General features: G+C 38.8%; 3 protein-coding genes across 6 annotated transcripts; 1 reads left to right on the top strand and 2 right to left on the bottom strand.

Annotated features, from left to right (window-relative positions):
• Window positions 1–30,461: 30,461 nt before the first annotated feature.
• Window positions 30,462–32,795, top strand: LOC104214366 (signaling mucin HKR1-like). The gene is made up of 4 exons (XM_070155149.1): window positions 30,462–30,947; window positions 31,035–31,166; window positions 31,255–31,871; window positions 32,643–32,795. Exons 1-4 carry the CDS (start codon window positions 30,527–30,529, stop codon window positions 32,793–32,795), a joined length of 1,323 nt encoding a protein of 440 aa, XP_070011250.1. The 5' UTR covers window positions 30,462–30,526.
• An 8,509-nt stretch (window positions 32,796–41,304) lies between these two features.
• Window positions 41,305–43,126, bottom strand: LOC104234000 (RING-H2 finger protein ATL22-like). The gene is made up of 2 exons (XM_009787484.2): window positions 42,275–43,126; window positions 41,305–41,644 (listed from the first exon to the last, which is right to left on the bottom strand). Exons 1-2 carry the CDS (start codon window positions 42,921–42,923, stop codon window positions 41,451–41,453), a joined length of 843 nt encoding a protein of 280 aa, XP_009785786.1. The 5' UTR covers window positions 42,924–43,126; the 3' UTR covers window positions 41,305–41,450.
• A 10,496-nt stretch (window positions 43,127–53,622) lies between these two features.
• On the bottom strand, window positions 53,623–59,534 carry LOC104231457 (deSI-like protein At4g17486). Of its 4 annotated transcripts, none has more exons than XM_009784457.2 (5): window positions 59,305–59,534; window positions 58,561–58,807; window positions 56,063–56,350; window positions 55,764–55,844; window positions 53,623–53,944 (listed from the first exon to the last, which is right to left on the bottom strand). In XM_009784457.2, the coding sequence occupies exons 2-5, from the start codon at window positions 58,712–58,714 to the stop codon at window positions 53,802–53,804; spliced, it is 666 nt and encodes a 221-aa protein (XP_009782759.1). In that variant the 5' UTR covers window positions 58,715–58,807; window positions 59,305–59,534; the 3' UTR covers window positions 53,623–53,801. The 4 variants fall into 4 exon arrangements, with proteins under 4 accessions (XP_009782759.1, XP_009782758.1, XP_070009127.1 ...); XM_009784456.2 differs by having other exon boundaries at window positions 55,764–55,850; window positions 58,561–58,802; window positions 59,305–59,493; XM_070153026.1 differs by having other exon boundaries at window positions 58,561–58,802; window positions 59,305–59,493.
• Between the last annotated feature and the right edge of the window lie 12,555 nt (window positions 59,535–72,089).

Here is a 72,089-nt window from a genome sequence, read left to right as displayed (position 1 = left end):
GGGTGTCCCAAGTCACCAATTTTAATCCCGAATCGAGGAAAATAATGACTCTATATTACAGTCTGCGTACCAGAAATCTAGATAAGGAATTCTGTTAACCCGGGAGAAGGTGTTAGGCATTCCCGAGTTCCGTGGTTTTAGCACGGTCGCTCAACTGTTATATTTGGCTTATTTATCTGATTTTTAATACAATATGAACTTATGTGCAAATTTATCTTTTAACCGCTTTATTATTATTGTTTTTACAAGAATGTGAACATCGCTTAAAATATATCTTTGGACTGTGTCATATGAAATGCACCCACAATCCGAAACATATTTTATTTGATGTTTTAGGATTTGGATTTGGGTCGCATGAAATGCACACCCGAGTTTAAGAAAATTAAATTATTAAAGGTGCGCCTAAAGAGACTATCGCGTTATTATTTTGCGGAGGCCGTGAAATTCGCTAAACGACCCTCCTGAATTCTAAGTAATTTTAAACAAGTATTTACTGAGGGCCCCGCAATTTGTATTTTTATTCGGCGAGGCTCATCTCATTCTTATTTTTTTATTATTATTATTTTATTATTTTTTTTTTATATTTTAAAGGGATGCCATTTTTACGCTTTTAACCATACTAAACCTTACAACTTCTTTACAACTAAAATCTCATAACTTGTTAGAAGTTTAATAAAAAGATTTTTAGCGAATGAGTATTTCGGGAGTAGTAATAACATGTACTAATAATAATTTTTTGAATGAACTAAGCGAAGGAAAGGACGAACAAATTAACGGCAAACTTGTGTCATAGAACAACTAGTCAAACTTAATTAAATGACATCAAATAAACAAGAATCACATAACGCAAAATGAGCAAAAATGCATACGATGAAAACATAAGCAGAAAATTATCATACCAATTTCTATATTGCATTTTTTGAACTTTTGACATAACATTTCCTTATTTAATGCTCGAGGTTTACTAACCTTTGAACCTCGGCAAACTTAGGACGACAAACACGATTCCGACGGAACTCAAGCCGGACCTCTCTGAATGAAGAACAACGACGGAACCTCGGACAGCGCCTCGACGAACCAAAGTCGACCTCGACGGAAAAACAGAAAACTCGGCCAAGCAAGATCGCAGCAACCCACCGCTGCTCGGAAACGCAGCTACGACTGCCTGGCATGCAGCGATAGCTGCTCGTCGGACTGAAAATGGCGGACTGGTTCGTTAGAGCTAGGAGGAGGAGGGGTGGTTGCCGGTGTTTGGTGGTCGAAGGGACTGGGGCTGCGACGGGGTGGGTTGTTGACGTTGGTCATGGTGCTGGGGTGACAGTGACGGGGGGTCAGCTGGGTAGGTTTTGGAAGTGGTTTTGAGGCGTCAATGGTGGTTTTGGTCGGTGTCGTTTGGGTGTGTTCGTTGGTGGTGTCGGACGGTGGTGATGGGGTGGTGTTTGGTCGTTGGTTATGTTGGTCCGGTGCTCGGGGGGAAAGTTCGGTCAGTAGGGTCGTTTACAGTAGGTGTTTGGACGTTGCGAGGAGGAGGAGGGTCGTCGTGGGTTGAAGAGCGGTGGTCTGTTTGGACAGGAGGAGGAGGTTGGTTGTTTGGACAGGAGGAGGAGGTTGCCGGTGCTGGGGGGGGCTGTTCGTTGATGGAGGGGGGCTCCTCTCGTTCTTTCTTTCTTTTCGTTTCCTCTGCTTCTTCTTCTTAAGAAGAAGATAAACAGTACATGTTTTCTCTGTTTTTTTTTTTTTTTTTTCAAATTTTCAAAATCCCTCCCTTTGTCAAATGTGTAGTCCGTGTATTTGGCATGGTTTGCCCCGAAAAATGAGCCCACGCGTGGTGGGGTTCAAGGCATATGTTCCCCACGCGTGGTGGGGTTCCCCACGTGTCCTGGACACGGTTTATTATGGGCTAGGTCCGAAAATTAGGCCTATAACCGGGTAGTTTGAACCCGAATATTATTCTTTTGCCCGGACCCGAGAAATAGGAATACGTTGCTTAACTAGTCCTATGTAAGCAAAATAACTACCAAAAATAAGACTAGTATTTAAACGAAACTATATATTTTTAAATATTTTTCAAGATTTTAAAATAGCTACAAAAATATTAATAAAACTATTTTTTTGTAATTTTCGTAAATATTAAGATAAAATATGAAGTAATATTTTTTGTATTTTTCAAAGTTAAAATAACTATAACATATTAATAAAACTATTTTTTTGTAATTTTCGTTTTTTTTAATAAAGACAAAAATATGAAATAATATTTTTTGTATTAAAATGACTTCAAAACATTAATAGAATTATATATATATTTTTTGTTAATTTCCGAATTTATATAAAGTACCAAAATAAAGTGCAATTTTTTGATTTTTTTCAAGTTTATGAGGGATACATAAACTAAAATTTATATATATACTTTTTTTTTTGTAATTTTTCTTTTTGCAATGAAATAAAGTAAAAATAGTTAAAATAGCTATACTAGACCCAATTTCACATATTCACACTAAAAATGTGAAAATTCTCGGGGAGGGTCAAAAATCACGTGCTTACAGCTGCCCCTCTTTGACTGGAAACACGAAGAGTTTTCCGACAAAGAACGACTAGCCGTGTTTTTGACCCGACCATTACTTGGACGGACTACACTTCAGGAAAGGGAGGGAATGTGACCGAGCCCTGGTATCCGAGCTGCCTACATATCCTTGGTTATACAGGAATCAGGCCACGTGTAGTTCGGAAATGAGAGAGATAGTGAAGTGTACCGAGGTGAAGAGCCGATCGAGGTGCCGTTCCGTTGAGGTTCCGGTCCGCGGTCCTGTCGTTACAACAAAAATGAAAACTGAAAAAGACTAACTAAGCCTATCAGCTACTAGTTACAAGGATTCCTATCTCTTAAGTCTTCTGAAACTTGGTCTTGAGTCTTGAATGGTGCTTCATACAGACTTTGGATTTGAACCTTGATACTTGCTAGTTGTAGGCGCTAGTTCTTGAGCAGATCACATCCGTTCTCCACTTCCGTGCTTCGGATTCATTCATTTTTTCTTTTTCTTTTTCTTTTTTTTTTCTTTTTGTGACTAGCTTTTGTTGACCATCCCAGACTGTTGACTTGCGTTCTTGGGGCGAGCTTCTTGTTGCTTCTATCTTGGATTGAGTGCTGGGATTTTTGTTGTGACTTCCTGCCTTCCAATGGGTTACGGCTTGACTTTGAACGATCCCGCTGTTCTACAGGCGGACCCCTAACTTCTTCAATCTTTGACATATAACAATCTTCTGCTCTACAGGCAGGCCCCTGACAATCAAAACAAACAAAACAAACAAAATTTCCTAACCCAGTTTGCACTGGGAAGGTTTGTGAGTCGTTAGCAAAATCGTAGCCCACTGATACTACTGGTGCAGTGCTGAGAGTGAACTAAACACTAGATTAGGATGTATTCCCTTGTTATGCAGGTGGGCGCCTAACTCCAATGCTTGAAATGTAAGGACTGAAATGTATTCCTCCGTTCTATGGGCGGGCGCCTGGCTTTAGGAAAATGACTCTTCTTTTTTTCAAAATGTTTTTTTTTAGCATCTTAGGAGAAAGATTCATCGGACTAAGATTTTGATCCTAGGAGAAGGTTCGTCAGACTAGGTCATTTTTGTTTTTTGGTTATCTTAGGAGAAAGATTCATCAGACTAAGATTTTGATCCTAGGAGAAGGTTCATCAGACTAGGTCTCTATCTCAGGAGAAAAATTCATCGGACTAAGATTTTGATCCTAGGAGAAGGTTCATCAGACTAGGTCATTTTTTTTTGGTTATCTTAGGAGAAAGATTCATCAGACTAAGATTTTGATCCTAGGAGAAGGTTCGTCAGACTAGGTCTCTATCTTTTGGTATCTCAGGAGAAAGACTCATCAGACTGAGATTTTGATCCTAGGAGAAGGTTCGTCAGACTAGGTCTCTATCTTAGGAGAGAAATTCGTCAGACTAAGATTTTGATCCTAGGAGAAGGTTCGTCAGACTAGGTTTTTTATTTTTGGTTATCTTAGGAGAAAGATTCATCAGACTAAGATTTGGATCCTAGGAGAAGGTTCGTCAGACTAGGTCTCTATCTTAGGAGAAAAATTCATCGGACTAAGATTTTGATCCTAGGAGAAGGTTCATCAGACTAGGTCATTTTTTTAAACAACTTAGGAGGAAATGCATCTCCTATGGGTAAACTTAACTTTGAGGAAGTGTGTTTCCTATTGGTGAAACTTGCTTTAGGACGTGCGTCTCCTATTGGGTGCAATAAACTTAGGAAGTGCGTCTCCTATTGGTAGAACTGAACTTAGGAAGTGCGTCTCCTATGGGTGAAATGAACTTAGGAAGTGCGTCTCCTATGGTGAAACTCGCTTAGGAAGTGCGTCTCCTATTGGTGAAACTTGCTTTAGGAAGTGCGTCTCCTATGGTGAAACTGAACTTTAGGAAGTGCGTCTCCTATGGTGAAACTGACTTAGGAAGTGCGTCTCCTATTGATGAAACTTGCTTAGGAAGTGCGTCTCCTATTGGTGAAACTTGCTTTAGGAAGTGCGTCTCCTATGGTGAAACTGAACTTTAGGAAGTGCGTCTCCTATGGTGAAACATATCTTAGGAAGTGCGTCTCCTATTGGTAAAACTGAAACTTAGGAAGTGCGTCTCCTATGGTGAAACATATAAACTTTAGGAAGTGTGTCTCCTATTGGTAGAGCTGAACTTAGGAAGTGCGTCTCCTATGGTAAAACTGAACTTAGGAGGGAATGCATCTCCTATGGGTGAAACTGAAACAAACCTAGGAGGAAATGCGTCTCCTATGGGTAAAACTAAAACTTAGGAGGAAATGCATCTCCTATGGGTAAAGACGTGGAATGTATGCCTCTATTATCTGGGCGGGCTCCCAATTTCAACACTTGAAATAAAAGACTGAATGTATGCCTCTGTTATCTGGGCGGGCTCCCAATTTCAACACTTAAAATAAAAGACTGAATGTATGCCTCTATTATCTGGGCGGGCTCCCAATTTCAACACTTAAAATAAAAGACTGAATGTATGCCTCTATTATCTGGGCGGGCTCCCAACTTCGACACTTGAAAATAAAAAGACTGAATGTATGCCTCTATTATCTGGGCGGGCTCCCAATTTCAACACTTAAAATAAAAGACTGAATGTATGCCTCTATTATCTGGGCGGGCTCCCAACTTCGACACTTGAAAATAAAAAGACTGAATTTATGCCTCTGTTATCTGGGCGGGCTCCCAATTTCAACACTTAAAAGTAAAGACTGAAACCAACATATCCTATTTGAGGGCGGATGAACCCAACATATCCTATTTGAGGGCGGATGAACCCAACAGATCCTATTTGAGGGCGGATGAACCCGACAGATCCTATTTGAGGGCGGATGAACCCAACAGATCCTATTTGAGGGCGGAGTAACCCAACAGATCCTATTTGAGGGCGGATTAACCCGACAGATCCTATTTGAGGGCGGATGAACCCGACAGATCCTATTTGAGGGCGGATGAACCCGACAGATCCTATTTGAGGGCGGATGAACCCGACAGATCCTATTTGAGGGCGGATGAACCCAACATATCCTATTTGAGGGCGGATGAACCCGACAGATCCTATTTGAGGGCGGATGAACCCGACAGATCCTATTTGAGGGCGGATGAACCCAACATATCCTATTTGAGGGCGGATGAACCCAACATATCCTATTTGAGGGCGGATGAACCCAACATATCCTATTTGAGGGCGGATTAACCCAACAGATCCTATTTGAGGGCGGATTAACCCAACAGATCCTATTTGAGGGCGGATTAACCCAACAGATCCTATTTGAGGGCGGATTGACCCGACAGATCCTATTTGAGGGCGGATTAACCCGACAGATCCTATTTGAGGGCAGATTAACCCAACAGATCCTATTTGAGGGCGGATGAACCCAACAGATCCTATTTGAGGGCGGATGAACCCGACATATCCTATTTGAGGGCGGATGAACCCAACATATCCTATTTGAGGGAGGATGAACCCAACATATCCTATTTGAGGGCGGATGAACCCAACATATCCTATTTGAGGGCGGATGAACCCAACATATCCTATTTGAGGGCGGATGAACCCAACATATCCTATTTGAGGGCGGATTAACCCAACATATCCTATTTGAGGGCGGATTAACCCAACATATCCTATTTGAGGGCGGATGAACCCAACATATCCTATTTGAGGGCGGATGAACCCAACATATCCTATTTGAGGGCGGATGAACCCAACATATCCTTAAGACTTGAAATGTCTTACCTCGAATACTTGCTGGGGATTGAGATGAATTTTCCCCTTTTTTTTCATTATTATCCTTTTTTTTAATTCCTTTTTTTTGTTTTGTTTTTGCATAGCTTCTTCCTTCAAAGACTACCTCCCTTGATTTACTTACCTGTTGGGTGGTAAAATGTTATCAGCTGAGGGTACCTGACTTCCAGAAAATTTTCTAAATGGAAGGAAAATTTTCTGCCCCAGTTTGATAATATCCCTTGTGGCATGCGCTTCTGCATCAATGCCATTTCCTTTACCTGTTTCAAATCAAACAAAATTTGTTAGTTTAAAACATGGTGGTTGGTTGTGATACTCCTGCTGGGATGGTTCTCCCTTCCTCCCTCCTTGCTCTGTGTTCCACAACTTGTTGGGGATGATATTATGTGCTGGGGATAATCCCTTCCTGCTGGGGATATCCATCTTCTTTTGTGGCATAGCTCGGAAACTGGCATTTTCCCGACCTTTTAGTCTAGTATGGATTTCGCCAAATCATGCTCACTACTCTCCTTGCTCTGTTCACGTGCCTTGTCTTTGAGGTTTATAACCTTGGTTTTGGCAAGGATATCCCTCTTGATGCTCGTCAATCCTTTTGTCAATTCCCTTTGCTGGGGATATCTTTATTGACACTGGTCTCGCGCTTGTTCCTTGCTGACTATACCATTTGGATATACTAGTCAGATCTCATCTTGGAAAGCTGATGGCATATTTTTGAAGTCATTTCATACTTGTTCTGACCGGACAGACTCTATTGGGGAAATTTTGTGAAAGGAGAAAAACAACAGAAACAAAATAAAAGACAAAGGACACGATGACTCTTTTACAAAAGAAACTATAAATAAAAACCTATCAAACGCAGATACCGACTCTAATGGCCATGACATACGTATGTGGCCTATCCTCTACCGTCAATCATCTTTCAAGATCTTCCATTGGCGATTCCCCCTCTGATTCTCAATCTTATTCAACTTGTAGTGCCCGAAGGGTTTTCACTATCAAGTCTCTCTCATTTTGGTTTTCTCTCAGCTTTCATCGCCTTATGGTGCCTGTGAAGGTTTTCACCGATAAGACTCTCTCATTTGTATCACTTTCCAGCTGGGGATTTGGAGTGTCGCCGGTACGACTCTTTCTGCTGGAGATTAGAGTCCTTTCTGCTGTGGAACAGAATGTTATGTTCGCCAGTAAGACTCTTCATTTGTCTGACTTGGCATCTTTTGAAGACTGATCGGAAGGTCTTTCTTTGGACCGTAATGTGGGTTTTGGATAGGGCTAGAAAGAAAGGGTATAAAAGGCTCAAAAATGCATTAATTTTGGGTTATTAATTACAACCTTCGGAATTAGATTTATTTACAACAAACACAACTTTTGCCCCAGTTTCTTGCTTGGGGATATTTTAATTGATGATTTTTCATTTTTCAAAACTATGACCGAGCCGTGAAGTGCCTACGTATCCTCTTTGAGGAATCAGGTCAAGCGTAGTTCCCAATTCCTCTTTTCATTCCGACTTTCTTTTGTTTTTTTTTCTTTGTTATCAATTTTCTTTTCTTTTCTTTTCTCTTTTTTTTTTCTTTTTTTTCGTTGTTGTTTTCTTTCTTTCTCTCTTTTTTTCGTTGTTACTGATTCCGAACGAGGGGTATGAAAGAAAAATAAATAAAGGCTCAAAAGGGGTAACGAAGGATAAAGTGTTTAGGTAGCAGAACAAAATGCCTTCGTCATTCCAGTCTTCAAGACATGCCAAGTGCAAACAACACAATTAAACAATAGATTTATAGTCTCTTCCGATGGTGCTAGACTTGACAATTATATTCAACATCTGTTTGTTCATTTGTCACTTCTAAACACCGCTGGGCGATACTCTCATTATCATGAGCGCCCTTCATGCCAATTTGGCGAATCTTGGTTTTAACGGTTTTCTTTGTGCTTAACTTGCCCCAGTTCCACATGACTCGAGCTCTGAATAATCTCAAACCGTCGTTATTTCTTTTAAATGGTTTGATCGCCTTTCTGGGGTTTTATGATTAACTTTAAAGACTAGGCCCAAACTGTGTGCGCATGTCATGTCACTAGAATCGATGCTGAATAAAAATGACATAATGACTAAACAGAAAGATGACTGGGAATAATCAAAGACTGAATTTTTTGCATTGGACTGAACAAATGGTTTTAAAACAAAGCAAAACGGAATAAAATCCTAAACAACTTGGACAAAACTTAAACAAACTGCTATGACAAAAATGGAAAGATAAGAAGGTTTGACACAGGACAAAATCCAAATTACAACCTTAATAATCCGGACAACAGAAATGACAACAAAATAAGCCACTACAAGCTTCTCTCTTGCTAACCAAGGAACGGAGCGTCCTCCCACTTTATCAAACTTGGCATCTTAGCCACTGAGCTTTGCATTAGTATTGTCAAGACCATTGCCAACTTCAATATCATTACCCTTAGTCAACAAGTTCCCAATAGGACTGGAATGCTTCTATCATCAGGCCTGATCCCCGCAGAGTGTGCATCATGAGGTGCAAGTAAAGGATTCCGGGTGTCATTGTCCGGCTTACCACAAACCAACCACCTTAACTTATTTGCAAAACAAACAGGTTAGAATGGACTCAGTAAAGTCGGTCCTCATTATTGACAACATCTTTTTTCTTTTTCTTTGTTTTCTTTTTCGCTTTTTCTTTTCATTTTTTTTCGTTCTTTTTTTTCATTTCTTTTTTTCATTTTTTTTCATTTCTTTTTCATTTCTTTTTTTTCATTTCTTTTTTTTGTTGTGGTCGAATCTTATGGAGATTGCCTACGTATCATGACCCCGCATGAATCAGACCTTGCGTAGTTCGTGCCAATAAAAGATAAACAACAGTAAACATTTTTCAATTTTCATATTAGAACAAACTGGGTTTCAAGGATTTAAAGATGACCCGCAAACTTGAAAATCGAACAAATTGCATGTTCTAATCAAAAGATTGGCAAAAAAAACAAAATTCCAGCTCCTTTTCTCTGTTCGACAAATGCAACCAAATGGTTATTTTTGCAAATGTGGCCCCTTCCAAATTTCACATGAATTTTGAGGTCGGGGAGGATTATTTTGACACTTTACAAACTTGTCCATTCTTTTACGAAAATAACCTTTCGACAACTGAAAGATACTCTAAGGCTATTTCGGCAAGAACGGTTTAAGACGCGGCCGAAGCTGGCTCGGCTTATTATGACAAATTTTGAACGGTATTCACTTGACCGTCGACTCTTTGTTTTTTTTTTCAAATTATGATAAAACTTGGTGTTGCAAAACACGGCCCTTCAGCGTCTCGGGGACGAAGCTTTTTTAAGGCTGTGTGGGTCAACTGGACCAAAATCCTAAACATGACCCAAAGGTGGCTGTTTATGCAAAGTCAGCCTTCCGGCGTCCCTTTCGGGAACATTCGGCTATGTCTTGATAAAACAACGTCACCCGACTTCTTTATGACAAAACTAAAATTTGACATGTATTTTTTTTTATTATTATTATTTGTTTTTTGGCCTTTTTTAGCAAAAGGTGGGGTGGACATCACCCGACTTATTTATGACAAGATTAAAATTTTTGATTTTTAGCTATTTTAGCAAAAGGTGGGGTTGGACCCGATGAGGGTTGCCTACGTATCTCACATCCGGTGAGAATCAAACCCGCGTAGTTCGGGCAAAAGAACTACTTTAAAAGAAGAAATGAAGTATATTTTTTTTGGATTTTTGATTGATTTTTTTTGAAAGAAACACTTCTAAGATATATTTTTTGAATTTTCATTTGCTCTTTTTTCTTTATTCTAGAGAAGAAGAAGAAAATATTTTTCGGAATTTTGCTTTTAATAAAAGAAATGCTTCTCAAAATGTTTTTTTTTTGAATTTTGAATTTTTTTCAATTTCGAAAAAAGAATCAAAATATTTTCGGATTTGTTTTTCTATTTTATCTTTTTTGAATTTTGAACTTTCTTTTGATTTTTTTTTTGGATTATATATACTTATTTTTGGAACAAATAATAAAATCACATTCAACGCCGGACTCTTTTTATTTTTATTTCTGGCATTTTCATAGACAAACAAAATAAAACTTTTTTTTTTTAAAAACAAACTCTTTTTCATTTTCATTTAATGACAAAACAAACTATTTTCTTTAATATTTAAAAAAACCAGACAGAACAATGATGATTTTTTATTTTTCCTTTGCTTTTAATATAACAAACTAACAAGACATTTTTCATTTTCTCAAAATTTCACCAGAGTTTCGATACTACTCGGACATTGATTTTTCTCTAAAAATAAGTAGTTATATCTCTACACTGTCATTTTTCTCCTCTTTTTCACGATTTTTTTTAATCTCTTTTTTTTTAATCTGTGGAAAATAATGAAAACATGCAAAAAATTTTGAATTTTCATGCTTTGTTTTATTTGTAATTTTATTTTTTTATATTTGTTATTTCTTTCAAAAATGTGGCATGGGAGACATAATGATTTCCAAGACTTCTTGGATTCCGCAAATGCTCCCTATGCGCTTTTCCCAACATATGAAGCGTGGGGGACATATGGGAATTCCAAGACTTCTTGGATTCCAAGAATGTTCCCCATGTGCTTTCCCAAAAAGCAAGCGTGGGGGACATAGGGAATTCCAAGGCTTCTTGGATTCCACAAATGTTCCTCATGCTTTGATTAAAATAACATCATGCTGGAAATGACCAAATGACCCATTCGCCCTTGACTGAATATAACATGTAGCACATAGGATGCCATAAGATGGTCTATTATTTTCAGGTTGCTTGTCCTAGACGGACCCAACCCCTGTGTTGAGTCCCCTAAGTCAAATGCACATGATGCAAATAAACGTTCCTACTAGGGATCCGGCATGTGGCTTTGTTATACTAGGTTCAAAAACCTGGGTCGGTGTTCTAGACAGTGTACCCGAGCGGACAACTCGAGCTGAGGAAGGAGCTCCTTTCCGGGAACCAAAAGGCCAGCCGGCTTAGAAACTTTCCGAGCCTCTTTTATTTAGGGTATGACACTAACAGAATAGGGAGTCTCAACCAGTAAGCACATCCCCGGAGGTAAGAAGAGAAAGGTTTAGGCACAGTTTATATACAGTTTCAAATAATATCAAAGCGGTAAAAGCAGCATTTAGCACATTAGGCTCAAAACATGTAATAATCAGATAATAAATAAAGCCAAATAATAATAATTACTCTAAGCTCGAATTCTTAACCCTGAACCAGTGGTTCTGGGTTTTTAGTCCCCAACAGAGTCGCCAGAGCTGTCACACCTCCTTTTTCCGCGCCCGCGGGGCGCGAGGGAGTTTTTTCCAATTAAAGGACAACCGAAACGGGATTTGTTCATTTATTTCAGAGTCGCCACTTGGGAGATTTAGGGTGTCCCAAGTCACCAATTTTAATCCCGAATCGAGGAAAATAATGACTCTATATTACAGTCTGCGTACCAGAAATCTAGATAAGGAATTCTGTTAACCCGGGAGAAGGTGTTAGGCATTCCCGAGTTCCGTGGTTTTAGCACGGTCGCTCAACTGTTATATTTGGCTTATTTATCTGATTTTTAATACAATATGAACTTATGTGCAAATTTATCTTTTAACCGCTTTATTATTATTGTTTTTACAAGAATGTGAACATCGCTTAAAATATATCTTTGGACTGTGTCATATGAAATGCACCCACAATCCGAAACATATTTTATTTGATGTTTTAGGATTTGGATTTGGGTCGCATGAAATGCACACCCGAGTTTAAGAAAATTAAATTATTAAAGGTGCGCCTAAAGAGACTATCGCGTTATTATTTTGCGGAGGCCGTGAAATTCGCTAAACGACCCTCCTGAATTCTAAGTAATTTTAAACAAGTATTTACTGAGGGCCCCGCAATTTGTATTTTTATTCGGCGAGGCTCATCTCATTCTTATTTTTTTTTTATTATTTTTTTTTTTTATATTTTAAAGGGATGCCATTTTTACGCTTTTAACCATACTAAACCTTACAACTTCTTTACAACTAAAATCTCATAACTTGTTAGAAGTTTAATAAAAAGATTTTTAGCGAATGAGTATTTCGGGAGTAGTAATAACATGTACTAATAATAATTTTTTGAATGAACTAAGCGAAGGAAAGGACGAACAAATTAACGGCAAACTTGTGTCATAGAACAACTAGTCAAACTTAATTAAATGACATCAAATAAACAAGAATCACATAACGCAAAATGAGCAAAAATGCATACGATGAAAACATAAGCAGAAAATTATCATACCAATTTCTATATTGCATTTTTTGAACTTTTGACATAACATTTCCTTATTTAATGCTCGAGGTTTACTAACCTTTGAACCTCGGCAAACTTAGGACGACAAACACGATTCCGACGGAACTCAAGCCGGACCTCTCTGAATGAAGAACAACGACGGAACCTCGGACAGCGCCTCGACGAACCAAAGTCGACCTCGACGGAAAAACAGAAAACTCGGCCAAGCAAGATCGCAGCAACCCACCGCTGCTCGGAAACGCAGCTACGACTGCCTGGCATGCAGCGATAGCTGCTCGTCGGACTGAAAATGGCGGACTGGTTCGTTAGAGCTAGGAGGAGGAGGGGTGGTTGCCGGTGTTTGGTGGTCGAAGGGACTGGGGCTGCGACGGGGTGGGTTGTTGACGTTGGTCATGGTGCTGGGGTGACAGTGACGGGGGGTCAGCTGTTGATAGGAATCGGCAAAGACCTTCTTGTACACGTCCTCGAGGGCAGCATTCATGGCAATCATCACTACTTTCTCCCGAGGGCGCTGGGTAGGTTTTGGAAGTGGTTTTGAGGCGTCAATAGTGGTTTTGGTCGGTGTCGTTTGGGTGTGTTCGTTGGTGGTGTCGGACGGTGGTGATGGGGTGGTGTTTGGTCGTTGGTTATGTTGGTCCGGTGCTCGGGGGGAAAGTTCGGTCAGTAGGGTCGTTTACAGTAGGTGTTTGGACGTTGCGAGGAGGAGGAGGGTCGTCGTGGGTTGAAGAGCGGTGGTCTGTTTGGACAGGAGGAGGAGGTTGGTTGTTTGGACAGGAGGAGGAGGTTGCCGGTGCTGGGGGGGCTGTTCGTTGATGGAGGGGGGCTCCTCTCGTTCTTTCTTTCTTTTCGTTTCCTCTGCTTCTTCTTCTTAAGAAGAAGATAAACAGTACATGTTTTCTCTGTTTTTTTTTTTTTTTTTTCAAATTTTCAAAATCCCTCCCTTTGTCAAATGTGTAGTCCGTGTATTTGGCATGGTTTGCCCCGAAAAATGAGCCCATGCGTGGTGGGGTTCAAGGCATATGTTCCCCACGCGTGGTGGGGTTCCCCACGTGTCCTGGACACGGTTTATTATGGGCTAGGTCCGAAAATTAGGCCTATAACCGGGTAGTTTGAACCCGAATATTATTCTTTTGCCCGGACCCGAGAAATAGGAATACGTTGCTTAACTAGTCCTATGTAAGCAAAATAACTACCAAAAATAAGACTAGTATTTAAACGAAACTATATATTTTTAAATATTTTTCAAGATTTTAAAATAGCTACAAAAATATTAATAAAACTATTTTTTTGTAATTTTCGTAAATATTAAGATAAAATATGAAGGTACTATTTTTGTATTTTTTCAAAGTTAAAACGACTATAAAATATTAATAAAACCATTTTTTGTAATTTTCGTAAATATTAAGATAAAATATGAAGTAATATTTTTTGTATTTTTCAAAGTTAAAATAACTATAACATATTAATAAAACTATTTTTTGTAATTTTCGTTTTTTTTAATAAAGACAAAAATATGAAATAATATTTTTTGTATTAAAATGACTTCAAAACATTAATAGAATTATATATATATTTTTTGTTAATTTCCGAATTTATATAAAGTACCAAAATAAAGTGCAATTTTTTGATTTTTTTCAAGTTTATGAGGGATACATAAACTAAAATTTATATATATACTTTTTTTTGTAATTTTTCTTTTTGCAATGAAATAAAGTAAAAATAGTTAAAATAGCTATACTAGACCCAATTTCACATATTCACACTAAAAATGTGAAAATTCTCGGGGAGGGTCAAAAATCGCGTGCTTACAGTGACAAGCAAAGTATTCCAAGCAGAAATCAAAGTTATCGTGACAAGTGAGGGAACAATAGACTTCAAGGCCAAGGCCAGTGATTTAAGTCAGGAAGGAACAGCATGCGCACTAAGTGGATGGCAATTAACGTGCTTTGGAATTCATGTCAACATAAGAGCACGATGCAAAAAATGGAGGGTGTTAGGTGGACGGATCAAAGGTATTTTCGGCGAAACACAAAGGTTGGTAAATGTCAGTTCATGAGTAATGCAACAGATAGAGGGTATTGGGTCTGAACGGAGAAGAGGTATTTTCTGTGATAAGGATGACAGAGAAAGTGATTAGTCAATAAACAAGCAAGGTCTTCGAGTGGAAATCGGTTATCATGAGAAGTGAAGGAGCAACCACCCTCAAAGTCAAGGCCACAAACCAACCACCATATTTTTAAACTGACAGGATTTTTCTTTGATTTGAAATAGTGGCAGGAAATCTCGTTTGTTTCGGAAAAACCCACCGTAAGAAAAGGCAAGCACCAGACAGGTTTGACCGTAAACTCTCAGGACCCGTCTGGATAATGGGATTTAATTTAAAGTTTTCAGGACCCTCCTGGAAAATGGAATTTAGTTTAAAATTCAAAACAATTATGAGTAACAAGATCTAGCATAAGTGCGCCCCAAAGGAACATAAGTAGGCTTCAAAGTTTACGTGTTTGAGATAGGATTCAATTAGGAGTTTTCAGGACCCTCCTGAATAACGGGACTTAGCTTTAGGATTTCCATTGGATAATAAGGTTTAAAGTAAGTTTTGTTGTAGGGTAATATAATTTAGCCGTGAAATTATCACTCTTAAGATAAAAATTGACTTTTGATTTTCAGGACCCTCCTGGATAATGGGACGTAGTTTAAAACTGGCTTGCATAACAAGATTTAACGGAAGTAACACGTTTAGAAGATATAACTTAGATTTAAAATTGTCGTTTAGTTAAGAATTGTCAAGACCCTCCTGGATAATGGGGAGTAGTTTAAGACCTTCTTAGATAACAAGATTTAGCGGAAGTCATGCCTTTAAAAGATATAGCTTAGATTTAAAATTGTCGTTTAGTTAAGAGTTGTCAGGACCCCCTGGATAACGGGACCTACCTTTCAAATTCTTAGTAATATGATTCAGTTTAACACTCACATATGTACCCAGCTACCAAACTGGGGCAGGAAATTTTCTTTGTTTTGTCTATTTTGTTAAAATCAGGTACCCGCCTGGAAAGCAGGGAATACATTTCAAGTTCAGCAATCAGGAGCCCGCCTGGAGAGCAGGGAATACATTTCAAGTCAACAGTCAGGAGCCCGCCTAGAGAGCAGGGAATACATTTCAGTTCAGTAGTCAGGAGCCCGCTTGGAGAGCAGGGAATACATTCAAGTCAGTAGTCAGGAGCCCGACTGGAGAGCAGGGAATACCTTTCAAATCAGCAGTCAGGAGCCCGCCTGGAGAGCAGGGAATACATTTCAAATCAGTAGTCAGGAGCCCGCCTGGAGAGCAGGGAATACATTTCAAGTCAGTAGTCAGGAGCCCGCCTGGAGAGCAGGGAATACATTCAGGTCAACAGTCAGGAGCCCGCCTAGAGAGCAGAGAATACATTTCAAGTCAACAGTCAAGAGCTCGCCTGGAGAGTAGGGAATACATTCAAGTTCAGCAGTCAGGAGCCCGCCTGGAGATCAGGGAATACATTCAAGTCAGTAGTCAGGAGCCCGCCTGGAGAGCAGAGAATACATTTCAAGTCAGCAGTCAGGAGCCCGCCTGGAGAGCAGGGAATACATTCAAGTTCAGCAGTCAGGAGCCCGCCTGGAAAGCAGGGAATACATTAAAGTTCAGCAGTCAGGAGCCTGCCTGGAGAGCAGGGAATACATTCAAGTTCAGCAGTCAGGAGCCCACCTGAAGAGCAGGGAATACGTTTCAAGTCAGCAATCAGGAGCCTACCTGGAGAACAAGGGAGTATAACTCAAGTTTTAGCTTTCAAGTACTTATTGATATTTGGTAATGTGGTTCGTTTTACACTTACATATGTGCCCAGATATCCAAACTGGGGAAGAAAAAGTTTCTTTGTTTTTGTCTATTTTGTTGAAGTTAGGAGCCCACCTAGAGAGCAAGGAATACATTTCAAGTTAACAGTCAGAAGCCCGCCTGGAGAGCAGGGAATACATTTCAAGTTAGCAGTCAGGAGCCCGCCTAGAGAACATGGAATACATTTCAAGTTAGCAGTCAGGCGCCCACCTGGAGAGCACGGGAATACAGTTCAAGTTTTTGGCAATCAGGCGTCCACCTGAATAAAGGGAAAACATCTCAGATTATAATTCAAGTCGACAACAAAGGAATTCCACCAGGAGAATACAAGTCAACATGGCAACAAGAGCTGCAAGATCAAGCTTCAGAAGACTTATAGATATGAATCTTGTAACTCGTAGTTGACAGGCTTAGCTAGACTTTTTCATCTTTTGATTTTTTGATGTAATAACAGGACCGCGGACTGGAACCTCGGTGGAACGGCACCTCGATCGACTCTTCACCTCGACATACTCCATCACCTCTGAACTACACGTTGTGATCACGTGATTTTTGCTCTATGAGAGCTACTCCCAAAAATTCAAAATAAAATGGTTTTGTGTTGTTTGTGATGTATTTTGTCTATGCATGTTTATTTCTACTTTAATTAAGAAATATACAAAAATATGTGTTACATGGGCATTTAGGATTTAATTTTACAATTTTGGAATTAATTAAACAAAAAAGTCTATTTTACAAAATGAAAAAATCACAAAAATATGTACTTTGCATTTAATGTCCGAATTGTGTGATTTTATCCTTATTTGATGTTTAATTTCGTGTGATAGATTATTAAGAGTTAAGGTTTAGTTAATTGTCAATTTTATAATTTAAATAGGATTTTTAGTTGGTAATTAGGAATTAAAAAGAAAATAGAAGAAAAAAAGAAACAAGAGAAGAAAATCGGACTAGGCCAATTTTAAAAGACAATTCAGGCCTAGTCCAAATACCCTCTTACCCGGTCCAACCCAACCAGTCTTGGGGGCGGATGGAACGACGCCGTTTGGGCATGAAAGATCTGGGTCGTTGATCTCATTCGATCGAACGGTCCAGTCAATCCCCAGATATATCCAAACGACGTCGTATATAGCCAATAGATCCAGGCCATTCATTTAATTTGATCCAACGCCTCAGAACAATCCCCACAACCCGATCCACTTGCCCCCGGATCGACCCCGCCCCAGTACTACTCCAAACGACACCATTTCATTTAAATTAATTGATCCAGGCCATTGATCGTGCTTGATCCAACGGCCAGGATTAAACCACCCCCTCCGTATATAAATCCAACCGCTCACCTCACACCCTCCTAAGCCATACCCCTGTTCATCGTCTCTTTTAGAGACAAGCCAAACAATCCTCCAAACCCTAGCCGCCCTGAAACCCCTTCGCCTGAAAGCAGGCGACATCAACGCCGATGACCATGAAACTAACACCCCTAAAGCACCTAACCACCCTCTCCATGAATCCCTTACCCGTTTTGCTCGAATCAGCCTGTAGCTTCTCGAATCTTCAATCGAAGATTCGAGCAAAACTTGAAACTACCCCAACCAGCCCCAAACTCACACCACGACACCCCCTGACCACCCTCGTTACAGATCCATTAACCGTTTGCCGCAAATCAACCTCCAACTTCTCGAATCTTCAATCGAAGATTCGAGCAGAACCTAAACCTACCCCAACCAGTCCCAAACTCATACCAGACACCTCCCTGACCTCCCTCGTCACCAAACCACCGTTGGTTTGGTTCGAATCAGACCAGAACCATTCGAACCCCAAATCGAACCCCCAAGAACCCTAGAAAACCAAAGGTTGAAGTTGGTCCGAAGAAAAGGAATTTGGGTGTCCAGTGGACCTTAGTCGAAGTGTTCTTAGTTGAGAACACTCGATTAAGGTCCGTTCGACCTCAAAAAAGGTCCGAGTCAGAGTCCAAGTCAGGATCGTCTACTGTCCGAGTTCTTGAGGTATTTGTCCTTTCTTGTTGGTTCCGTTTTGTATGTGTTTATATCTGCTTATTTGTTTAGTTTAGTTTTATTGGTTTTTCAATTCTTTTTGTCGATTGATTCTGTCCTTCTTCAATGACCTTTTATTTGGTCGAACTTTTTCTGGTCATGGTCAATGTATGTGATAAACTATATAATCGATTTGAATGAGTGTCGTCGATTAGTTTTTACATGCTTGAATGTTTGAATAACCTGATAATAATTTGATTCGTACTGCTTCAATTCTGATTAAATCATTGTTTGAATTTAATTGTGAATTGGTTATAGGTGTAGTACTTTGGTGATCAGTTAAAAATTAGTTATTAGATTTGTAACTTAGAAAACAGATCGATGAAGCTTAGGGCATGGTAGTAATACACATGGGTTAAGGGGGTAATTTGGGAATTGAAAAGTTTAAAAATGGCTAGTTTAAGTGGGCTGACAGTAGGGTACTAAAGTACCATTAAACTAATGCAATTGTTTAGTGCTAATGGGGAACAAAACATAATGGTGGGGGGAAGATTTAAAGGAAATGGATTAAGAAATAGGTGCCCATACCTATCTGATTTTAAATAAAGAAAAGACAAGGGTAGTGGGGAACAAATGAATTAAAAGGAGGGAAAACATAATATAGTGGGGTTTGAGAGATGATGGGCAGAATTAGTTTAAAAAATCTGCCTAAAGTGCTTTTGAGGGTGGAGAGGACAGGTCTATTTTGGTTATATATAGAGTCATTTTTAGATAATGGAGGGGGGATGGTACAGAGTTTAGGCTGGTTTTTGGGAGCTAAAAAAAATCCAGACTAAAAAAAAATCAGTTTCTCTGAATCTTTTCAGTCGAGTCTGGCCTTAGATCTTTTTTTGGCAGTCTGGGCTTGGTTCTTCTTTTGGGTCAGACCTCAAGGCAGAAAAGAGAGACCTGGAGAGAGGAAAAAGTGAATCTGAGAGGAATATTTTTGAGTCTTGAATCAGTTCTAAGAGAGAGTTTAAGAGAAAAGATACTGTTCCATTGAGTTCTAGGCAGAATTTAGATTCCAAGCACTGGTTCTTGCCCCTTTTGATTGTTGAATCCATTTGGCAGTCTATTGATTCTGTTTCTGAACTTATCCGAGCTCAGTTTGTTCTGTTTTGTGTGTCTGTATTGCTGTTGTTTGACAAACTCATTCTGGGTTGTGGTTGAGTGTTATTCTGGTTTTAAAACTGGTTTTTGGAGCTGTTTTGAATCCCATTGCTGCTGTATTGTCTGCTGCTTACCTGCTGCTGACTTCTCCTTCTTCTTGTCCTGTTTTCCAATCCAGGTACATGTTGAATCTCCACATCATGTAGAGTTTGGCTGAAATAAAATGAAATGGAAACCTAACTTCATTGGAAAACTTCAGTAGCTACTATATCTTCCTTATAATTGAATGTAATGGTTTGAATTGTAATTAGGACTGTTTGTTTAAGTAATTTGGAATGGCTGAATCTACAGCTTGTAATAAACTGCCTTTGAACTGCTTCGAACCAATTCAAATTTGTGACTATCTAATTGCAATTCAGTACAATGGGTGTATGTGTAGTTTAGTGTTCATTTATGTTTAAAAAGAAAAGTCGGAAACAGTTGGATTTGAAATCGAGTTTGATGTCCAGTTGAGCATGTATTGTATTGCAGTAACTCATATCATGCAGATTAGTTCTTAATATATAGGTATTAACTAGCGTTGGTAGAAGTGTATGACCAATAGTCTAATCCTTGAAGGCTTGATATGCAATCTTGTTGTTGAACTCAAAGCTACCTCTTAATTTGCTCTTTCACCTTTAGTAAAAACGGACCAGTAGTTAAAATAATCTAGTCTTCAAACCATGTTATGTTCATTTGAGTAAAAGGACGCAGTAATTTCGGTGGGTACTTGATTTGATTCAACTGAAGCTGCGTCGGTCTAGTGGTCAGCTTAATTCCAGGCCATCTGAGCCTCAGCGCTTTAACGAATGGCCCGAGTTTTACCTTATTTGTATACTCACATGGGCCTAGGTCAAAGACTACGTTGGGACGTCTTTTGGTTGTGCCAATTCACATTTTTCGGGCTTATCCTTGAGCCCTGAGACATATTTGGTTTACAATTATTGTTTTAGGCCCTTGACAAAATCGATTAGGATTTTTCCTTATTTTTAGAGACAAATTAATTAGAAATTCTTAGTTCACTTTAGGATGGACCTATAAATGAAATGAGACGAACCTCGCTAAATAGAACACATAAGTCGCGGGGCCCTCATCAAATGTATATTTGAAATACTTAGATTCCGAGGCGAGCCGTTTAGCGAATTTCACGGTCTTCCCCAAAATAACCACGCGTTAGTCTCTTTAGGTGTGTACTTTAATAACATTACCTTCTTAAACCCGGGTGCACATTTATGTGACCCAAATCCAAATCTCAACAAAGTCGAAATATGTCTCTAATCACGGGTACATTGATTGTGACGTGGTTCGAGATGCATTTCCACGACGTTGTAAATTCTTTTAAAAATAATGAGTGAGACGAGCCTCGACAAACAAAAATACACAAGCTGTGGGGCCCTTTATACGTGTTGGTAAAATTACTTAGACTTCGGGATGGGCCGTATAGCAAAATTTCATGGCCTTACCCAAAATAATGATACGCTAGTCGCTTTAGGCGGGCCTTTAATAATTTACTTTCTTAAACTCGGGTGCACACTTATGTGACCCAAATCCAAATCTCAACGGAGTCGAGATGTGTCAACAACCACGGGTGCATTGATGTGACATAGTTCGAGATGCGTTTTCACGACGTTGCAATTCTCGTTGAAAAAAAAAATAACAATAATAAAAGCGGTAAAAAGTTTAAATTTGCACATAGGTTCAATATGAATTAAAATCAGATAGATAAGCCGAATATGACAGTTGAGCGGCCGTGCTAGAACCACGGAACTCGGGAATGCCTAACACCTTCTCTCGGGTTAACAGAATTCCTTACCCGGATTTCTGGTTCGCGGTACAGAGTTAATCTTTTCCCCAATTCGGGATTCAACCGGTGACTTGGGACACCATAAATATCCCAAGTGGCGACTCTAAATTAAATAATAAATCCCGTTTCGATTGTCCTTTAATTGGAAAAACTCCCTTTACGTCCCTTCACGGGGGTGTAGGTAAAAAGCTGGTGTGACACACGTGGCCTGATTCCTTTATAGCCAAAGATATGTAGGAAGCTCAAATACCAGGGCTCGGTCACATTCCCCTCTCTCTTAGTTTTAGTCTCTTCGAATAAGGGTTGGGTCAAAAACCTGTCTAGTCAGTCTTTGTCTGAAAACTCTGCGCATTTCCAATCAAATAGGGGCAGCTGTAGACATGTGATTTTTGACCCTCCCCAAGATTTTTATATTTTAGCATAAAATATTTAATTTAGGACTAATATAGCTATTTCAACTCATTTTTACTCTTTTACTTTATTTTATTAATACAAGAAAAATGAAAATTACAAAAAAATATATAATAGTTATGTGTTAGCTTTCGCATGGGGTAGTATTTTTATCTTACTTTAAAATGAATCAATTAAGGTGTTGGATCATAATTTTAAGAGTTTTAGAACCCAATTCTTGGCCCAATTCGGATTAGTCCATTAAGCCTAGGGAGGGACCATTCTAGACTCTTCTTTGGAACAAAAAAAACAACTAAAGAAGACCCTAAGGACTTAACACAAAAGACCTAGGGACTAATGGGAAAAATACACAAAGATACACCTAAACCTAAACTCTACCTATAAATTAATGCTTAAAAAAATCAAAAGGAGGGAAGAAAGAACGCAGATACTCTGCAAAAGCTGAGCACCGCAGACCAAAAAAGGACCCCCCTCCCCCGCGCGTCGTCTTCTCAAAACTACCCTAGCTCAAAAATGACCCCTCCCGTTCTGCTTCCTTTTCAGGTTCTAAACACATAAGACCCATCAGCCATCGATCCCGAATGACCAGAGACCCTCCAGTTGTCGCCTCATACACAAAACCAACGAGAACGGATCCTCCAATCTCTCTCGATCTCTGAGAACGACGAGCAGTAGCGGACCCCTCCCATCGCCAAAAATTTGAAAACAGCCTGACCTTCACCCACCTCCCCTCACTACCCGACCATACACAACACACACCTTTCCTCCAACAGTAGCGTCACATCAATGAGAGTAGCGACCCTCACCAGATCAACGGCGAACTCACCGGGAAAGGCTGTCTCCCACTATTGTTAACCTTCAACTTCCCCATGCTCCATTGATAACATATTTTTACACATGAAATAGTGTGAAAACTAGCCTGAAGCCATCACTCACGACTCATCTGTCTCTATCCGATGCTGCTACTGGCCTCATTCTCTTTTATTTTTCGCTCGCAAATGTGGCCAGTTTGGGTGTAGCTAAGTCTGGTCGGAAATCTAACGTCCTGGCGACCCCTCTGTGTGTTTTTTGGTGTCATTCCGGCACTCCTGTGGTTGAAGCTGTCGCCAGTGACGCTCGTTGTAGATGTTTCTGAGTTTTGGTTTGTTTACAAATGAAGTCTAGACCCGAAAATCTACCCGGATGCATTCAGTCTCTGACAACCTCCATGTTTTAGCTTTTTGCTATTGTTTGCTCTTTCTTTTACACGTTATTAGATCTGAAAGATTAGGAAATATCCATCATCTTTTGAGTTTAGCCGGAAATACAGATTTTCCATTTCCCGTTCAGTTGGCAGTAACATTGTCCTTGTAGCAATTCTGACCTTAGCTGCCCGAGAATTGTGGTACAGCAGAGCGAGACAGTCCGGTCAGAGATTCGATGAGGTTTCCAGCGAGATTTTCCGGTTCAGATCTTGTTTGCGGTCCTGTTCGTTCCGTGGCTTAGCATTTTCAAACTGTGAAATAATCAATTTTCAGTATTGAGGTTCATTTCCTCTCTTATTATCTATTTAAATTTATTTGCATATTCTTGCTAATAGCTTTCGATGATCATGAATGCAATATGATTATTTTGTTTATCTCATTATTGATCTAGAATATGTTTAAAAGGGTTTATCAGCTCGTAATTTTGTCCGTAAATAGTCATCTAAATCACAGTTCATGGAATCAATGGTAATAAATATGGTTCGAGTTTAATTAGTTAGTTTGATTTTATACCAGGCAAAGTCGCTTTATGCTAAAGTTTGTCATGGATTATCCGAGCAGCCTTAAGGATTGGTTATCTCTTTCTAGGATGTTAGTTACAATGAAGTTATATGCTGGTTTGGAAGTATTTCTAACGTCACGACTAAGGGTACGGTTCCCGTGACGTAGTTGTGACCCTAAATTTTGAATTAGTTTTAAACAATGAATATCCGTAGTTCACTTTGTTGAATGTCTTCTCCTTTAATAAAATCGAGGTGTGCCATTTAGTTGAATTTTCCGTAGCTCTCGCAAAGTTAAAACGCGTAGTTGCTTTAGGCGCGTTATTTTAATAATTTACCTCCCTAAACTCGGGTGCGCATTTATGTGACCCAAATCCAAATCTCAACGTTAGATAAAATGTGTTGCGGACTGCGGATGCATTTATGTGACGTGGTTTGAAACATATTTTAAATGACGTTATAATCTTCCTTTAATTAATTAAATAAAAGCGGTTATAAAGTTAAAATTGAACCATAGGCTAAAACATGTATTAAAATCGAATAATAGACCAATTATAACAGTTGAGCAACCGTGCTAGAATCACGAAACTCGGAAATGCCTAACACCTTCTCCCCGGTTAACAGAATTCCTTACCCGGATTTCTGTGTTCGTGGACTGCAAAAACAGAGTCAATTTTTCCTCGATTCGGGATTCAAAACCGGTGACTTGGGACACCATAAATCTCCCAAGTGGCGAATCTGATTTTAAATAAAATAATCCCGTTTCGATTGTCACTTTAAGCTGGAAAAACTCCTTATACCCTTCCGGGGTGTAGGAAAAAGGAGGTGTGACATCTCCTATTACTGAACCTACCAGTTTCTCCCAAGCTTGTTCTCATTTAGGTTGGAAGTAAGCTATGGTCAAAGAACTAGCTGCCATAAAAGCTAATCATACATGAGAGGTTGTGCCTCTTCCACCTGGGAAGAAAGCTTTGACCTGTAAATGGGTTTACAAGGTCAAACAATATGCTGATGGTAGTATTGAAAGGCTAAAGTCTCGACTAGTTATCAGAGGAGACATTCAAAGAGAGGGCATGGACTACACTGTAACTTTCTCTCTAGTGGTTAAAATGACCACCATCAGATGCCTATTGTCTATTGCAGTCAAAAAAGGTGGGATGTTTCACAATTTGATGTGAACAATGCATTTCTATATGGCGACCTACAAGAGGAAGTATACATGAAATTACCTGTATGTCTGACCCCTCCTACTCCCCACCATGTTTGCAAGTTACAAAAATCACTTTATGGGCTCAAACAAGCCTCAAGGCAGTGGTATGCCAGGCTTGCAGGTGCTCTCAGTTTCAAAGGATTCTCTTCTTCTCTTAATGATTATTCTCTATTTTTTAAAAAGACAGGAGATTTCATTTCTATTGTTGCAGTTTACGTTGATGATATCTTAATTACTGGCAATCATCCTACTGAATTGACAGACCTCAAAGCATTTCTTCATTCAGAATTCAAAATTAAGGATCTTGGATTGATACATTACTTTCTGGGCATGGAAATCTTACGAGAACAAGTTGGTTTTATTAGTACTCAACAAAAATTTACAGAGGACTTACTATCTGAGTTTGATTGCTCCCATCTTTTCATGGTGTCTTCCCCTATTGATCCTTCTTTGACACTCCCAGCTGACTCCAATCCTCTCCTAGCTGATCCTTCAGTTTATCGGTGTCTTATCGGGAAATTAAATTACTTGACCCATACACGACCCGACCTTTCTTTTGCTGTTTTGACTCTAAGTCAATACATGCAGAAGCCTTGTCTTGATCATTTTGCAGCAGCTCTTCGGGTTCTTCGTTACCTTCGTACTAATCCAGGACAAGGGTTATTTCTGAATTAAAGACCATCTCTTTCTCTTTTGGCCTTTTGCGACTCCGTCTGGGCCTCTTGCAGCGATACTCGCCGGTCTATAAGTTGGTTCTTCATCATCTTAGAGGGCTCACCGATCTCTTGGAAATCCAAAAAGCAAGCTTCTATTTCCCTTTCCTCCGCCGAGGCTGAGTATAGTTCCATGCGGTGTTTAGTGGCTGAGCTTACTTGGCTAACTCGCCTCCTTACAGATCTATCCGTACCACCACCAATTCCGGTTCCTATTTTCTCCGATAGGCAGTCATACATATTGCACGAAACCCCGTTTTCCTAACGGACGAAACATGTGGAGCTTGACTGTCACTTTGTGCGACAACAATTCCTCTCTGGACTCATCTCACTTTCATTTTTACCTTCAAAATCATAACTTGCTGATTTGTTTACCAAACCCCTTTCTGGGCATTCACATCGGTCAATCCTTGGCAAGTTGGGTCTCTCTTCATTCCCCTCCAACTTGAGGAGGGATGCTGAGAATCGTTCTCCTGATTCTAGTTCCAAATATATTTTGTCTCATAAAGAAGAAGAGAAGAAGAGGAAAGCAGATGAAGAAGAAAAGAAACGTTCAGAGTATTTGACAGAGAAAACAAATGGTCTTCAATCTGATCTCAAAATTGTGAAGTCAAAGAATGAGACACGTGTCACCATCTCAAGCAACAAAGACATTCATGATGGATTAATCCTAGCTGTTCATTTAAGAATAATGAAGAGCTTCACAATTTTGGAAGCTTCTCACACAGATAGAAATATTCACATGTATAGGAATAATAGTTAGTTATTTTTGTGATGATTAGTCTAGTAAAATTCTTACAAGTGTATAGTATTTCATTGGTCATTCTTTCTTTTTCAGCAAGGAATATATGTATATATACACGTTCTTGTACAATGAAAATCAAGGAAGAAAGCAGAAAAATTTCCAATTACACTCTCCTAATTTCTACAATACCCATATAAAAGCATTTAAAACAAAAGCAAAAACAAACTAAAACAAGAAAAAACTCCAAAGATAACATCAATATTCTATAGAACGATCGGAAAAAGTATAAAGAACTCACCTACTAAGGAGCAATCACATATCATTGGCAAAGTACTATAAATTAGCAAGTCTTTTTATACTATCAAGTCAAATAATATGGAATGAATAAAAATTATATTACATAATTCAAATAAGGAAAGGATTTATGTAAAGAAAATCATAGTTGATTTTGAATTCCTAAAATATTTAGATTTTCTACATAGTTTAAATAAGGAAAAAAATTAATAATTAATAATTTAATTGATTTTAAACTAATAATTAAATTACTAATTTATCCACTATGGAATCTATTTTTAATAGGTAAAAAAGGCGAACGACATTCGCTAAGGGCCTTCGTGCTTTTAATATAATACTAGTCTTTGAGTACGCGCTTTGCGCGTGTAACTTGTCTCAATGAATTATATGCTTGTTATTGAGTTACAAAAATAAAATTTTACAAAAAAATAATTCTTGAGAATAATAATAGTTGATCTAATTTAGCCAATTACTCAAGAAAAAAAATTCTACCTCATAGAGATTCTCAATCATGCATCTCAATTACTATATTCAACTTAATATTTCTCCCAATTTTATAATTTTATTAAAATAATATACCATAGTTTACCTAATACTGAAAATGATAATCTTATACCTCTTTATTGTTTGATTTTGAGTTGTTTTCCTTTCGACTTTGGATTTTTAACACCCAAAAAGTCTGTCTGTACAAACAATCTAGGCATTTATTCGGAGTTTCCATGGGGTTGGTAAGGCGAAATGTGGCTACCCTTTCATCCATAGCTATGCATTGGTCCTTTATGCCAGCTAGCATAATATATAAAAAAAATTCTATGTATTCTAATAATCGCTTATAGCTTCTTACACATTAAACAAAATAAGTATAAAAATATACAAAATCGATTTATGGAAGTAGAAGATAATAAAACTTATTGTATATATTTATATCTGTATAAGGAATAACATAAATAAAAGAATACAATAGAATAATACTATATTCTTTATTTTATTTTTAACTAAATAGTAAATAGAATAGAAACTATAGACCTTTTTTCTAGAATTTAAATATATTATGAAAATAATTTCATATTTAACGTTATACTTTTAAAAGGAGTTGATGAAAAATATATTATATGCAAGAATAATTTCGCCCAAAGTAAAAATAAGACGTAAGATATCAAAAATTTAAATTAAAAAAATTATATAAGGAAAAGATAGATTTAATGGTAGAATTTAAATGGGAATCAACCTTTATATAAATCAAACCTAAACTTTATATAGAACAAATATAGACGTAAGAAATCTAACGAAGACAAATTAATTATGAAGTAAATAAATTAATTATGAAGTAAATAAGGAAAGAATTTACTTAAGTAAAATCTTATTTGGTTTTAAATTCTTAAATGTTAGATCCTAAATATGAGGACTTTTTACCTAGTTCAATAAGAAAATATTTAATAGTCAAAATTTTAGTTGATTTTAAAGTGCTAGATATTAGGAAAGTTAATTAAATTACAATTTTATCTAACGTGAAACCTATTTTTAAAGGGTAAAAAAGGCGAACGATATTTCGCTAAGGGCCTTTGTGCTTTTAATATAGTATAGATTCGCGCGATGCACGTGTACCTTGTACGATGCATATAAAATTATAAAAATATAATCCCTTAAAAATATATATATTTTTAATATAAGCTCTTGAAAATGACAAATATTGAGCCTATTTAGTAAAAAAATAAAAGTAGAGGCTAAGCATGAAACAACGTAACCAAGATGATTTTGAAAGTTTAGTGTTCTTTTATATTAGTTTCGTATCAAAATAATCGTCTAGATACCATGTATTCTAGACAAGTCAACTACATAAAGAAATAAATTAGCGACGAAAAAATTATGTAGTTAAATAATAAAAAATTATTGTTAGTGATAGATCAATAAAAAAAAAGTGATCAGCTACAAGAAGAATTTCGTAACTAAGTCCTATTTTTAAAGTTAAATTATGCAATAAAATTTCTTAATAATAATATTAGTTTCTTTTTTAACACGAATTTTTATTGAGGTACTTTAGGTATTTTCGTAAATTAGATTACGCTAATTAATATTTTATCACAAATTAGTTATTACTTTTTTCCAAAAATAATTACTCTTCCCTAAAACCTAATGTCGTAGAAAATTTGAGAAATAAACGAATTTAACAACCAAACTTCTAAAAAAAATAATGAAAATTTAAAAAGAATAAATAAATTATATGAAAGGGAAATAAAGAGGCAAAATTGGTCTTTATGATTAAACAAGGACAAAGAACAGAAATTTTACACAAAATCGTGAAGTTTCCTTGTTGGGAACTAACGAAAAACATTTCCTCCTACCTTTTTGGATTCTTTTATTGTCTTAATATTTTGTATCCTTATTAGGAGAAGATATCAAATAGTAAATTATTTAGAAAAAACTTAGTCTAACTTAGAACTCCTAAATATTTGGAAAGTTTTTTAATTTTACAATTTTATCCGATGTAAAATATATTTTTAAAGGGTAAAAAAGGCGAACGACATTTCGCTAAGGGCCTTCGTGTTTTTAATATAGTATAGATAGACATAGATTATTTAGATTATATGCATAAGTTGTTGAGTTTTCTTGACACGAAGAAAAAATAGTACATAATGAAAAATGATGTTCAAAAGTTATTTTAGGTCATAAATTCAGGCCCACTATGACATCCTAGCATATTTCTGAATCTCCTTCTATACTGTTTCACCAAAAATCTGAGTCCTTGGTCAAAGCTAAAAGAGAAATTCGGGTTACTGATAATCAGGAGACAAAAAATAAAATACTTTTGAGAACAATGGTAGAAGGTAAATAGATAAGTATTTCAATGAATTCTCAATAGTATTCCGTGTCCTTACAAATGATGATACTTCTTCCTTTTATAGATCATTCTAGGTAAAGGAATAAAGCCTCAGCTTTAATGATATAATCATGAGCAATAAATGACATTAAATAAGCCGTTATACAATCATTCCTATTAAATACCAACTTTATAACGTATCAAACGTTTAATAATGAATTTGGACTCCTTTCTGTCATCTGATCCTTGCTTTCAATGCCTTCTAATCCGTTGGCTGTAAATAATTTAAATTGGTACGAGACTCGTATCTATACATCGTCTCGTGCCTATTTAAATTCTTCTTCCCGTGGCTGTTTTCACCGTGCCTCTTAGTCAATTGCTGTTCTTTGACCATTCAACTAATCCACGTGTCATGCCACATCATTTTTAATATAAATTCAGTTTTTTTCCAATACAGATAGTCCCCCCACTTTCCATTTTTTTTATCAATTAAATAATTGGGAAGTGGATCTTCATGTAAAAAGAACTTTTGCCACAATTAATGCTCATGACAGTACTAACGTCTCAGCAGTCTTTTCCATTTAATGTTCTGTCCATGTGTCATTTTATAATTGATTCCGCTATTCATACCCTTCTTCGAGACTTCTTCATTCTCACTATTTACGAAGTGATAGCTGCCTTTATTATAGGCTTTTCATCATTATACTTAAAAAGTTGACGGTTCCCATTTTACACATAACTTTGTCTTCCTTTGTCTTCTTCACAAATCTTCAGCACATACTTCCTTCTTAACATTGTCTTCTTCAAACCCTAACCGTAAAAATGTTCCAATTCTAGATCAGTTCCCCAACGCCCCTGTTAGACACAGAAGAGGCGGAGGAAGTAGGCTTCGAACAGGGTTAGAATCTACGCGAGGCGGTTCCTCTGGTTCTTCTTCAAGGAGTTTTGTCCCAAAAGCCCCTTCTTCTAAAAGTAGGGAAATTCTTGATACTTCTCAAGAACCCTCAGTTGATGATATAGTTCCCGGCGATTTGTCTTTTGAAAGTGACAAAACGTCTCTTCAAAAACAAATTAAAAATTTAGAAAGAGCCGATACTTACCCAACATTAGTAACCGAGCTTACAATCCCCACCATAAGAAGAGATTGTAACTGGAAGGATAGTCTCCGAATGTCAATTCCTTCCCCAAATCAAAGAATTTCCTCTTTTAGAAATGGGTATTCTTCTGTTTACACTTACCCCTTCACTTTAGGTTTTAATCCTCCGATTGACCCAGTTATTCTCGATTTTTGTCGTTTCTTTACAATTTGTTTGGCCCAAATTGGTCCATTGGTGTGGAGAACAGTGGCTTGTTTGAGATATTTATCATCCAAGGCCAATGTCAATTTCACCTTTTCTCATCTCATTCATCTATACCATCCCAACTTAATACGCCATGGGGTTTTCACCTTAACTGCAAGGAGCAAAAAAGTTTTGGTAAACCCTGAGGATGATAAAGATCGTGGATGGTATATCCGTTACGTTGCTGTCCGTACAGTGGATTTGATTGGCGAAACAAATATTCCCTTTCCTGAGAAGTGGAATTTTGAACGTAAGTTTCCTCTTATTTACCGTACCTACTTTTGAGAATTTCAAAAGAATGTTGTTTTTAACCTCGTCCCTTCTTGGTTTTTTGTAGCAACCATGGGAGATGTGGAACCTATTCCCAACTTTCGTGGTTGGGTAGACTCACTTTTGAAGATTGCTACTAGGGAGCAGAGAACTTGGAAATCAATTTCTTCTTTACATGGCTGGAAAGTCAAAACACATGGTATCCCCCCTTTTTTTTAAAATTTTTTGTTTTACATGTTAAGCACTTTTTCCTCAACTTTAATCATGTATATCCATTCTTTAATCAGGATTTGGCATTAGAGGAATGACAGCTGAAGTAGCTATGGCCATTCGCATGTCTGCGAATGCTGCTCTGGATTTAGATAAGGCTCGAGCCTTGCTGCCTAAAAGAAAAGCTACAAAGGAAAGTTCTGAAGAAGAAGAGGAGGGTACCTCCCTAATTACCAGGCCAAGGGCCAGGAGACGAATAATCATTGATAATGAAATTGAAAACACTCCTGCTCGTACCTCCGCCACCGAGCCTGTTTTGATTCAATCTGATGAGGATGCCGAACCAAGAGATAATAATGAGTCAATTCAGCACCTTTTTGACAGTGGTTTCGGGAGTGGCGAGCTCGGACCTGTTTTTGATGAAGCTCCTCTTTCCTCATTTGTTCCTATTTCCTCCATTCCTCTGCAAGCCGTAAGTGTTTCTTTACCAGCTTTAACAACTTCCGTTTGTTTGCCAATTTCTACCGCTTCTATATCTGTTCCCTTGGCTGCTTCAACCGCACCTGCTTCTGCTCCGATGTTGGTTTCTACATCTTTTCCCTCCATTCCTTCCGCTGCTCCTCTTCCCTCTATTCATCATACAGAGACAGGTTCTAGCAGCGGAAATATGACAATGAGAAGTGTTACTTTGGAGGTTCCTGCCAATCATAGCCTCCTGAGGAAGACCGGCAGAGCCGATGTTTGGCTCATTTTCTCTTTTTTTTTTTTAAATTATCTTCAATTTCTCATTTCCATGACTTACCTCTATAGGCTAACCTTATTAGCACAGAATTAATGAGAAGAATTTACTTACTGGAAAGAAAAGCTCGTGAGTCTGAAAAGTCTGTCCACGAGGCTGAGGAAATAGCTAGGGGAGCCCAACTTGAAGCAACCAATTGGAAGGAGCAGTTCGAAAATGCTCAAGGGACCATAGAAGAGTTGCAAGAAGATAAAAATCTCCTAGAGCAGCAAAACCGTGGTTTAACTTCTGAACTGGCAACAGTCAAAGCCTCTTCAAGCCAATTGAAAAGAGACAAAGAGCTTTTGGAATGCTCTTTGTCAGAACAATTATCCAGAGCTAGTGAAGAAGTTAGAGAGCTGAAGGCACTTTTGGCTAAAAAGGAAGAATATGCAGGAGAGTTAGTGCAAAGCTTGACTCAAGCTCAGGCTGACTTACAGACTTCTTCTGACGAGATTCAAGCCTTGAAGAGTTCTCATGCTTCTCTTGAAGCTTCCCTTGATTCCCATTTAGCTGAAAATCAAATTTTAAAAAACGATCTTGCTATGTGGGAAAAGGAATATGGACTTCTAGAGGAAAATTTTAACATAGAAGTGAGTTGGGCTTTTCTGAATTCTCGTCGTGATGCTTTGACGGAAGCTGCTCAAGAGGGTTTTGACTTGCAGTCTGAACTGGCCAAAGTCATAGATACCATCCGAGAAAAGCCAACAGTCTACTGATACTCCTTCTCCTGCCCTTGAAGTTCCTGAAAATGTTGCTATTCCAGCTTCAGAGGGTGAAACTTCTACAACCCAGTCTGTGGAAGTTGAAGCTTCCGTGACAACCCCCTCAATTGAATGATGGTTTTATCCCTTAGTTTTTTTAAAGGATTTTTTGGTGAAAGTCCCCAGTTATCATAATGGGGCACTTGTATAAACTTTTATTGACTAAGTTTCTACTTAGTCTTTTTAATTATATCAAGAAGTTTTGTTAGTACTTCAATGTGTTCTACTCTTGCCTTTTCCTTACTTATTTAGGACTTATAGAATAGTTTAGCATTTTTATCCTTTGAAAATGCTTTATGATTCTTCCCATGACTTATTGACATGAGGCTTATAAAAGAGGGCGCTTTTATTTTATCGACACTTAATGAAGAAGACGTCTCAACTTCATAATGGTGTTAAAATACGATGAAAGTAATAGGAAAACACACGTTTTGTATGAAACAACTTTGGAAAGTTTTCATTCATAAACTTTTAACAAGTGTTTGACTGTTACATGTATTACAATACATCTACAACTTTTCTCGTAACTGTTTTTCTTGTAACAGATTTGTAAATAACATAAAATAAACAAGGTTTTTTTTATAACCTGTTTCAGTACATAGTCATGACCCTATCTTTACATGTTAAGAAGGGTTTGAGAGGTGACTTTGTTTATGAGTTTGAGAGATGACTCTGTTGTTCTCATGAATGCTGAAGACTTCGTAACTTCTTCTCAACACTTGCTTCTTTGTGGCCGATTTTTGTTCGATACTCGTATCTGTTTCTTTGCACCTATCTGTGTATAATATGTAGTCCCCCAAGTGTTTGAGCGGTGAAGTATGAAGCCTCGAGCACTTGTTTATTTCTTTTACTTTGGCCCTTTTCCTTGAAACAGAAAGATATACGGGACTCGACGGTGTGATTATAGATGAAGACTGCCTAACTCGTGTGTATTTCCATCAGATTAATTGTAACCCTGGGCTAGGAATTTAAGCATACTCCATTTTGCCTTGCAGGTTGTGACTCATCATTTGGCACGAGTTAGGATATTTAGCCTAGCATCTAAAATCGTTAGTAAAATATTAATAAACCAAGAGAAGAATTTTTACATGATGATACCTGACCGTAGGTACTTTCTTAAAAGTAATATCTTTTTAAGTGGACAGCATTCCAATGTGAGGGTAAAACTTTACCATCCATTGTTTCCAACTGGTATGCTCCTTTTCCCGCAATGCCACGGACTTTGTATGGTCCTTCCCATGTTGGACTTAGCTTTCCTGAGTTAGCAGCTTTTGCAGATTGGAACACCTTTTTAAGCACGAAGTCCCCAATTTTGAAAAATCTGAGGCGTGCTTTCCTATTGTAATATCGTTCTATTACTTGCTTTTGTGCTGCCATCCTTATCAAAGCAGCTTCTCTTCTTCCTTTAAGTAAATCTAGGCTAACCCGCATCTCCTCATTATTGGATTCCTCCGTTGCCTGATTGTACCGTGTGCTTAGCTCACCTATTTCAACTGGTATTAAGGCTTCCGTACCATAAACCATCGAAAATGGTGTTTCTCCAGTGCCTGTTTTAGTCGTTGTACGATAAGCCCATAGTACTCCGAGTAACACCTCAGGCCAATTACCTTTTGAATCTTGTAACCTCTTTTTCAAGTTATTGATAATAACTTTGTTAGTTGATTCCGCTTGTCCATTCCCCACTGGATGATATGGCGTAGATGTTATTCTTTTGATCTGCCAACTTCGAAGAAATTCTGTAACTTGTGCTCCAATGAATTGTGGTCCATTGTCACATACGATCTCCTTTGGTACTCCAAAGCGGCATATTATATTTCGCCATATGAAGTCTTTAACTTCTTTTTCTCGTACCTGTTTAAATGCCCCTACTTCTACCCATTTAGTGAAATAATCTGTAAGTACAAGTAGAAATTTTACCTGACCTTTTGCTTGTGGAAGTGGACCTACGATATCCATTCCCCATTTCATAAAGGGCCAAGGGGCTAAAACAGGATGTAGTAACTCAGCTGGTCTGTGCATATTATTGCCGTACCTTTGACATTTATCACACTTGGACACGAAACTGGTTGCCTCTTCTTCCATCTTAGGCCAATAATATCCTGTGCGAATTAATGTTCTTACCAGTGACCGTCCTCCTGCGTGATTCCCACAATGTCCTTCATGTACTTCTCTCATGACATATTCGGTTTGAGAAGGGCCGAGACACCTTGCTAGTGGTCCGCCGAACATCTTTCGATAAAGATTACCTTGATATAAACAATATCGTGCAGCTCTTTTGCGAAGCGCGTAAGCCTTTCCTTTGTCATTAGGCACGGTTCCGTGCTGTAAAAAGGCAACAATTTCATTTCTCCAATCCCATGTTAGATGATTAAAATTTACCTCGTTTTTGTCAGGTTCAAGAACGGAATGAAATAGATGTATGACTGAAGCATCTGTATTGTTTGCCACGTCTGCTGCGGATGCAAGGTTTGCTAAAGCATCTGCCTCTACATTCTCATCTCTTGGGACTTGCACTACTTTCCAAGTTTGGAATTGCTTTATTAACTCCCGTACCTTTGCGAGGTATTCTTGCATTCGTGACTCTCTGGCTGTGTAAGTCCCCAGCATCTGATTAACCACGAGTTGAGAATCACTCTTGATTATAATCTGTGTTATGCCGAGTTCTCGTGCCAATTCTAAACCTGCAATTACAGCTTCATATTCTGCTTCATTGTTAGTTATAGAATGACATTTTATAGCCTGTCTAATGGTCTCACCCGCAGGTGGTACGAGGACTATTCCTAAGCCTGCCCCTTTTACATTAGATGAACCGTCAGTGTATAAAACCCAAGTCCCCGGGTTCGCACCATTAAAAACTAATAATTCTTTTTCTGCTTCTAAATGCATCCCCTGGCTAAAATCAGCCACGAAATCAGCTAGTACTTGAGACTTTATAGCGGTCCTGGGTTGATAAATAACTTCATATTCACTTAGTTCTATAGCCCATTTTGCTAATCTTCCTGAAAGTTCGTGTTTATGCAAAATATTTCGAAGCGGAAAAGCAGTAACTACAACAATGGGATGACATTGAAAATAAGGTCTTAACTTTCTAGATGCCATGACCAAAGCTAATGCTAATTTTTCTAGCTGTGGGTATCGTGTCTCAGCTTCCAATAAGGACTTACTTACGTAATAAATAGGAGATTGTTTACCTTGGTCCTCGCGGACTAAAACAGCACTTACCGCGACTTCAGATACGGCCAGATAAATGAGAAGTTTTTCCCCTACCTTCGGTTTTGCCAACAACGGTGGTTTTGACAAATAAGTTTTCAAATTTCTAAGGGCTTGCTGACAATCTTCATTCCATTCAAAATGATCTTGCTTTTTAAGTGCAGAGAAAAACTTAAAACACCTTTCTGAGGATTTGGAAATAAATCTCCCCAAAGCTGCAATTCTTCCCGTTAATCGTTGTACTTCCTTTTTATTAGTAAGGATATCCGGGATTTCTTCTATTGCTTTGATCTGAGAAGGATTCACTTCAATACCACGGTTAGAAACAAGAAAACCCAAAAACTTACCTGATGCAACTCCAAATGCACATTTTTCTGGGTTGAGTTTCATATTAAATTTTCGCAAAATTTCAAAAGTAATAGATAGATGAGAAATATGATCATGAGATTGCTGGGTTTTGACGAGCATATCGTCTATATATACCTCCATTGTTTTCCCTAAATGTTCTTGGAACATTTTGGTGACCAACCTTTGATAGGTTGCCCCAGCATTTTTGAGACCAAAGGGCATTACTTTATAACAATAAGTCCCCCTGTCTGTGATGAAAGAAGTTTTTTCTTCATCACCAGGATCCATTTTGATTTGATTATATCCTGAGTATGCATCTAAAAAACTTAAAAGTTCATGACCTGCGGTCGCATCAATTAGTTGATCTACATGTGGTAAGGGAAATGAATCTTTTGGACATGCTTTATTTAAATCAGTATAATCTACACAAACACGCCACTTACCATTTTTCTTGGGTACAACCACCGTGTTAGCTAACCAAGTAGGATATTTTACCTCACGGATTGATCCGATTTTTAATAATTTTTGGACTTCATCCTGAATCACCTGGTTCTTGAAAGCACCTTGTTTCCGTTTCTTTTGCTTTATTGGTGTGAAAGAAGGGTCCTCGTTGAGTTTGTGAGTCATCACATTTGGTGGTATCCCTGTCATATCAGCGTGGGACCAAGCAAAGCAATCTAAGTTAGCTTTTAAAAATTCGATTATCATACCTCGCATGTTCGTGTTTAAATTAGCCCCGATATAAACCTTCCGTTCAGGTTGTTGATCAAATAACATCACTGCATCAAGCTCTTCAATCGTCGTTTTGATGCTTTCATTCTCTTCAGGTTCTTGAATTGTGTCAGGCCTTGAGTCCAAATCTGTTTTCTCTTGTTCAGTTGAAGTTTGATCTTTTTTACCTTCAACTGTTTCCTGTAATTGCTATTTTGCTTTATTTACGGCGCTCGTACTTGTTACAGCGTTGACATTTCTGGTCATCTGTTGATCCCCACGAATTTGACAAATTCCCCATGGTGATGGGAATTTGATAACCTGATGTAGGGTTGATGGGACAACATCCATATCGTGTATCCATGGCCTTCCCATGATCATATTGTAGGCCATTTCCATAATAACTACCTGAAATTTAGTTTCCTTCACAACACCCATAGCAAAAGTTGTTAGTATTACCTCACCTTTTGTTACTACACTTGAATTGTCGAAGCCTGATAAGGTGTGCGCCTTGGGTAACATTTTGTCTTCAGCTTGCATTTCCCGCAGTACCCTTAGTAATATAATATTTACAGAACTTCCTGGATCAATCAAAACTCGTTTTACATTAGTATCATGTACAAGTAAAGATATTACAAGTGCATCATTATGTGGAGTTGTCACTCCTTCGGTATCTGCGTCATCGAACGAAATGCTTTCATTGTCAAGGACCTGCCGCACCCGTTTCCCGTGTGTAATCGTTACCTTAGAAACCTTGTTGGAAGCTGTGTAAGTTATGCCATGAATATCTTCTCCCCCGCTTATGACATTCACTGTCCTCTTGGGTGAAGGAGGTTGTGGTGGTTCTTGTCTGTTTTTCATATAAGCTTGTTTTCCTTTCTCACTAAATAACTCAGTGAGGTATCCTTGCTTCAATAAATGATCTACTTCACTTTGCAGGAATCTGCATTCTGAAGTTTTGTGCCCGTGATCGTTGTGAAATTCGCACCAATGATCCGGATTGCGTCTACTTGGATTTGACCGCATTTCTTTCGGCCACCGTACCTTATCTCCCATGCTTTTTAAAACAGATACGAGCTCGGAGGTAGAGACGTTAAAATTATATCCACCGAATCGTGCCTTTAAACTCCTGTCATCATCACGTGATTCTTGTCTATTCCGATCATTCCTGAACTTTGAAGAAGAGCCAGAATCCCGGTTCCTTGACTTTTGATCGTATTGCTGGTTATCTTGCTTCGACCGTGGGTCCTTTCCTGCGGGTCCCATATATGGATCGTACCTGTTTTTACCTGATCTTTTTTCGGAATCTGACCTTCGGGTACCGCCCCTTTCTTCATGATGGAGCTTAGGTACGGTATCTTCTTCGATTCGCAGCTTCGTGCTATACCTGTTGTAAACATCATTCCATGTGGTTGCAGGAAATTCTCGAAGACTTTCTTTGAGTCGTCTCGTGGCTTCAGAACTTTTGTCATTTAAATTACTTGCAAAAGCTATAGCAGCCCAATTGTCTGGCACACGAGGTAGAGTCATTCTTTCACGTTGGAATCTATCAACGAAGTTTCTAAGCAACTCCGAATCCCCTTGTTTGATTTTGAAAATATCTTCCATCCTTTTCTCAACTTTTTGTGCTCCCGAATGTGCTTTAATAAAAGAATCTGCAAGCTCAGCAAAAGAATTAATAGAATTTTCAGATAAAAGAGAATACCAGGTTAATGCACCCTTGGTGAGTGTTTCTCCAAATTTCTTGACCAATACTGATTCAATTTCTTGTTTGGTCAAGTCGTTGCCTTTCACGCCGGTTGTAAATGCAGTCACGTGGTCACGTGGGTCTGTAGTACCATCATATTTCGGGATGTCAGGCATTTTGAATTTTTTCGGAATTGAAAGGGGAGCAGCACTAGGCTTCTATGGTTGTTGTGAGTATTTGTCCGTGTCTATTCCTTTTATTACAGGTGGAACTCCAGGGATTTGTTCTATTCGCTCATTTTGTTCCTTCAGCTGTTTCTGCAAGGTTAGTACTAAATTTTGCAAATATGAATTATTTAAATTACCTAGTCCCCCTTCTTGTGGTTCACTGGGGGTTGCTCCGTTTCCAGAATTATCAAGACCAGAACGGGGGTTCTCCAATGTATTATTATTAGGAGTCGGTGTAGGTGGCGCAGCAGGCAAACGACTAACAAGTGCCTGAAGAGCTTTGCCGACTTGTGCATCGATTAGCTTTTGCAAAGCTTCAGTTGTAACTCCTTCAAAATGTTCAGATTGCTCTTGTTGATCAGCACGGGATTCAGTAACAGGAGTGCCTTCACGAGATTGACGTGGTGAATTTAAAGGAGAGGGAACCACGATATCTTGATTTTGATGTATTTGATTCTCATGGTTTCCCAATGTGTTGTTACTGTTGTTGTCGGCGTTATTGTTTGACATGGTGACGATAATAGATAAGATATAGCTTAAAAGGAAAGATTATCAGATTCCCGGTAACGGAACCAATTTGTTTCACCAAAAATCTGAGTCCTTGGTCAAAGCTAAAAGAGAAATTCGGGTTACTGATAATCAGGAGACAAAAAATAAAATACTTTTGAGAACAATGGTAGAAGGTAAATAGATAAGTATTTCAATGAATTCTCAATAGTATTCCGTGTCCTTACAAATGATGATACTTCTTCCTTTTATAGATCATTCTAGGTAAAGGAATAAAGCCTCAGCTTTAATGATATAATCATGAGCAATAAATGACATTAAATAAGCCGTTATACAATCATTCCTATTAAATACCAACTTTATAACGTATCAAACGTTTAATAATGAATTTGGACTCCTTTCTGTCATCTGATCCTTGCTTTCAATGCCTTCTAATCCATTGGTTGTAAATAATTTAAATTGGTACGAGACTCGTATCTATACGTCGTCTCGTGCCTATTTAAATTCTTCTTCCCGTGGCTGTTTTCACCGTGCCTCTTAGTCAATTGTTGTTCTTTGACCATTCAACTAATCCACGTGTCATGCCACATCATTTTTAATATAAAATCAGTTTTTTTCCAATACATATACATTATTGGATCTGCCATTAATTGTAAAATTATTTTTATTAAAGAATTTTACCCATATATTACTATACAGTATACATGTATTCTCATTGGACGTATTTTTAATGAACATTCAATCTCGCATAAAATATAACTTACACGAGTATTAAGCTTATTAATACCGCAGCTAAAACTTCTATTAATTGGGAGATTATTTTTTCTTTTTCGGCCAAACAGATGATGTATTATTAATAATGTTGAGATTATTATTTTTTATTCAGCCAAACAAACAGCATAATTTTGTGCAAGATTTTATGTTAGGATTATTTTGCTAATGCAGTCAATCAAAAGATTGCTAAGTTAATTATGGTTCGCAGTTTGCACGCCTTTCTTCTTTCCCCCCTCGACACTTGCAGAAATCAAATAGTGGTTATTTTCTTACTACTTACTCCCTCCGTGTCTATTAACACAGTCGTGTTTACTAAAAATAGTTTTCTCAAATTATTTGTTATTTTAGAAGTTTAAGTCAAAACTGATTATTTTTTCCTTTTTTACCCTTAGTAATAATTGTTCTTGAAGATGGAGATAACTCATGAATAGAACTTTATTTTCAATAAAGAAAGATTATATTTTATGACATAATAAGGGTAGCATAGTCCAATTCCTTTTCTAATTAATATTTTAAAGGGCGTGTAAAAGAGAAATACGACACATAATATGAAACACACGGAGTAGTTACTTACAGGCTTTCTTGCTTTTTGACAATTTTGTCCACTATCTCTTTTTTCTCAAAAATATTCTTGAAGCTTTGTTCCAAAATAAAACAAAAAGCAATACAAATTTGAGATCTTCGAGTCCAAGAAAAGAGAACAACATGAGTTTGTCTCTTTACTGATCCAACTTCACATAGAAAAAAGTTTTCAGATAAAGGAGTGAAAGTAGTGTCAGATATTGAATGTGCCACTATTTTTAGTACAATAACAAAAAAAAAATATGGCACACCATGGGTGTATTCTAGTGATCAGGAAAAGGATTCCGGAAAATTAAGATTCCAATCCCAACAGAAGAAAGACTATGGTTTCTTCTAATTTGTCTAAACGATAGACAACATTACTCAATATTTGTGTTGGTGGGAGATAACATGTACCACCCGAGGGATTAATACAAATACACACAAGCTAGCCAATAGTAGTAGTAATAATAATAATAATAATAAAGAAATATGACCCACATGACTCATAAGCATAACATATCTATGAAACATCCAATTTCTTCATATTACTCGTTTGCATGAACTTTCATAGTATTCAAAGCCCACCAAAAGTTCCACAGATTTCGTAACATATTTAAGAGCTTTTCTCAATCGTTTTAAAACAATTAGAAAGCAATTTGATTCTGAATGTTTATGTCAAAAGTTTGTTCCTAGATTAGATCGTTCAACACCTTGACATTGGCCAAGGATTGTCTTTGGGCTTCAAAGCTTCATAGTCCCCTAAAATGGCAGCAGTATGAGGTTCCTTCTGATTCTCTTTCTCCTTCTCCACCTCCATTCTCTTTGTAGAATGAGATAATTTCTTTATGTTTAACAGCATCACCACTACAAATATGAACAGGATAATACATGCCAAGGCTGCAAATTAGAAAGAAGAGAGCCTAATTAAAGTATATATTGTTAAATTTCAACACTTAAATAATTGGTCAATCAAACACCAAAATTTAGCTTGTCCAAAGTTCCGATGATAAAGGAGGAAGGTTGAACAGTCAGACCTCTCTATAGCAACATTTCTATAAAAGCTAAACTTCTTCCGGAACCAATTTCTATGCTATGTTATAATATATGTTATATATAACAACACTTCGCGATAATAGCCAAAAAAATTCGGAACAAATGAGGTTGTTATAGAGAAGTTTGACTGTAGTAGGTCAACAGTCAGTCAATGCAAAGCACAAACTGAATAATGAATATGAAGATTTATATAGTCGACCCCAAGAATACAACAACAACAACAACAACAAAAAACCTGAAGGGCAAGGGCAGAGGCTGTGGCAGAGGTTGTAGCGGCTGTGAGTTTTCCCTCTTACCAAAAGAACAACAACAAACCTAGCTTATAGTGTGTACGCAGCCTTATCCCTACCCTATAAAGACAGAGAGTCTGTTTCAGATAGACCCTCTGCTTAAGGACGGTAAAAATAAAGCAACAAGCAATAAGAACAGTAATATAAATCTATTGCTATGTCACAGAGTTGATTAATAACTTACCTTTATCATTTGCTATGTCAATGAGTTTTTTAAACTGCCCTGCTTCTTGTTGAACTGAAGTTGTAAATTTTGTTGCTATACTGTCTTGAGATTTTTCCATGTTCCACGTTAAACCAAGGCCAAAAGTGTTATCAGAAAGGAAAGGACTATATGAAAATGGGATTCCTACAGTTTTGACATGGCTACAAAAATCAGGCATAACAAATGATGTTTCCACAACATAAACATGATGTTTAAAGCCACTTAGACAGGGGACTTGTAAAAAAGAAGCTGAAAGTTGAGCTGAACAATTCAGATACTGATACTCCTTCAAGATATAGTAATAACTAAATGGGGTGTGAGAAAGATTCAGATTCAAGAAAACTTGGTGGACACAGTTTTTGGGGTCGAGTAAGTCAAGCTTTTTTAGATCATAAGAAATGGATTTAATGACTAAATCCCCATAAGATGGGAAATGGACTGTGGTTTTGTTTTGCTTACAGTGTAGATCAAAACCAGAGAGACCACAGTGTTGAGGCTGAAATTCCTGCAGTCTGAAAGGAAACTGAATGTTGATATCAGAGCCATTTGAACAGTTAATTGGTGAGCAACTATTTGTATGTGCCTGTGCTTTTACATGTAGAATAAGAATGAAGATCAGAGTATCCATATAATATTCAGAAGGTAAACAAACATCCAAATGAAATAGGATTTCACCGATTCTTTACTTCTATTTCAAGATTTATTTTTGGGGGGTCTGTAATTGGAATGAGATAAAGGGGCTGTGAGGAGTGGGGAAGGGGTAAAGATTCTAGACTGGGAGACCTCAAGTGTTAGACGGGCAAAGTATCAAAGTGACCTTCCAGCTACTATCACCTCAATATTAGCACACGGATTTAATTTTTATATGCTGATAGTGTAAATAATTTTTGCACTAACCTTGCAATTTTATGTGTAATAGCATGTTACTTTATTTTTCGAAGTTACAAATTTCTCTAATTATGGATATGGATAATTACTTATTGCTACTTTTAAAATGACTTGATAATATAAAAGTTTATTAATGCATAAAAGTTAAACTCTTGGTAAGTATGGAAAGTGTTGATGGCGGTGACTTTCACATTTTGCTCCACGTATAGTCAATGCATTCATTTGTGTTTGGATTAAGTAAGACGAATTTGACTTGTTCAACTTTCTTTGTACTTGTGTCCTCAAATACATCCAAAATGGTTCTCTTCTTTTTGAAGCGTTAATGGTGGATTTCAGTTGAGTCATTTTTTTCTAGGTCAATTGCCAAAATAGCTTAAACATTCAAAAATAGCTTAACAACTCAGAGATCATAATACCTCATGTAACATTTATTTGGAGTGAAAAAAATAAGGAGTTGCAAGAAGGTAGAAGGTATTTCCTTGGTCAAGAATAGGGGTGTACGACGAAAACCGACAAATCGAGTCAAACTGAAAAAAAAAAACTGATAGTGATTTGGTTTGGTATTGGAAAAAGAAACCCGATCATAATTGGTTTGGTTTGGTATTAATTAAAAAAAGCCAAACCGAGACCAACCCAACCCAACATTACATATATTTATTTTTTGGAATTATTTTATAGATTAAAATATTAATATAATATAATTTCTAAATATTTATTTAAATTTATCAAGATCTTTGTTTATTAACAATTTAATAATAGGTTGGAGTTAAATTGTAGCCCACTCTTGTAGAACAACAAAATAAGCCCAAGCCCAAAGCTGTAATTTTATGACTCTTGGCTGTAACTATTTACAAATTTTTCAGGTATTTCTATGACTCTTGGCTGTAATTCTATGACTCTTGAATCCTTTTTAGCATTGAGATAGTAACACAAAATGGATGATCACATTCGCATATCATCACCAATGATTTAAGTGGTAAGGAATGACTAAATATCTGGTGCACTTCTATCTTTTCTTAAAGATGATGGAAGTATTTATGCATAACTTTAAGGTATAAAGGACTTAGCAATTGGTTCAAAGGAATGAGTAAATCTCTTGGTACTTCTATCTTTTCTTGAATTTGCGGGAAGTAATTGTTCACATATATTTGTAAGCAATATAATTTTACATATTCAGTTTGCATGTTTTGAAGGATTATCCTATTCTATTGTTGGGCTAGAGGCTTTTTTGAAAGATTTTATCAGAGATAGAAGAATACGATGATAATTGGGATCAAAGATTAAAGGAAGGTTATGTAAAGGAAATAGTTTCAGGTAAAGTTTATCATTGTCCATTCTATACTGGAAGAAAAAGAAGCGAGTCTACAACATTAAAGATCTTGTGCAACATTCTTCAGGAGTGAGCAAAGGCTCAAAAGAAAGGTACTAAAGAAATATTTGAAGTATAAGTTTTATCGAAAACCCCCGAAAAGTTGCAATTGAAAAACCCGATTTTTGTTGGTTTGGTTTGATTTATAGATTTAAAACCCCCAATATAGTTGGTTTAATTTGATTTTGATAAAAACCGAATCAACCCGGTCAATCTACACCCCTAGTCAAGAAGTACTTGTCAGTTTTTTCCCTCACTCGCTTGACATTTAGTTCCGGTGAATACTCAGAACTGGTTGCTCATTTTCCCATAGTAAACACAAGTTCCAATGTCAAAAAAAAAGAGAAAGTAGTCGACATATCTGGAAACTACTTTCTTTGGTTGCCCGAATTCTGAACATTGCAATTCAGAGTTTCGAATCAATTATACAGGAACGTCCATGTCAAGCTAAACGCAATTGGGGAAGTCAGTAGGGGAAATCAATTCAATGGAATCCTAGTAATACATCGAGTGTCAGCAAAAGGCGGTAGGAAGTAGTGCGTGAGCTTACTGTTGCAGAAGCCAAATGTATATAGTGTGAATAAGTCACAATTATTATACCAAAAATTATGACAGCCACCAAATAATAAATAAGACAATAAAGCAACAATAAAATGAACACCAGAATTTACGAGGTTCGGCTAATTTTGCCTACTCCTCGGAGACAACCAATATTTTATTCCACTCCAAAAATACAAGTGAAATAATACTAAAGAGAGAAGATACAAATGCCTTAAACAGATGAGAAGGCAAATGAGAGGTGTGTTTAAATCCTAAACATTAGGCCTTCTTTTATAGGGGGAAAATCCCCCCAAAATTTAACTCCCAACCGATGTGGGACTTTGGCATTTTGCCAAACTTCAACAAATCTCCACCTTGGCAAAATTCCACATTTTCAATTCTCTCTCAATAACAAATTTTGGTTGTGTCTTCATCTTCAATCTTCAGTGTTCAACAATGTTGATCAAATCCAAACAATGTTGAAACTTGATCGCAGTCACCACCTTAGTTAGCATATCAGCAGGATTCTCCGTAGTATGAATTTTCTTCACTGTGACTCCTCCTTCTTCTATGATTTCTCGTACGAAATGATACCGAACATCAATATGCTTCGTCCTTGCATGATAAACTTGGTTCTTCGCTAATTGAATAGCACTTTGACTATCACAAAAAATTGTGATACCTTTTTGTTCAACACCAAGCTCCTTTAGCAATCCTTGAAGCCAAATTGCCTCCTTCACAGCCTCTGTAATAGCCATGTACTCTGCCTCTGTTGTAGACAAAGCAACTGTTGACTGCAAAGTAGACTTCCAACTAACTGGTGCCTTTGCAAAAGTAAACACATAACCAGTAGTTGATCTTCGTTTGTCCAGATCACCCGCAAAATCTGAGTCACAATATCCAACTACAGACTGATTGTCTTCCTGCTCAAAAACTAACCCGACATCTACAGTATTATGAATATACCGTAGAATCCACTTCACAGCTTGCCAATGCTCCTTCCCTGGATTGTGCATATATCTGCTAATAACTCCAACAGCTTGTGAAATGTCAGGCCTTGTGCAAACCATTGCATACATCAAGCTACCAACAGCATTTGCGTATGGTACCTTTGACATATACTCTCGTTCAGCTTCATCCATTGGCGACATAGTAGTACTTAGCTTAAAATGGGAAGCAAGTGGAGTACTAACTGGCTTAGTCTTGTCATCTATGCCAAAACGTTGAAGTACTCTCTTCAAATATTCCTTTTGAGATAAACAGAGTTTCTTTGAACGTCTATCTCTAATTATCTCCATGCCAAGAATTTTCTTTGCCTCACCCAAATCCTTCATCTCGAACTCCTTCTTCAGTTGAATCTTCAACTTATCAATTTCTTCCAAATTCTTGGAAGCTATCAACATATCATCAACATATAGGAGAAGATATACAAAGGAACCATCTTTAAGCTTGTGCAAATACACACAATGATCGTATTTGCTTCTCTTGTACCCTTGCCGCAACATAAACTCGTCAAATCGCTTGTACCATTGTCTAGAAGATTGTTTCAATCCGTACAACGATTTTTCAAGTTTGCACACCATATTTTCTTTTCCAGCAACTTTGAATCCTTCTGGCTGAGTCATGTAGATTTCCTCCTCCAAGTTTCCATGTAAAAACGCAGTTTTTACATCCATCTGAACTAGTTCCAAATCCAATTGTGCTACCAAAGCCAACATAATTCTAATGGAGGAATGTTTTACAACTGGAGAAAACACTTCATTGTAATCAATTCCCTCCTTTTGAGCATATCCTTTGGCCACCAATCTTGCTTTGTAGCGAACATCTACTTGGTTAGGAAATCCTTCCTTCTTTGCAAATACCCATTTGCACCCAATTGCTTTCTTTCCCTTCGGGAGATTGGCCAATCTCCATGTATGATTCTGATGAAGGGACTGTATTTCATCATTCATGGCAATCCTCCACTTATCTTCTTCTGAACTTTGGACAGCGTCTTTATAAGTAGTAGGAACATCATCAGCTACAATTGAGGTTGCACAAGCAACCGTCTCTATGAGACGAACAAGTTTCGTTATTGTTCTTTTTGGCCTGCTGGTTGCTATTGATTCAAGTTGTTGTTGAGGTTCCTGAGTTGGAATCTCCTCTACTGGCTCTCCTTCCAGAGGGTAATCTTCATTTGTTTCCTCATCTGCTTCTTGTGTAGGAAAAATAAAAATTTTCCCTCAAACTCCACCTGCTTAGAAGCACCTTCATTTTGTTTGGTATCTTCTGTTACCTTATTTACCATAGCAGATTCATCAAAGGTAACATCCCTGCTGAATATTACTTTCTTTGTCATAGGACACCATAAGCGATATCCTTTGACTCCAGAAGTAATTCCCATAAAAATAGCCTTCTTTGCCCTTGGATCCAATTTTGACTCTGTCACATGATAATATGCAGTTGAGCCAAACACGTGCAAAGAGTCATAATCTACAGCAGGCTTTCCATACCATTTTTCAAATGGTGTCTTGCCATCAATAGCAGCAGATGGTAAGCGATTAATGAGGTGGCATGCATATGTAACTGCCTCAGCCCAAAATTCTTTGCCCAAGCCAGCATTGGACAACATACACCGTACCTTCTCCAGCAAGGTCCGGTTCATACGTTCTGCCACTCCATTCTGTTGTGGTGTATGTCTAACAGTGAAGTGTCGGACGATGCCATCATTTTCACAGACCTTATTGAAATGATCATTTTTGTATTCACCTCCATTGTCTGTGCGAATACACTTGATCCTCTTGCCTGTTTGATTCTCCACCATCGTCTTCCATTTGAGAAAAATTCCCAACACTTCATCTTTGCTCTTCATTGTATACACCCATACTCTTCGGGAAAAATCATCAACAAAGGTTACAAAATAGTGCTTCCCACCCAATGAAGGTGTTTTGGAAGGACCCCAAACATCAGAGTGTACATAATCCAAAATGCCTTTAGTATTATGGATCGCTGTACCAAATTTAACCCTTGTCTGTTTCCCTTTGACACAATGCTCACAAAACTCCAAGTTGCAAGCCTTGACTCCTTTTAACAATCCTTGATCTGATAGAGTTTTCAAGGATTTTCCTCCAGCATGTCCCAAGCGCATGTGCCATAGCTTGGTTGCTTCTGCCTCTTTGTCGTCACTGGATGTCACTGTCGCTGTCCCAATAACTGTACTGCCACAATAGCGGTACATATTATTATTCTTCCGATTAGCCTTCATTACCACTAGTGCACCGGAACATACTCTCATCACTCCATTTTCTGCAATGATTTTAAACCCTTTTGATTCCAGGGCTCCCACAGAGATGAGATTCTTCTTCAAATCCGGTACATATCGAACATCTGTTAATGTTCTGATCATTCCATCATGGTTCCTTAATCGTATTGAACCAATGCCATATGAGGTAAGAGGGTTGTTATCCGCTGTGTGGATGACTCCATATTCTCCTTCTTGAAATTCCACAAACCAGTCCCTGTTGGGACACATATGATGGCTACAAGCCGAGTCCATCAACCATATGTCTGATGATGTTAATGACTCTGTTGTAACTAATGAGAAGTCTGAATCATCACAATCAGCTACATTTGAATCCATAATGGCCTTTCCATTGTTATGTTTGGCCTTATTCTTCAGCTTCGGACAGTCTTTCTTCCAGTGCCCTTTTTCTCGACAAAAGGCACATTCATCTTTGCTGGGTCTGGATCTTGACTTGGATCTTCCCTTCTTTGTCCTCATTTGACTTTGAGGACGACCCCTCACAAATAGTGCTTCTCCTTCTCCGCCCTTCTGTTTTTCTCGCTTTCTTTGTTCATAGCTGTACAAAGCCGAACAAACTTCTCTGAGAGAAACTTCGTCATTTCCATGGAGTAGAGTAGTTTCAAGGTGCTCGTACTCATCAGGAAGTGACGCCAACAACATCAAGGCCAAGTCACCATCATCATAAGTTGTATCCATATTTTGCAAATCTGTGACCAACTTATTGAAACTGGTGATATGTTCATTCATCGTGGTACCAGGAACATAGGTGAAGTGAAACAGTCTCTTCTTCATGTACAATTTATTTTGACTGTTTTTCTTCAAAAATTTATCCTCCAGTGCTTTCCATAATTTACTTGCAGAAGTTTCCTTTGTGTATGGATATTTCTGCTCTCTAGCAAGGTAGGATCGAATGGTACCGCAAGCAACACGGTTGATAATTCTCCAATCTTCTTCTCCAATAACATCTGGTTTCTTTTCTTCAATGGCCAGATCTAGCCCTTGTTGAAAAAGGACATCTAGAACCTCGCCTTGCCACATCCCAAAATGTCCGGACCCGTCAAATATTTCTACCGCAAATTTCGCATTTGACACAATTCTTGTCATAAGCGAAGATGCCAATGATGACGTATTGTTGACACTTGATGTAGATTCTTCTTGTTTATTGTCTCCCATCTTTGACACAAATATTATTTAATAGCTGACGACACAAATCAAGATTATTTCCTTTCTGGTGTGGAAGATCAGACTAAGCTGCAACCACAGAGCATACTCAGACAGAACCTTGACTCAGTTACCAAGATAAATCTTTTCTGATGTGGAAGATCAGACTATGCTGCAACCACAGAGCATACTTAGACAGTACCTTGGCTCTGATACCAATTGTTGCGGAAGCCAAATGTATATAGTGTGAATAAGTCACAACTACTATACCAAAAATTATGACAGCCACCAAATAATAAATAAGACAATAAAGCAACAATAAAGGGAACACCAGAATTTACGAGGTTCGGCTAATTTTGCCTACTCCTCGGACACAACCAATATTTTATTCCACTCCAAAAATACAAGTGAAATAATACTAAAGAGAGAAGATACAAATGCCTTAAACAGATGAGAAGGCAAATGAGAGGTGTGTTTCAATCCTAAACATTAGGCCTTCTTTTATAGGGGAAAAATCCCCCCCAAACTTAACTCCCAACCAATGTGGGACTTTGGCATTTTGCCAAACTTCAACAAATCTCCACCTTGGCAAAATTCCACATTTTCAATTCTCTCTCAATAACAAATTTTGGTTGTGTCTTCATCTTCAATCTTCAGTGTTCAACAATGTTGATCAAATCCAAACAATGTTGAAACTTGACCGCAGTCACCACCTTTGTCAGCATATCAGCAGGATTCTCTGTAGTATGAATTTTCTTCACCGTGACTCCACCTTCTTCTATGATTTCTCGTACGAAATGATACCGAACATCAATGTGCTTCGTCCTTGCATGATAAACTTGGTTCTTCGCTAATTGAATAGCACTTTGACTATCACAAAAAATTGTGATACCGAAAATCCTGCAGAAGAGGAAGATTAATATAGCGTGTGTCCATGAGACTAGGTGGGTCGGATCGAGGGCGAAAAACGTGGATGGGTATAAGTTGTGGTACTCTGGTGTCCTGAGGGGTAAGAATGGAGTGGGTATCCTGGTAGATAACCATCTTAGAGAGTCCGTGGTAGAGGTCAGGCGGGTGAATGATAGACTAATGACTATTAAGTTGGTGGTGGGTGAGGGTATTTTAAATGTCGTTAGCGCGTACGCACCGCAAGCAGGTTTGGATGAGGATATTAAGAGGCACTTTTGGGAAGGGTTGGATGAGATTGTTCGTAGTATACCGCCTTCCGAGAGGTTATTCATAGGAGGAGATTTCAATGGTCATATTGGGTCATCTGCAGGTGGGTACAATGAGGTGCATGACGACTTTGGTTTCGGAGAGCGGAACGGAGGGGGCATTTCGCTGTTGGACTTTGCCAAGGCTTTCGATCTAGTCATTGCGAACTCGAGTTTTACGAAGCGGGATGAACATTTGGTTACTTACCAAAGTTCGGTGGCGAAGACTCAGATTGACTATCTCCTCCTCAGGAGATGCGACAAGAGGTTGTGCGAGGACTGCAAGGTTATCCCAGGTGAGACCCTCTCAACGCAGCATAGGCTTTTGGTGATGGACATTTGTATTAGGATAAAGAGGAAGAAGAGGTCAGTACAAGGACGCCCCAGGATTAGGTGGGGCGCCTTAACTAAAGATAAAGCTAAGGAGTTGGAAGGAACGTTATCGGCAATGGGATCTTGGAGAAGTAGTGGGGACGCAAACACAATGTGGTCGACGACGGCGGACTGTATAAGAAAGGCGGCGAGAGAGGTGTTAGGGATATCTACGGGCCACTATGGTGGACACAAAGGAGATTGGTGGTGGAATGCAGTTGTCCAAGGTAAAGTGGAAGCAAAGAAGGCGGCTTACCTAAGGTTAGTAGGGAGCACTGACGAGGAGGAGAAGAGAGAGAACAGTCAAAGGTATAAGGTAGCTAGGAAGGAGGCGAAGATGGCAGTGACGGAGGCTAAGACGACAGCTTTTGCTCGTCTGTATGAGGAACTAAGGAACAAAGGTGGGGAGAAGAAGTTATTCCGACTCGCTAAGGCGAGAGAGAGGACAACTCGGGATCTGGACCAAGTGAGGTGCATAAAAGATGATGACGGCAAAGTTTTGATGGGAGATGACCAGATTAAGAGGAGGTGGCAGACCTACTTTCATAAACTTCTAAGTGAAGAAGGAGATCAGGATATTATACTTGGGGAATCGAGGAATGCCGACAGTCACCATGAATTAAGTAATTGTAGGGACATTGAGATCGATGAAGTCATGGAGGCAATGCGTAAGATGAGAAGGGGCAGAGCTACCGGGCCAGACGAAATTCCGGTTGAACTGTGGAGGTGTGTGGGTAGAGCAGGCTTGGAATGACTTACTGCATTGTTTAGTGTTATATTCAAGACTAATAGGATGCCTGAAGAGTGGAGGTGGAGTACAATGGTCCCGTTGTATAAGAACAAAGGTGATGTCCAGAGCTGTAACAACTATAGGGGCATCAAATTACTAAGTCATACCATGAAAGTTTGGGAGAGAGTGGTAGAAATGAGAGTGCGAAGGACGGTGTCTATTTCAGACAACCAGTTCGGGTTCATGCCGGGGCGATCTACCACAGAAGCTATCCACCTTATTAGGAGGATGGTGGAACAGTACAGGGATAGGAAGAAGGATCTCCACATGGTGTTTATTGATCTGGAGAAAGCGTACGATAGGGTTCCTAGGGAGGTCTTATGGAGCTGCTTAGAGGATAAAGGGGTCCCGAGTAACTATATTAGGGTGATTAAAGACATGTATGATGGAGCTAAGACTCGGGTTAGGACAGTAGGAGGCGACTCTGAACACTTTCCAGTTATTACGGGGTTGCACCAAGGGTCTGCGCTCAGCCCATTCCTATTTGCCCTGGTGATGGATGCACTGACTCATCATATTCAAGGGGAGGTGCCATGGTGCATGCTATTTGCTGATGACATTATTCTAATTGACGAGACACGAGGCGGCGTCAACGAGAGGCTAGAGATTTGGAGACATGCTCTTGAGTCTAAAGGTTTCAAGTTGAGCAGGACGAAGACGGAATACCTCGAGTGCAAATTTGGAGTTGAGCCGACGGAAGCGGGAGTTGAAGTGAGGCTTGACTCTCAAGTCATTCCCAAGAGGGGTAGTTTCAAGTACCTTGGATCGGTTATTCAGGGGATCGGGGAGATTGACGAGGATGTCACACACCGTATAGGGGTGGGGTGGATGAAGTGGAGGTTAGCGTCGGGAGTCTTGTGTGACAAGAAAGTGCCACCGTTACTAAAAGGTAAGTTTTATAGAGCAGTGGTTAGGCCTGCCATGTTATATGGAACTGAATGTTGGCCGGTAAAGAACTCACACATCCAGAAGATGAAAGTAGCAGAGATGAGGATGTTGAGGTGGATGTGCGGGCATACAAGGATGGATAAGATTAGGAATGAAGATATTCGAGAGAAGGTGGGCGTGGCCCCCATGGAGGACAAGATGCGGGAAGTAAGACTCAGATGGTTCGGGCACATTCAGAGGAGAAGCACTGATGCACCGGTGAGGAGGTGTGAGCGACTGGCTGTAGTGGGCACGCAGAGAGGTAGAGGGCGACCTAAGAAGTATTGGGGAGAGTTGATCAGACAGGACATGGCGCGACTTAGGATTACTGAGGACATGACCCTTGACAGGGAATTATGGAGGTCGAGCATTAACGTTGTAGGTTAGGGGAAAGTTGTGAATATTTCTACAACACAATAGAGTGAGACTAGCAAGTTAGGAGTTAGACTAAGAATGTCATTGGTCGTCTATTGATGCAGGGCTTTACCTGCTAGTTTTACTATACCAGCCATCTATTTCGTATTTCATATTTCTTATATTGTTGTTGTTTTATTATGCATTTTTATGGTACTAATATATCGGCTCCTATTACTTTTTTGAGCCGAGGGTCTCCTGGAAACAACCTCTCTATCCTTCGGGGTAGGGGTAAGGTCTGCGTACATATTACCCTCCCCAGACCCCACTTGTGAGATTATACTGGGTCGCTGTTGTTGTTGTTGGAATCCTAGTAATACAAGAAGTTGACTGTTATACGCAAATACACACCTGAAATACACAGCTCAATGAATATTGAAAAATACAATAATGTATTAAGATGACAAGGTTAACTAGATACACTTGAGAACACGCACACTAATACAAACAACAAGACTCCAACCAGGAGCTTAGATGAATTGGTGGTAAGCGAAAAACATTTTTTTATAGAAAGGAGGAGAAGAAGAAAGATAGAAAGAAAGTTTCAATCAAAGCAGCTCTTTTGCTAGTCTCACTGGTTTTTCATTCAGAAACGCCATATCACTATTTGCTACAGTTAATAACTGATGATCCGAGTCTTCCTCCTTGCTGTCCGCTGATACAGATGACCCACCAGAATCTGTCTCATCTTCTACAATTGCAATGCATTTCGGTTAGTTAAGAACAAAAGCCTACATCAACATAACATGCAGCGGCGAGCCAGAATTTTCATCAAGGGGTGTCAAAATATAAATAATTAGATACATCGAAAAATCAAGGGGAGTCAACTTATAATAAATATACATAAAATAAAAAAAATTATCTAGCAATATAGTGTTATTTTTCGGCGAAGGGGTGTCGCTGACACCCCTTGGTTCAATGTGGCTCCGCCACTGATAACATATATGATCATTCCTTCATCCTTTAGGTTATTGTACATCTGCTAAACAATAAGACTAATGTACTTAATATGTGCAGCTACATGCATCCATACAGACACACAAAATGCACTAAAAGATTTGAGTAAGAGATTTGCTTGACAGAATAACATATCCAGTCGTAAGCATATAAATAGTCCTGAATTTTTAAGTACATTGTGAGGGCTTGAACTTTGGTGGTTTTCAGGTATGGTCACTTATACTTCTGGACAATCTTAACTACTTGACCTAACTTTCAGGGTTCAGTTAGGCCATGCTCCATTTTCTCAACATGATATCAGAGGCAGGCAGACGCATCCCTGATGTTGGGACAGCCATGTTATGTTACTGCAAGCTCCAAATGCCTCGCCCTGGGCGAGCGCGAGTGTGCTAGAATCCCTCATTAGTTAACTGCATAGGGTGGTATAATTTCCATAACTGGTCGTGGACAATCCTCACTACTTAAGCAAATTTTTGTGACTGAGTTAAGCCCACAATCAACAAAAGGTGAGCATTAAAACTCCCTTTGAAAGATGGGACACGCGATATCAAGTTCAACTAAAGGGGCCAAAACTACAACCACCCTATCGTGATGCTATTACAATCAATAGAAGAATTCCTGATGACATACTTAAATCTCTAGAGAATACATTGTCGAAAGATTATGGTATTCACAGCTGCAAAAGTTCTCTCTTTTCTTTTTCTTTCTCGGTGTGATGCTTCTTTAGCCACATCCACTCATCTTAATTAGTTGGAACCATTAGCTAATCATTGTGTAATCATGAGCAGTTCTATGAAGAGAGGAGAATTCAAAGGGTGGTCCACCAGAGTAGTTTTCTTAACAAAATACATAAAAAAGATTAATTAAATATATACTCAACACAAAAACATGGTTTACATGTCTTCTCATATACATCAAATATATGTCATGCCAGATGTGACTACCATCAAAATGGAACTTCACATTCCCAAATAACAAAAACCGATATATAAAAGTTCTGAAACAAAAGATATATAATTAATAGGCGAGTAACAATTTCAGACGCATATTTGCAGATTTTACCAGCTCTGCCACCAATAGTCGTATTAGTAATACAGAGTTTTATGCCGAAAAATAAACATTGCACTCCCTCTGTCCCATTTTACATGAAACTTTTCTTTTTAGTCTGTCAGAAAAAGAATGACGCCTTTCTCTTTTTAGAAACTATTACCCTTACTGCCCTATTTTGCCCTTTAAAGGATCATTTGGTACTTTGCATACGTTTGGCTTGCATGTCAAAAGCCGCCCTTAACTTCTTAAAACTCCATACCGAGACAAACATCTTCACATAAATAGGACGAAGGGAGTATTAGCAATCTAGAGTTTCATGCTGAGATTATTTTTTCACATGCGGGAAATCAGACAAGTCCTAATTTGCTCTTTATTCCCAAAAATCCATATTCCATAAATCGGAGTAAGCATGTGGTAGCTGAAGTATTGGCACCCTGTGTTACAAGAAAATTTACCACCCATTGAAAAAGAAAAGGTGAAGAGAAACAGGTGTCCACACCAACCTGAAAAGGCTTGATGATCAGGAAGATGTCTAATTCTTGTAACTTGAATAGCTTCTGGTAAAATGCAATTGCAGAATGAGCCTGAAACTTCAAAGATAATTGTGTGAAACAAGCTAGAAGTTTTACCAAGAATAGCCCAGAAAAGCAGGATTTATACAGCTATTTGTTTTTGCCACAACTTAAAACCATATTATAAAGTAATGCAGATAGGAACAAGAGCAAATAGATGCAGATGGACACTGGTTCACACTTGAAAGTTGCCCCACAATAGATGCAGATGGACACTGGTTCATACTTACCTACTCGGGCCAGTCGATTCACCCATCCAGGAATTGGCTTTCCCGTGAGACGTGAACAGACTTCATCGGCAAAATGGTTGCAGTTCTTGGCAATCAAATGATAACTATCCCCATGATATTTTTCTGAAATATGTTCCATAAATGACCGAACTTCTGATCGAGACATGTCTGTGCTGCCCAGGAGTACTGCCCGTCTAAACACAAAACCTGGACAACTACGTGGCTCCACCTCAAAAACCCCACTAGTTGGATAGTCGTGGGCTCCATACCCATACTCTAGACCATGTACTGCATCGAAACAAGAATAAAAATAAAAGAAAGGAACACAAGTTATGCTAAAACCCAAAATCTTTAACAATAGAACACACAGCTTCTTCAAAAGGTTTACAAACTATAACTGTTAACTGCAGCACCCATTCCGGGATAAAATTGATATAGCAGAGTGTTCGTGCCCAGAATGTAGCTGCAGGTGGTATGTTGATGGTAGCCATCTAGTTGAGGAGCAAATTCAAGAGATACTCACGCACAACAAGAAGCTACACTGAGAAAAAAAGACAGGAAGCACCAAAGAAGGCAACCAAAGAAACTATTCATAAAACCCTAACGATTAAACTAGAAGAATAAAGCTAACGGCCCTAATTCATACATCCTGCTTTGGTTCTTCATAATAGAGCAGACCAGACAGCTTTGGGAAAGAGAAAACATCATGGATGGTATACAAGCCAAGGTTCTCGATCTCACCACAAACACCAATTCTCAAAACAACATAACATCACATGTGGGGGGCTTGATCAGAAGAATTCAGAACCCTAAGGAGTCATTTATTTTGCATATAAAGCATGAGTTCAGGCCTTAAATTGCAATCTTAGCAGCAAACTAATAGTCTTATCAAATACCCAATTTGCTATAAATGGAATTGTCTAATCTCCAACAAGGGTGGGTAGATTATGGGGAGAGAGGTTGATGTAAGTTATCTAGACAAAGGCCATAATTCCACTGTTTCACTTTTTCCCCTCCCCTGGCATTCTTTGGGTTATCATTTTTCTAATTTTATTCTGGTTTAACATATACATGATCCTCTCAAGACTAAACGTATACGAAGGTGACAGGAATTAGAAATGATTTGACAAAGCATCTTGTCCTAGTGATTTCTTGATACTATAGGTAAAGAAGCAATTTTTTCAATTTTTTTTTTGATAATGTAGATGAATAAGCAATTAGAAGACACATTGGGCTCTGATTATGCTTCATACGACAAGCTTCACGGTGGTATTCATTCTATCGTCCAATATATATCCAGAAGAAAACAAGAAAAGTTAATAAGTAATTTCAGTTTTTAAGATATGACTATTGAACTCTTCATACTCTTCACAAACTATCTTTCCTCTTTTCCACCAGCTCGGTCAACAGTAGTTGCAGACATATCTCTAAATTTATCAACTAATAGTGTATTACCATGTCAACTTCTTTTTAAGAAATAATTTATCTTAACCATCTATGAGCCAGTTCCATTATCCATGCCGGTAAGCACATCTACTCAATAGGCTACAAGACCAGTAGGTTCCGAATGTCAACTACTTTTAAGCTGACACCTTCTTCACCAACTCCCTATAATGGCAATTGAACCTTTTGTACCGGACGATAATAGACCTGAAGAAAAGGTGGAAGATTCAGTGAAAGATTCAATACGGTGGCGAAAAAAACTAATGCCTTTGATAGAATTTTGGATGTGTCATATGAGGGGTTTGAGGTGACAAGGGATCTCCTAACAATATTTCAAAAGGAATGGAAAACTAAAAAAAAGTTGAGAAGGAAACTACCTTTTATCGCAAGGACCCAAAATGAGGAAATATAGCAGGAGGTAAGAATTGAATAGGCTTGAAACTACAACTAATTATGACGGAAGAAAATGTTAGAATATCAAGTGAATATGTGTCTAGATCAATACGTGTATAGATTGTTATTTAATCAAGTCACTGAGAGCTTTTTTCCATTTACACATGGTATCAGAGTCTCTACGATCTTGGTAGAGACTCAAATAGCTTCCACTATCAGCGGGTAGTGCTGGCCAATGTGGATCCGGCCGATTTTTCTTCTTTTCTTCCTCCTGTTGATGTCCCACAATGCTAGTGTGTCCGACAAACATTCCAATGTCACTATATCTCTGAATACCGGTGCAACTACTTCTACACGACTGATGCCCCCCTCTAAACCTTGAATTACTTCTCATTGGTTTACCCTTTCAAGTTAGACCAATAATGCCATGGAGAGTTGCAACATTATAATCTCTTATCGTTCATTGAGAAAAGATCTCTTCCCGTGTGGGTAACACCCAAATTAAAACAAAGAATTACATACCATGTCAAAGTAACTACCTTTACCGATTGAGATCAAACTATACACACCCTAGATTCTGCTTTATTTTCATCCCAAAATTAGATGTAACAGCAATATTTATGACAATACACAGTAAAAGGAGAATCAGAAAGCTTTAGTACCTTCTATACCAGAATGAAACACTCCGAGGCCGAACCAATAGAGATAGTTGTTTACAGGTGTGAGATCATATACATTAAGATACAACAAAGCCCGAGTTTTCTCTCCATTGTACTGCTCCTTTGATGAACTTGAGCTTGACCTTAACAATCTCATTGTAGCCTCCACCCACCTTGGCCACCTCCACCACCCCCTTCGCTTTCCCAATATATATCCACACAGCCGACAAACAATTAATAAGCACCTAAACTTCATAAACACAAACAAAAAAAGACAAATTCAGTAAAAATAAAGCTTCCAAACACACTCAAATATGTTCAAATTTAACTCATTATACATGACATAAAAGAAAACTTAGCTACATCGAACAATTGAGGTAAAAAACGCAAAGATCAATTGACTAGGACCGTAGTTTAACAAATTCTGGAGCTAAACTTTATAAACACAAATAAAAAGGCAAATTAAGTAAAATTAAAGATTCTAAACACACTCAAATGTTCAACTATAACTCATTATACATAACCTACAGGAAATTAAGCTATTACGTAGAACAAACACGGTAATTGAGGTAAAAAAAAACCAAATATCAATTGACTAGGACCATAATTTGAACAAACTCTGGAGCTACGATAAATGAAAGTTCAAAACTGAGCTAAACAGAAACATATACGAATAAATACAGAGGAAATATACGAATACGTAAAATACGTCTGTAGAAGAGAAATTGAGAAAGAGAGAGATATTACCGAGATTTTAGCTGGAAACCGGAGATGTTTGTGCGGTGGCGATGGCTTCAGATCGCCGACGTGGGATGTGGCGGAGAAAGGAGGAGGATTGGCGGGTAGTGGGCGGGGGGAATGTGGAAAGACAGGTGGGTTGTAGTGGCTGCCGAGCAAATATTTTGCTAATTATTTTCCCATAGCTGTCGTGTGAACAAAAAGAGGCTTATTTTGGAATTTGGAGTAAAAAAGAGTTTGCTTTGCCTCAAAAATACAATATTTATATAGTAACTCTTTCTTTTATCATCTTATTTTACATAATTTTACAACTTTTCAATAATTTTACGTCGTTAAACTTTTCATTTGAATCTTGTATTATTTCTATCAAACTAATTTTCAAATATTAAGATAGATTAATGTGAACTTTTACTAGCCATGATTCTTCATTTGAATTCACTTAAGACCAATATTATGCATTTATATACATATATTAATACTTTTAAGATTCGTTGTTAGCCAAACATTATTCTATAAAGTATCGTATGCACAAGAATCGAGGAATAAAAGCGAAGAATTAGAAGTGAATTAATAGTGTCAAGCTTTTTGTTGGGGAAAAGGTTGAGAAGTGAGGTTTAATTAGTCAAATAATAAAATGTGAATGTCTTTAGGAATAAATTATTATTATAGGGTAGCTGACTACAGCCTAAAGCCATAAAAGTAATGTGTTAACACATGACCTTTTTCAATGACTACTCATCATTCATGTTGTTGTTAAATTATAAGACTTTGAATATTTGTTTGGATTTGACGATATCCATAACAAGAAGGTGGAGAATAAGTTGATTGTGCAGTCAACAACTACATTTCGATGAAGTTAAAACATAAAACGAAAAGGTCGTAAGCCAGATAGTTGATCATAATATCTTAAACTTTATGTTCTTCGGTTTATTGTTAGGTTCCTTGACATGTTAGTAATAATAAACCTTAAAATGTTTTTATGTTTTATAAAATAATCAACCCAAATTATTACAATTGCATAATTTTATTTCAATTACTAGATCAACCGTCAACGACACTTTAATTTGTCACGACCCAAATCTCGCTTCGTAAGATGTCGTGACGGTACCTAGTCTTTAACACTAGGTACCTAACAGTTGCGGAATAACTGAAATAATAACAGAAATAACGGCTAAATTTTAAAAACATCAGTACATAATAGATAAAGCTGGAATACTGCCGCTCGGCATATACAAGTAAAATCAACAACTCTGAATATAAATATCTCTCAAAGACACGGTAGTCACAAGTCACAAACTCTAAGAAATTGTTCTAACTGTCTCTATACATCAATATCTAGGAAAAATAAAGAAGAAACGACATAAAAGGATAGAGGGGGACTACGAGGTCTGCGGACGCTGACAGATATACCTTGAAGTCTCCGTAGCAGCAGCACGACTCTCTACTAATAGTGGGACTAGTAAGAGGTACCTGGGTCTGCACACAAAATATGTGCGGAAGAGTAGCATGAGTACACCACAACGGTACCCAGTAAGTGCCAAGCCTAACCTCGTTAGAGTAGTGACGAGGTCAAGTCAGGGCACTATTGAGATATAATAATTAAAGCAAAAGATATAGTAATATAATGAAAGACTGAGAATTTAACAACGAGAAATACAGAAGAGGAAACTACACAGGAAATAAGGGGTAAACAACCGGGGCGCTCCCGAGGTACCGCCTCGTAGTCCCAAAAGTAAACACTCAATATGGGATCTCCCGAGGTACCGCCTCGTAGTCCCAAAAGTAAATATGCAACGGGGATCTCCCGAGGTACCGCCTCATAGTCCCAAAAATAAACACACAGCCCGAAACCGATGGAAACAACAATTACCAACAAGGAATCCTATAGTTTAAGACTAAATACAAATCAAGAAAAAAGTAGGAATTCAACTAAGCATGCTGCACAGATTTCAAATAAGCATTTAAGACACGTAATATATGATATTATGCTAAATAGGATAACTACACATGCTGGGATGACTCATTTAAGATATAACAGGTTATTGTTCAGTAAAAATTGGATTTTCAATAATTAGCCCGTGTTCACCTCGCGTACACGGCACTCACATTCACAGAATTGTCACAATAGTAACAAATCCTAAGGGGATTTCTCCCACACAAGATTAGGCAAGTCACTTACCTCAAGTCGAGCTCAATCAGCCAATAAGAATGCCCTTTCCTCGACTTTTCGAATCCGAATAGCCCAAATCTAGCCAAAAGCAATTACATACCATAAACATAATAACTATAAGAAACTAATCTAATTAATGAAATAAAGACTTTAGCAAGAAATTAGAAATTCGCCCCAAAAAGTCGATCCGGGCCCATGCCTCGGAATCGGGTAAAAGTAAAAAAATATGAACACCATTCAACCACGAGTTCACCCATACCAAAATTACTCAAATCCGATACCAAAATCTCAATCAAAACCCCAAAATTCGGTTTAAGAACTTTCCAACTTTTTTTTCAAATTTCTCAACCCAAAACCTTAATTAAATGATGAAATTAACGATGGATTAGTGGATATTAATCAAAACAAGTATAGAACCCTTACCCAAAAGTTTCCTCTGAAAATCCATCAAAATCTCGCCTCAATCCGAGCTCTCTATCTCAAATTATGAAGAAAATGGCAAACCCTCGGTTTTGAAATGCTTAAATCAGCTCAGGTGTTATGCGAAAAACAATAAGTCACAGCCACAAAAATGGCCGACGCAAACGCGAACCCATAGACGTGAACGCGGAGCTTCACCTTCCTGATCCTTTGCGAACGCATTCTTCTCTACGCCGGATAAAAGCCTGGTGACCCAACGGACCTGCTCCTCTACGTGAACGCGAGGACCCTATCGTGAACGCGTAGACCTAAAACCTCAGTGCCTCGTGAACGGAGGACCTGCATCGCGAACGCGAAGGCAAAAATCCCAGTGGTCTCCAACTCCTCTATGCAAACGCGGGAAAGCCTTCGCGAACACGTAGAAGGAAACCTGATGCACCAGATAACTAAACTTCAGCCATCTTCCAAAATCAATTCCCAATCCGTTAACCATCCAAAATCAAACCGAGGCCCCTGGGACCTCAACCAAACCTACCAACAAGTCCTAAAAAATCATACCGATTTAGTCGAGCCTTCAAATCACACCAAACAACGCTAAAAACATGATTTGTACCCCAATTCAAGCTTAATGAACTTTAAAACTTCAAACTTCTACAACCGATACCGAAACCTATCAATCACGTCCGATTGACCCCAAATTTTGCTCACAAGTCATATTTGACATTATAGAACTACTCCAACTTCTGAAATCAGAATCTGACCCCGATATCAAAAAGTCCACTCCCGGTCAAACTTCCCAAAAATCCAATTTTCGCCATTTCAAGTCTAATTCAACTACAAACCTCAAATACATAATCCAGACGCGATCCCAAGTCCAAAATCACCCAACAGAGCTAACGGAACCGATGAAACTCCATTCCGGAGTTGTCTTCACACAATTCTAACTACGGCCAAATTCCTAGAACTTAAGCTTCCATTTTAGGGACTAAGTGTCCCATTTCACTCCAAAACCAAAAACAAATCTTCTCGACAAGTCACATAAGCATAAAATAAAATAAAGGAAGTAGTAAATAGGGGATCGGGGCTAATACTCTCAAAACAACCGGCCGAGTCATTACATCCTCCCCCTCTTAAAACAATCGTTCGTCCTCGAACGAGCATATAGACGTACCTGAAGTGGTGAAAAGATGAGGATAACGGCTGCGCATATCATGCTCGGTCTCCCAAGTCACCTCCTCGACCGGCTGACCCCTCCACTGAACCTTCACTGAAGCAATGTTCTTTGACCTCAACTTTCGAACCTACCTGTCCAAAATATCCACTAGCTCCTCAACATATGACAAGTCCTTGTCCAATTGGACTGAGCTGAAATCTAACACATGAGATGGATCGTCATGATAATTCTGAACATAGAAACGTGAAGCACTAGATAAACTCCTGCTAGGCTGGGAGGCAAGGCAAGCTCATAAGCAACCTCCCCAACTCACCGCAACACCTCGAACGGGTCAATAAACCTTGGGCTCAGCTTTCCCTTCTTCCCGAACCTCATAACACCCTTCATGGGTAACACCCAATGCAGGACCCGCTCCCCAACCATGAATGTAACATCACGAACCTTCCGATATGTGTAACTCTTCTGTCTGGACTGAGCTGTATGAAGTCAATCTTGAATCACCTTAACCTCTTCAAAACATCCTGAACCAAGTCTGTACCCAATAGCTTAGCCTCGCCCGGCTCGAACCAACCCACTGGAGACCGGCACCTTCTACCATACAAAGCCTCATACGGGGACATCTGAATGCTCTACTGATAATTGTTGTTGTAGGTGAACTCCGCAAGTGGTAAGAACTGATCCCAAAAACCCCCAAACTCCATCACACACGCACGGAGCATATCATCTAGTATCTAAATAGTGCGCTCTAACTGGCCGTCCGTCTAAGGGTGAAATGATGTGCTCAACTCAACCTGAGTACCCAACTCATGTTGTACGACCCTCTAGAACTGTGATGTAAACTGCATACCCCAGTCAGAGATGATAGATACCGATATGCCATAAAGCCTGACAATCTCGCGGATATAAACTTGAGCCAACTGCTCGGAAGAATAAGTAGTCATCACTGGAATGAAATGAGCCGACTTGGTCAACCTATCCACAATCATCCAAACTTCATCGAACTTCCTCTGAGTCCGTAGGAGTCCAACAACAAAATCCATAGTGATCCACTCCCATTTCCACTCCGGAATCTCTAGTTTCTGAAGAAATCCACCTGGGCACTAGTGCTCATACTTCACCTGCTGGCAATTTAGATACCGAGCTACATACTCTACTATGTCCTTCTTCATTCTCATCCACCAATAATGTTGTCTCAAGTCCTGATACATCTTTGCGGCACCCGGGTGGATGGAGTACCGCGAACTGTGAGCCTCCTAAAGAATCAACTCACGCAAACCATCTATATTGGGCACACATAGCCTACCCTGCATCCTCAATGCACCATCGTCCCCAATAGTGACCTCCTTAGCATCACCGTGCTGAATTGTGTCCTTAAGGACAAACAGATGGGGGTCATCATACTAACACTCCCTGATACAATCATAAAGAGAAGACTGAGAAACCACACAAGCCAAAACTCGACTCGGCTCAAAATATCCAATCTAACAAACTGCTTGGACAAATCTTGAACATCCAATTCCAATGGCCTCTCTACTGCTGGTAGATATGCTAAGCTGCCCAAACTCTCTGCCTTGCGACTCAAGGCATCGACCACCATATTGGCCTTTCCGAGATGGTATAAAATGGTGATATCATAATCCTTATGCAGCTCCAACCACCTCCATTAATGCAAGTTAAGATCCTTCTATTTGAACAAATACTGCAAACTCCGGTGATCGGTGTAGATCTCATAAGGGACACCGTACAAATAGTGTCGCCAAATCTTCAAGGCATGAACAATAGTTGCTAACTTAAGGTCGTGGACATGATAGTTATTTTCATGCACCTTTAGCTGTCTAGACGCGTAGGCAATCACCCTACCGTCCTATGTCAACACCGCGCCAAGACCAGTCTACGATGCATCACAATATACAATATAAGACCCCGAACCTATAGGCAATACCAATACTGGGGCCGTAGTCAAAGCTGTCTCGAGCTTTTGAAAGCTCTCCTCACACTCCTCTGTCCACCTGAATGGAGCACCCTTCTGGGTTAGCTTGGTCATAGGTGTTGCAATAGATGAGAAACCCTTTACAAATCGACGGTAATACCCCACCAAACCAAGAAAACTTCGGATCTCCGTAGCTGAGGACGGTATGACACAATTTTACACTGCTTCAACCTTCTTCGGATCCACCTTGATCCCATCACTTTACACTACATGACCCAAAAATGCCACCGAGTCTAGCCAAAACTCATACTTTGAGAATTTTGCATATAATCTTTTCTCTCAAGGTCTGGAGCACACTCCTTATGTGTTGCTCATGATCCTCCCGACTCTGGGAGTACACTAGAATGTCATCAATAAACACAATGATGAATGAGCCAAGATAGGGCCGGAGTACACTGTGCATCAAGTGCATGAATGCTGCTGGGGCATTGGTCCACCCAAATGATATCACAAGGAACTCGTACTGACCATACCGAGTCCTGAAAGAAATCTTCGGAATATTTGGCTCCCGAATCTTCAACTGATGATAGCCTGAAGGCAAGTCAATCTTAGAAAACACTCTGGCACCCTGTAACTGATCAAATAGATCATCAATACGAGGCAATGGATACTTGTTCTTCACTGTAACTTTGTTCAATTGGCGATAATCAATGTACATACATATAGAACCATCTTTTTTCTTCACAAACAAGACTGAAGCACCCCAAGGTGACACATTGGGACGAATAAAGCCTTTATCAAGCAACTCCTGTAACTGCTCCTTCAACTTAGGCGGAGCCATACGATATGGAGGATTAGAGATGGGCTGAGTGACTGATAAAAAATCAATACCAAAGTCGATGTCCTTGTCAGGTGGCATGCCCGGAAGATCCGCTGGAAATACATCTGGATAATCCCTCACTACTGGAACTAACTCAACTATAGGGGTATCAATACTAATATCTCTCACATAAGTTAGATACGCGTCACACCACTTCTCAAAAGTTCGTTGAGCCTTTAGAAATGAAATAACTCTGCTAGGAGTGTAATCCATGGTACCTCTCCACTCTAACCGTGGTAATCCTTGCATAGCCAGCGTTGCGGTCTTGGCGTGATAATCAAGAATAGCATAATGGGGAGACAACCAGTCCATACCTAAAATAATATCAAAATTAACCATACTGAGCAATAATAAATCGGATTTGGTCTCAAGACCACTAAGAACAACCAAATACGACCAATATACACAATCAACAACAATAGAATGTCCCACAGGTGTAGACATATAAACATGAGAACTCAAAGAATCACGGGATACACACAAATACGGAGCAAAATAAGATGACACATAGGAATAAGTGGAGTCTAGATCAAATAAGATTAGCGCGTCTCTATGACAGACCAGAACAATACATGTAATGACAGAGTTGCATGCAACTACCTCTGTATGAGTAGGAAGAGCATAATATTTGGCCTCGCCTCCCCCTCTAGGGCGATCTCTACCTGCACGACCTCCACTTCGAGCTGGATGAGTAGGTGGAGTGGTAGCTGGTGCTGTAATCATAGCCTGGGGACCCGGTGGAGCGCGCAGTGCTTGGGTAGTCTGTGGAAGTGCACCCCTCCTAAGTCTGGGGCAACCCCTCACCATATGACGAGTGTCACCACACTCAAAACAAGCTCACGGAGGGCGTGGATGGCTCGGGCCAAGTCGGCTGGACTGACCGCTGAAAGCACCCCGTGCAGGAGGTGCACTAGACAATGGCAGTGCATAATAAGGATTCTGGGGTCTAAGAGGGGCTGGAATACCGTTGGCGGCTGGAAGTGCTGAATGAATAGGGCGACTCACATAGCCCCTACCATGATGAGCTACCATTGGGGAATGAGTACCACTATAAGTTCTAGACTCTCGAGACCTCTTGGCCTCCCTCTCCTCTCTCTCCTGAGTCAGCATACCCTCCATTCTCCTAGAAATCCCACAACTTGCTGGTAAGCAATATCTATCTCCAACTCTCAGGCCATGTTAAGTCTGATACTAGGTTGAGCCCCTTGATAAATCGACGGACCCTTTCTCTAACTGTAACAACCAAGGCTGGTGCATACCTAGCCAAATCACTGAACCGAACCGCATACTCTAACACAATCATAGAACCCTGGCGCAATTGCTCAAGCTCTGCGCGCCATACATCTCTGAGACTCTAGGGAACATCTCCTCAAGAATATATCCGAGAAATAAGTCCATGTCAACTCATAAGCACGCCACCACTGATAAGTCGTTCTTCTAAGCTGGAACATAATGAAAGAAACCCTACTCTATTCCGCTACACCCATAGTACGGAGGATATTGTGACAGTCCTCAAGAAAACCCTGGGCATGTTCTGACGCCAAGCCACTGAAAGTAGGAGGGTGGTACTTCTTGTACCTCTCGACCCTAAGCTGCTCCTCCTCAAAAATTGTTGCCCTACCCTCGGGCCGAACTGGGGCTACCGACTGTAGTAGTATGACCTCTGGAACCTGGTCAACCTGAACCCGTTGCTCTAGGGTGCGAACGGCCGAAGTATGTGCTCTTTCCCCCGCCTAAGATGTGGCAGGAGCAAGTGGAATCAACCCTGCATGAGCTAGAGTACCAAACATGCTCAGGAACTATGCAAGGGTCTTTTGAAGAGCTGTATAGTAACAGGCGTCTCAGGTGCCTGCGCTCCAACTGGAGCTATTGGTGGCTCCTCTGTAGCAGCTCATATGGGTGCTTCGGTTGCACCATGTGGACGTTCTCGGCCTCTACCTTGGCCCCAACTTCTTGCGGCTCCAGTAGGGGGCGCGGGTGCCTGGTCATCAGATCCGACTGAATGTGTCCTCACCATCTATGAGAGAATAGAAAATAGAAATTTAGAATTCTAAAGTCAACCATTTCATACGACAAGGAATCAAAGAAGTAAAATTTTCCTAACAGTTCCATAGCCTCGCTAAGATAAGTACAGACGTCTCTGTACTGATCCGCGAAACTCTACTAAATCTGCTTGTGACTCATAACACCTATGAACCTAGAGCTTTGATACCAACTTGTCATGACCCAAATCTCCCTCCGTAAGATGTCATGAAGACACTTAGTCTCTAAGACTAGGTAAGCCTAACATTTAGGAATAGCTGAAATAATAACAGAAATAATGGCTAAACCTTAACAACATTAGTATATATATGGATAAAGCTGGAATACTGTCGCTCGACATATACAAGTAAAACAAACAACTATGAGTATAAACATCTTCCAAAGACACGGTAGTCACAAGTCACAAGCTCTAAGGAATCGTTCTAACTTTCTCTATACATCAGTATCTAGGAAAAATGAAGAAGAAACGACATAAAAGGATAGAGAGGGACTCCAAGGTCTGCGAACGATGGCAGATATACCTTGTAGTCTCCGTAGCAGCAGCACAACTCTCTACTACAGGGCTGGTAGGAGGTACCTGGGTCTACACACAAAACATGCACAGCAGAGTAGCATGAGTACACCACAACAGTGCCCAGTAAGTGCCCAGTAGAGTAGTGACGAGATCAGGTCAGGGCCCTACTGGGATATAACAATTAAAGCATAAGATATAATAATATAATGAAAGCAGAAGATATAGTAAACCGATGGAAACAACAATTAATAGCAAGGAATCTTGCAGTTTAAGACTAAATACAAATCAAGGAAAAAGTAGGAATTCAACTAAGCATGCTGCACAGATTTCAAATAAGTATTTAAGACACATATACATATGATATTAGGCTAAACAGGATAACTATACATGCTGAGATGCCTCATTTAAGATATAACTCATTACTGTTCAGTAAAAGCTGGATTTTCAATAATTAGCCCGTGTACGCACTCGTCACCTCGCGTACACGGAACTCACATATCACAAAATATTCACAATATTACACAAGGTTAGGCAAGCCACTTACCTCAAGCCGATCTCAATCAGTCAACAAGAATGCCCTTTCCTCAACTTTCCGACTCCGAATGGACCAAATCTAGCTAAAAGCAATTACATACCATAAATGTAACTATAAGAAACTAATCTAATTAATAAAATCAAGACTTTAGCAAGAAGTTAGAAATTTGCCCCAAAAAGTTGACCTGGGCTCACGTCTCGGAATCAGGTAAAAGTCACAAAATATGAACACCATTCAACCATGAGTTTTCCCATACCAAAATTACTCAAATCCGATACCAAAACCTCAATCAAAACCCCAAAATTCGGTTTAAGAGCTTTTCAACTTTTTCCCCAAATTTATCAACCCAAAACCTTAATTAAATGATGAAAATGATGATGGATTAGTGGATATTAATCAAAAACATGTGTAGAGTCCTTACCCAAAAGTTTTCTCTGAAAATCCCTCAAAATCTCGCCTCAATCCGAGCTCTCTATCTCAAATTATGAAGAAAATGGCAAACCCTCGATTTTGAAATGTTTAAATCTGCCCAGATGTTATGCATCGCGATCGTGGGACCTTCATCGGATCGCGAAGAACAATAAGTCACAACCAAAAAAATGGCCTACGCGAACGCGAATCCATAGACGCGAATGCAAAGCTTCACCTTCCTGATCCTTCGCGAACGCGTTCTTCTCTACGCGATAGTATAGGCTAAAAGCCTGGTGACCCAACGGACCTGCTCCTCTATGCGAACGCGAGAACCCTGTCACGAACGCGTATACCTCAAACCTCAGTGCCTCGCGAATGCGAGACCTGCTTGGCAACGCGAAGGCAAAAATCTCAGTGATCTCCAACTCCTCTACACGAATGCGGGAAAGCCTTCGCGAACGCGCAGAAGGAAACCAGATGCACCAGATAACTGAACTTCAGCCATCTTCCAAAATCAATTCCCAATTCGTTAACCATCCGAAATTCAATCGAGGCCCCCGAGACCTCAACCAAATCTACCAACAAGTCCTAAATATTATACGGACTTAGACGATTCTTCAAATCACAGCAAACATCGCTAAAAATACGAATTGCACCCCAATTCAAGCTTAATGAACTTTAAAACTTCAAACTTCAAACTTCTACAACTGATGCCGAAACCTGTCAAATCACGTCTGATTGACCCCTAATTTTACACACAAGTCATAATTGACATTATGGAACCACTCCAACTTCCGGAATCGGAATCCGACCGTGATATCAACAAGTCCACTCCCGGTCAAACTTTTCAAAAATCCAACTTTCATCATTTCAAGCCTAATTTAACTATGGACCTTAAATTCACAATCCGGACACGCTCCTAAGTCCAAAATACCCAATGAAGCTAATAGAACTGATGAAACTCCATTCTAGAGTCGTCTTCATACAATTCCAACTGCGGTCAAATTCCTAGAAATTAAGCTTCCATTTTAGGGACTAAGTGTCCCATTTCACTCCAAAACAAAAAATAAATCCTCCCGGCAAGTCACATAAGTATAAAAGGAAATAAAAGAAGCAGTAAATAGGGGATCGAGGCTAATTCTCTCAAAACGATCAGGCGGGTCGTTACATTATTTGATGTTTTTTAAATAATATCTATTACTATATACAAATTGTTGAACCATTACCCAAAAGACATGACCTCTTCAAACGTACAAGAAAACCTTATAGCATGATTCAAAAAAAGGTTAAAATTTAGCAGCAAACATATTCTACTGTACTGCAAAGCAACGAAAATACTTTTGGTCAGAATAGAAAAGAGGAGAACCTTGACCTTCTTTCATCAGATTTGGGGAGTGTGTGACGAAATTTCCAAACAACTTCAGCTCAGTGCTTTGCTACAAATTTCCAGAGCAACAACAACCAAAACAGAGCAGTGTAAGTCTCAAAAGACATTAGGTGCTAGGGTTTTAAGCTGAGAAGGGAAAAGAAAAGGTTTACGAAAAAACAAGGAAACGAATTTTGACAAATATTGTAGTGGGAATTAGAGTGCTGGGAATGGCTTTGTTATGTACGGGGCTGTTACAAACATGTATTAATTACATATTAATCGCTAGTAATATAGTTTTCAGTTGAGTCCTTTTTGTCATACCCGTTTTTAGGAAACCATGTATGGTAATTGGATTTTAAGTGCAAATATAGATAATTACAGAAAAATCAAATCAAAGTTAATCAAAATTCAATTTGTAGTTGGATCTTTATTAATTAATTTGAATAAAAATACGACTCCTAGTTTGTAGCTGGATCTTTATTAATTAATTTGAATAAAAATATGAATCCCTCAGTTTTAATTTACGAAAACGTATTTTTTAAAATTTAAAAATATATAATATTAAAGGTCTTAAACTCCGTGTAAAAATTTTCTATTGATGTTCTAAACGTCAATACCACACAAGAGGGGAGATGATTTGTGTGGTACCTAATTTTTCGATCTAGAAAAACCAGGTTCTTCTAGGTGTTCTAACTGCTATTGTTGCAGAATTAAAAGTACAGAAGCTAAAGAACACATAGATTTTTACTTGGAAAACACCTGGCTCAAAAGGTGAAAAAATCATGACCTACTACTCAGTAGGATTTTTCCAAACATCCACTAAAATCACTGAGCCAAAACAACATTTACAAAACTCTTTGTAAACCTAAGGATTAACTCTAATCCCTGTGTAACACACAACCTCAACTGTTGCAACACCTTCAAGTTAGCCTATAACTTGAACACTCAAAGTACCTATTACAAATGCTTCTATGAAAGCTGAAAAGGTACAACTTTAAACCACCTACTACAATTGAACTAGAATAAGAATAAACACAATGGAACTGGTTCTTCTATCTCATTCAAGTAGCTTCAGGTTTGCACACTTGAATTACACACGAACTGCTTGCAAAAAGCGTTGCTATTTTGCTCCCTATTCACGTTTAACTTCTGCGTATGTGAAACACCTGTAAAAGAGAACAATCACTGTTATTTAGTGAGTTAGTAATCAGAGTTTGATTGAGACTCAATTGCTGATCTTCCATCGAAGTTGAGTCCTTGTTCAATACAAACTCTAACCCTATCATTTATCCGGATTGTGTGATTGTGTCCTCTTCCCATAAGGAGACTTTCTCTCCTCATCCAATCT

The sequence above is a fragment of the Nicotiana sylvestris genome, chromosome 8 (assembly GCF_000393655.2).
Source record: "Nicotiana sylvestris chromosome 8, ASM39365v2, whole genome shotgun sequence".
Lineage (NCBI taxonomy): Eukaryota > Viridiplantae > Streptophyta > Magnoliopsida > Solanales > Solanaceae > Nicotiana > Nicotiana sylvestris.
Note: the sequence above shows the minus strand (reverse complement) of the source record. Positions and strands in the feature narration are given on the sequence as shown.

What these genes read in the sequence shown, in the direction of transcription:
- LOC104231457 (XM_009784456.2), bottom strand. Translation starts at nt 58,714, where the DNA reads ATGAGATTGTTAAGGTCAAGCTCAAGTTCATCAAAGGAGCAGTACAAT. An exon ending in GAATCGACTGGCCCGAGTAG is followed by an intron (nt 55,851 to 56,062) that starts GTAAGTATGAAC and finishes TTATCTTTGAAG; the next exon opens with TTTCAGGCTCATTCTGCAAT. An exon ending in TGATCATCAAGCCTTTTCAG is followed by an intron (nt 53,945 to 55,763) that starts GTTGGTGTGGAC and finishes TTGCAATTGTAG; the next exon opens with AAGATGAGACAGATTCTGGT.
- LOC104234000 (XM_009787484.2), bottom strand. Translation starts at nt 42,923, where the DNA reads ATGGATACTCTGATCTTCATTCTTATTCTACATGTAAAAGCACAGGCA. An exon ending in TGACATAGCAAATGATAAAG is followed by an intron (nt 41,645 to 42,274) that starts GTAAGTTATTAA and finishes TCTAATTTGCAG; the next exon opens with CCTTGGCATGTATTATCCTG.
- LOC104214366 (XM_070155149.1), top strand. Translation starts at nt 30,527, where the DNA reads ATGTCAATTCCTTCCCCAAATCAAAGAATTTCCTCTTTTAGAAATGGG. An exon ending in TGAGAAGTGGAATTTTGAAC is followed by an intron (nt 30,948 to 31,034) that starts GTAAGTTTCCTC and finishes GGTTTTTTGTAG; the next exon opens with CAACCATGGGAGATGTGGAA. An exon ending in TGAGAAGTGTTACTTTGGAG is followed by an intron (nt 31,872 to 32,642) that starts GTTCCTGCCAAT and finishes CCAAAGTCATAG; the next exon opens with ATACCATCCGAGAAAAGCCA.